At 35.3% G+C, this 72,089-nt stretch overlaps 4 protein-coding genes, 1 non-coding gene and 1 pseudogene across 12 annotated transcripts; 3 read left to right on the top strand and 3 right to left on the bottom strand.

The window, feature by feature from the left end:
* The first annotated feature begins 14,107 nt into the window (after positions 1 to 14,107).
* LOC132316441 (pentatricopeptide repeat-containing protein At2g33760) lies at positions 14,108 to 16,895 on the top strand. 4 transcript variants are annotated; one of them, XM_059814935.1, is made up of 3 exons: positions 14,108 to 16,169; positions 16,260 to 16,382; positions 16,742 to 16,895. In XM_059814935.1, exon 1 carries the CDS (start codon positions 14,355 to 14,357, stop codon positions 16,110 to 16,112), a length of 1,758 nt encoding a protein of 585 aa, XP_059670918.1. In that variant the 5' UTR covers positions 14,108 to 14,354; the 3' UTR covers positions 16,113 to 16,169; positions 16,260 to 16,382; positions 16,742 to 16,895. The 4 variants fall into 4 exon arrangements, with proteins under 4 accessions (XP_059670918.1, XP_059670911.1, XP_059670902.1 ...); XM_059814928.1 differs by having other exon boundaries at positions 16,472 to 16,895; XM_059814919.1 differs by having other exon boundaries at positions 16,260 to 16,414.
* Positions 16,896 to 19,569: 2,674 nt separating this feature from the next.
* Positions 19,570 to 28,456, top strand: LOC132316426 (callose synthase 11-like). 2 transcript variants are annotated; one of them, XM_059814907.1, is made up of 3 exons: positions 19,570 to 19,647; positions 19,733 to 25,147; positions 28,162 to 28,456. In XM_059814907.1, the coding sequence occupies exon 2, from the start codon at positions 19,817 to 19,819 to the stop codon at positions 25,139 to 25,141; it is 5,325 nt and encodes a 1,774-aa protein (XP_059670890.1). In that variant the 5' UTR covers positions 19,570 to 19,647; positions 19,733 to 19,816; the 3' UTR covers positions 25,142 to 25,147; positions 28,162 to 28,456. The 2 variants fall into 2 exon arrangements, with proteins under 2 accessions (XP_059670890.1, XP_059670886.1); XM_059814903.1 differs by having other exon boundaries at positions 19,570 to 25,147.
* LOC132284500 (small nucleolar RNA J33) lies at positions 22,782 to 22,861 on the top strand. The gene has a single exon (XR_009472297.1). It is a non-coding gene; the product is annotated as a small nucleolar RNA J33 (small nucleolar RNA).
* A 1,857-nt stretch (positions 28,457 to 30,313) lies between the features above and the next one.
* On the bottom strand, positions 30,314 to 39,700 carry LOC132316406 (probable ubiquitin-conjugating enzyme E2 24). 3 transcript variants are annotated; one of them, XM_059814895.1, is made up of 10 exons: positions 39,320 to 39,699; positions 39,060 to 39,139; positions 37,348 to 38,249; positions 35,580 to 37,051; positions 34,414 to 34,551; positions 33,369 to 33,758; positions 33,218 to 33,281; positions 31,921 to 32,060; positions 31,452 to 31,763; positions 30,314 to 30,828 (listed from the first exon to the last, which is right to left on the bottom strand). In XM_059814895.1, exons 4-10 carry the CDS (start codon positions 37,038 to 37,040, stop codon positions 30,595 to 30,597), a joined length of 2,739 nt encoding a protein of 912 aa, XP_059670878.1. In that variant the 5' UTR covers positions 37,041 to 37,051; positions 37,348 to 38,249; positions 39,060 to 39,139; positions 39,320 to 39,699; the 3' UTR covers positions 30,314 to 30,594. The 3 variants fall into 3 exon arrangements, with proteins under 3 accessions (XP_059670878.1, XP_059670882.1, XP_059670872.1); XM_059814899.1 differs by lacking the exon at positions 39,060 to 39,139 and having other exon boundaries at positions 37,362 to 38,249; positions 39,320 to 39,700; XM_059814889.1 differs by lacking the exon at positions 39,060 to 39,139.
* Positions 39,701 to 51,418: 11,718 nt separating this feature from the next.
* Positions 51,419 to 51,525, bottom strand: LOC132284560 (small nucleolar RNA snoR100; annotated as a pseudogene).
* A 4,126-nt stretch (positions 51,526 to 55,651) lies between these two features.
* LOC132316392 (probable hexosyltransferase MUCI70) lies at positions 55,652 to 62,404 on the bottom strand. 2 transcript variants are annotated; one of them, XM_059814876.1, is made up of 9 exons: positions 61,577 to 62,404; positions 60,638 to 60,904; positions 60,207 to 60,417; positions 59,907 to 60,016; positions 59,621 to 59,820; positions 57,999 to 58,102; positions 56,637 to 56,824; positions 56,348 to 56,547; positions 55,652 to 56,217 (listed from the first exon to the last, which is right to left on the bottom strand). In XM_059814876.1, the coding sequence occupies exons 1-9, from the start codon at positions 61,824 to 61,826 to the stop codon at positions 55,978 to 55,980; spliced, it is 1,770 nt and encodes a 589-aa protein (XP_059670859.1). In that variant the 5' UTR covers positions 61,827 to 62,404; the 3' UTR covers positions 55,652 to 55,977. The 2 variants fall into 2 exon arrangements, with proteins under 2 accessions (XP_059670859.1, XP_059670863.1); XM_059814880.1 differs by having other exon boundaries at positions 60,638 to 60,901.
* Positions 62,405 to 72,089: the final 9,685 nt, after the last annotated feature.

Below are 72,089 nucleotides of genomic sequence, written 5' to 3'. Positions count from 1 at the left end.
TTTATATATATATATATATATATATGGACTAGATAGTTAAGAACTTGTTCGTGGGCCTGACCCACTATAATTTTTCAGGTATCGGACGGTTCCAGTCTTAGGGCTTGTTTGGGCTTAGCAGAGACGGTCATTCACTCTACCAACGACGTAGTATTTCATTCCATGTTTTAGATTTGGATTTTTATCTTCAGTTGTTTATTTTTAGTTGGGATTTTATTTAGGGGTCCACTAGATGGATTCTCGAGTTGTACTCTTGGAAGTTTTGGAAAGCTTGGTTATATTAATCTTTAACGTTTGAGGATTTTATATTTAGAATTCTTTCAGCTTTATTATTTATTTCTTAAGTCTTTTCGTATTCCTGCTTGTTTATATATTAATTTAGGTTTGGGCCTAATCAACCCATGTTTCAAAGTCGAGGGGTATCACAGTTGGTGTCAGAGCACTCTAGGTTCAAGTGTCTTTAGGGTATTTCGTATTAAGACTTCCTCGTAGCGTTTTATCTTGTTTAGAGCTTAAGTTTAGGATTCATTGTATTCCTTTACGATCTATTTATATCGTACTGATGTCTGTCTTTCTGTGTTAACAGCATGGTTAACACTAGAAAAGGATAGAACATGCAAGGAAATAGTCGACAAAAGAGAGCGGCACGTAGGCAGTAAGAACGCCTGCGGCGTTAGCAAATGGAGGAAGAGCAGCAAATGCCTGGGTTTCAGGATGATGATGGTCAGTTTCAGGAAGAGCAAGAGGAAGTTTAGCAGGTTTCGGATCAAGGAGATCTAGTGTATCCTGCTCATATCAATGACCTCATTGCTCAGGCTATAGAAGTTGGGGTAATAGCTGTACTTCGGAATCAATCACAAGTTCAGCAGGCACCGATACCAGCATCGGTTGTTCAGACAAATCCTTGGGAAAAGGTCAGGAGTTCTTTCACAGAGGGGAGCCCACCTGAGTTCACAAGCTCCACCGATGCGAAAGCAGCTCATCAGTGGAGAAGGATATTGAGCGACATCTTTGAATAGTTCAATACATGGAGGTTTAGAAACAGATGCTTGCTACATTTAAACTGGTCGGAGATGCACTACAGTGGTAGGAGTCAGTTACCACCACAGAGGAGAGGACTTCATTGACTTATGGTCAGTTCAGTGCTCACTTCAATGAGTAGTACTTTCTTTATGCAGTTAGGACAGTTATGAAGACTGAGTTCCTTAATCTGCAGTAGGGGAACATGACAGTGGCAGAGTATGAGTAGCAGTTCACGCATTTATCTATTTTTGTTCCAGATGAGGTGGATACAGAGGAAAAGAAATGTAATAGTTTTGTTAAGGGTTCAAAATCAAGTGCGCGCGCGCACGCGCGTGTATATATATATCATTTCATGTTTTTGTGTGTGTTTTATTTACATTTATGCGCGTGTTTATCATGAAAAAGACAGACCTGGCTTGCTCCACATTCACCAGTAAGACTTTCCTGCAATTACACTACTTGATTTGTGCCATCAACTAATTATGTACTATCACATTAAATAAAGAGCGACTTCCCAATGAGAGAAAATAATAAAAAAATATCCAATGAAAGCAGCTTAAGTGTCAATATACAAGGGGTAGTGTTACACGGTGCTGAATTGTAGAGTGTATTGCAGAGAGATTGATGATTTAAAAAAAATTAGAAAACAAATTGTAGATTAAAAAATTATAGATTAAAAAATATACTTAGATAAGTAAATTTTGTAGGGATAATAAATATCTAAATTATGGATGGTAATACATCTTAACCCTTCATTCAGAAGTAGAATGCTTATGTAAAGGGGAAGAATGAGGGTAGAGTTTACTAACACCAAGGGGAGTTTAGAGGTTAGAGTGTGAAAACTTGGATTCTTGAAATGTATTTTGAGTTGATTAGAAGTGTTAAACGAAGTGTCTAGTAAGGAAGGTTGTGGATACCTATATTTCGAGTCCACATGGCAAAACGCCACATCATTAACAATGGCCTACACAGCTCGGTCAAATGGTCAACGAGCTACGCCACATTAGTAGCGATGGGCTACATAACATGGTCAACGGTCAAAGTTACCACGGCATTAACATACTTCGAACAGAAGAACGAAGACCTGAGTTGGGAGTAGGACTCAAGATTTCCTGGGATCTGAGGAGGTTTTGGTTTAGTGGCTGAAGTTTAGGGTTCGCCGAGTGGACACTCGGCCTGACTTGCAGAGAGAGAAATACCATATTGACTCCCGAGCATTTAACTCCATCTTATTTAACGTTACTTTATAATTATTTGAGAAATTAATCTCTTTTATCATAAATTAATCTCTTTTAATTATTTTGTTAATAGACCTTGCGATATCATTGATGACATCACCCACCTCTCTTGGCCTATAAAAGGAAATAACCTAAGGCCAAGAAAAGGGCAGACACAAGGAGAAAAATTCATCTTAGACCGAGAGCTCTAAACTCTCTCTTTTGGAGATGGGTTGTCTTCACAACCCCTAAAAGATGGATGAAGGAGTCAATGGTGTTTTCTATATACACTGCCATCTCTCTCTCTCTCTCTTGTTTGTCTGGGCTTCCACCTCTCTCAATCCACCTCGGATTCCATCATATTGCAAGATTTACCTCACCATTTATTATTTTGTGATGATCAGGAACCCGCCTGAAAACCAGGTATCTACATTTGGCGACTCTGCTGGGGAGGTATTCTCGTGTAAATTGTGGGAAGAGTCCTTTGTGGATATGGAAAAACTCAAAAAGCCCTTTATTTATCTACTGGTTTGGGCTTCAGTCTTGCACCTGTTGCATTGAAAAAAGAAAGATTTCGCTACGTGAACTCACACTTCATACAGTGATTTCACTCCATCTCTTTCCTTAATTCAATATATATATATTTTTCTCTTACAAATATTGCTGATCTTACCTTGTTGCATGTGTTATTTTGCAAATTTTAATATCTTCATCTCTTGCATCTAACAACACTACTATCGCTGATTACATTCACCCAAATCACAATCATTTTCTATAGGGTGCCATATGCTGCTAACTCACAGTTAGGACTTACTGTGATAAAACACATCTCACGCCCCTTTATTCCCACTTTAATTTTTTCTTGTGCCATGCTTCTGTTATCTGACATTCATTGATGATTAATTAGAAAAAAATTAATGCCTAATCATGCTTTTAATATATATATATATATCAAATCAAAAATCAATCGATCCATCGTTTATTTAATGCATCTTTATTTTGCGGAGCTATTCTAGGAAACGGTCGATTTAATGCATTTTTCTGTGAAGTTATTACAGGAAACGGTCGATTTTTCTGTGAAGCTATTCCAGGAAACGGTCGATTTAATGCATCTTTACTTTGTGGAGCTATTCCAGGAAACTGTGATTTCATGCATCTTTACTTTGTGGAGCTATTCCAGGAAACACCAACGCCATATATTATAATTTTATACGCACAACCATACATATATATGCACACGTGTACATCGATTACAGACCCACACATGTCTACAGTGACCCTATCCATTAAAGGGATATCTCATTGAACTGTTATATTCTTTCACATTTTAAACTACTCGATGACCAAGTGTTGCTAAACGACGAAACTCTTCAATTTTATGCAGATGACCGGTGCTTCTCACAACCAGCCATGATGGCATATTCCTCTATCCTTCACTGGTGCTTCACCAAATATCAATGTCATAATCCCATTGTGTTGCATACCCAAAAATCAACACTGTTCATGATGTAATCAAAGTATTACACAGATAAATTTGCAACGCAAACACATTTTTTAGATGGGTTCTTCCGGCGACAACCCATAGCTCCCATTACCGTTTGGATTGACGACCCGCCAGTCGATTTCATTCAATTAGTTTAATCGACGAGCCAGTCGATTTCCTGGAACCGTTAACAATGCCGGTCGATTTTCGACAAGGCAACCGTTGTTTCTTCCACCAGCTTGTCGATACCAACCCATCGATACGGGACATACCTGACTTGTCCATTTTTTCATTACTCCGCCTCAGCAACTCCGCCCATTAAGACCCGTCGATTTCGACTCGTTTTCAAATTTTTTTGTGACAAAACCAACTTGTCGATCTCCAGTAATCGACGACCTTCCTTTTTGGGACCTTTTTATCGACAAAGCTTTGTCGATTTCATGTAACCCGTCGATTTCATACCATCGACTTCATGCAACTCGTCCCGTCGATTTCATACAGTCGACTTCCTGCAACTGTCAACGACGAAGCCCGTCGATTGCATGTAACTTCCCTAAACGTTGGCCCTCATTTCATGCAATCGTTTTAATTGACGCAGCCCATCAATTTATCGCAAACCGTCTGTCGACGCCAGTCGATTTCGTGCGACGATGCACGTCGATTTCGTGACAGATCCTGCCGATCTCAAACCTCTTTTTTGTCTACAAACCCTTGATTTTAGGCTACCTACCTGACGATGACGAAGCCCGTCGACGACGAGGCCCGTCAAATTTGTGAAATCAGTTAACCCGTCGATTGTGTACTACAAGGCCCGGTCGATTTCTTCCCACCAGTGTTCACGATCACCCCCTTTAGATTGCCTCTGTCAAACGCGATCTTCTGCAAACCGTTCAACTGTTTTTCAGACGATGACAACCCATCGATTTAATTGAACCTACCACACTCACCGATTGAGTAGCTGATGCGCACAACTTGTTTGGATAGACAGGTTTCGTTATTCGCTGTCACCGACAGACGACTCATTGATCGCCATTCGCCGTCATCGACAGAATGTTGCTCCTCGCCGTTCACCTTCTTCGCTGCCAATATCTTGTTCGCCGATTGTCCTTGCTGAGCCCGTCCACATCTAATCCATTTTATGCCCACATCACACTCTTCGATAGTCCACGGCTCATAACCCATCAATGTTGCGCAACTAGCTCTGTCGAAGACGAAGCCCGTCGATGGCGAGGCCCGTCAAATTCACGCCAATTTCTTGACAGCCTGCCAATTTCAAGCCCTCAACGAACCAACTCGTCGAGCTCTGGTGACAACGCGGCCGGTCGATTTCGGGCACCCAGTTTGTCCCCGAGGCCCGTCGATTTCATTCCATCATTTTTTCAACAAAACTTATCAATTTCAGACCCCCGTGGGTTGATGACCCGACGATTATCTTGCCGGCGACTATTCAATTTTCAAACTCCTTTATCTGAACTTGCGTTCTAACACGTGACAGCCCATGTTTTTACTTTACCCTAACCTTAAATACAACTATTTAGCTTGAGAATTTTGATCTCTGAAATGTTAACAATCAGGTCTATAAGCAAGTTCTCGATGGTTCTCCTTTGTAAAAATATTAAAATGACACCTTTTAGAGCTTCTGCTGAACAAATGTTGTTCCAAAGTCATCGATATAATATTTCTTTTACTTCTATTCAAATAAACCACATTAATGGAACGCTGCAAGTTCAATTTCACTGTCTTCAAATATATATATATATATATATATAAAACCCCACCGCGAATTTATTTACCTTCCTTTACATTAATGCGCTGCCTACTTTGTCTCCTGCACTGCTACCTTCTACTTCATTTCATTTTTAAGGCTCAAAATTTCTGGCTTTTTGACATTATCATTTACAAATAGCATGCAACAAATGCCTGCTGCTTGCTACAACCATCAACTTTTACTTTGATAGCATAGTAATATATACATATATATATATATATATATATATATATTTATTTTTTATTGCTACATAATTTTTCTTTGCTCCCATCTCCTATTTGGTGTCATAGTCACATGTGTGCAAGAGCAATCTCATCAATTATAACAGTAAAGCTTTACCACTATGTGATAAATTTATATATTAGTCCCTTCATAGCCTCTAAAGCTTGCATTGACAGCTATGTAAGCCTATATGGAGGCGCACAAAATATATGTATATTATATATATATCTTATCACATACTATCATCAATTACAATCCCATTACACATCATTTTAATATCTATTTTATGGGCATAACTGTAACGACTCTGGAATTTTCAACCCAGTGTGTCCTGTGATGACCCGAACCGGATCTAAGATGCGGAAGCAAAAGGGCCTCAAGAGATGTACGCCATCCCTAGGTACCACGATGACTCCCTATGAAGCCACACAATTTAAATGAATAAAGTGCGGAAGAAAGACAAAGACAAGTTCTTAGAGATGTACGTCATCCCTAGGGCACAAGAATGGACTCTCAAAGAGTTTCGAGACTCAACAGAAACAAAATGATGAGAAGGGTATCAAAAACGTACAAGAGAAGAGCTAGGGGTAAAATGGTCATTTTACCTTAAGAGGAAGGAATTTAACCTTTAACAAGTCAAATTAGATCTAAAACATCCTAAAACACGCTTTAGTAACTTCACATGAAGTCCCAAGGCCAAAGGAAGAAAAATCCCAGATGAACCCTATCCCGGTTTAAACCAAATCCGACACCCTCTCACTAAAATAAGGATATCTTGAGTTATGAGATAAGTCTGAAATTGAAACTGGTACCATTGGAAAGACAACAAAAAATTAACGAAGTTAGAATCAAGAATCACCTGATTCGAAGTCCGGGCGGAAAAGATAACAAGTCCTGAAGTTGAAGGAAGGGAAACCCTATCCCGGTTCGAACCAAATTCTGACACTACCTTACTAAGACTTGAATATCTTAAGCTATAAGAGGAATTTGAAGCTCTAATTGGTACCATTGGAAAGCTCATTTCGACGCGGTCAATTTAGACTCAAGAACAGACCAATTCGGAGTTAAAACGAGTGAGATATGGCCCGTTGAAAAAAAATGTCTGAAGCAGGAACAGTGTTCACGGGCGCCCGCCCAAAACCCGCAGGGGCCGGCCAAACACGGCAGATTCTCACGGGCGCCCACCAGAACACTACAGGGGCCCGCCAAATGAGGCAGAGGGGTGGTCTGGAACCTCAAAAATTGCAGGAACAGTGTTCTTAGTAGATTTTTTAGTTTGGAGCGCGGTTTATGAGGTCAAGATGACATTTTTCGGAAAAACACAAAAAGGAAACTCCCCCTAAAATCACATTTTCTATGTGACAAAGTTGAGAACAGAATTTATTTTCCAAAGAAAATCCCCAAATTGCCCTTAAATCAGTTTAGGCTCAAAACGTTGAAAATGCAACTTTGCACCAAGCATACATTTGACCCCAAATGCACTTCTAAGCTGAAACGAATATGCATGCACACATAATAGGTGATTTTGAGTGTGCGGGAATGGTCCATGGCTCCCAAAAATGGCCGAGTCAAAATCCGACTCCCCAACGGCCAAAAAGGCAAAAATGAACCTAAAATGGAAACTTTGAAAACTAAAATCAACAAATGACCGTTTGACCCTTGACCACACTTCATACATGACTGATGAGATCCTACGAAAGAATCAAAATGGAATTTCCACACCCAATGCAAACATGGTGAAACAAAAACTCAATAATCTTCAATATTTTCATAATATTCCATGAAGTCAAAAATTACATAGTATACGAAATACATGTCATTGGCATCCGGCCTCATCTCATACATGTCAAATACATTGTAAAGAGTGTACTCATATACACATTACATATATGGAATCAAATATATACATTTTGACATAAAAGACTATAAGTGGCATTCCAAGCCAACCTTTACAAGAGTTAAAAACCTTCAAGTCTAGAATCATCTAAGCATAATGAGAATCTCGAATCTTGATTCCTGTACCTGAAAAATGTCCCCACTACATGGGTGAGTAACATAAAGCTACTCGTAGGAAATGAACATGCATCGACCTACAATTTTACAATTATATCACCTTAAGGTGAAACATGTCAAAGGGGCTCATGCCACCTAACGTTTATATCAAAATGAGACTCAGGGAACATCCTAAATTACTCATGCAATTTAAAGTGAACAACGACATACAAGTATACATGCTCAAGTATACTAAACAATGTTAAACACGTTATACAACATATAAGCATACATTTCCAAGTATACTAAACCACATTAAGACAAGTCATGCAATGTCTAAGCATATTTACACAAGTATGCATTTTATATGAAAATCTCGTAAATCAAGTATACGAACACAAGTATACTAAGCTAAAAGAGATACGCCTAAAACAAGTATACACGGCACAAGCATACTAAATGAAATCTAAACTCACAGAGCAAACATACAAGTTCAAGTACACTATATGAGATCTAAATGCACAAAACAAGTATACAGTTTCAAGTATACTAAGTAAGATTCAAATATCCAAAGCAAGCATTAATTCTCAAGTTACAAGTAATCCATGATTAACAACTTGAAATTGAATGCGAAATCAAAGTAGAAAGACTAGGACATTTGGTCACTAGACCAAGCAAGTGTTTCCGGGTAATTACGACCCACAAGGCACTACCTAGTGCGCACATGCATAAGTTATTCCGGGCAATTACGACCCACAAGGTATTACCTAGTGCGCACTTATGACTTAAAAGACTCTTATCTCCGTACTAGAGTCAAACCCTAGCCATCACGTGAAATATGTCCTTACAAGCTTTCCAAAATCAATATGTCCAAAACTTATACAAAAATCAATAAGTTAGACCAAACTTATACCAAATCTACTAATGCATAAATCATCTTTTATGCACAAATAAGGTTGAATCCACACAAATCATGTCTTAGAATTCAAGTCTAGATAGCATATGACATGTCAAGCCTCCAATATGCAATTTATACACCAAAACAAGAATATTTTACAATAATTGAACCACATTACCACACTAAGCCATAAGTACTAAATAAGTCCCAATTTAGTAACTAACTTCCAAGATAAACAATTATAATATTCTAACAAATTATACACCTACACAAGATATATCTAAACAAGCTATGCAAGTCAATGATATTCTATATCATGCTAAGTCCAATTACCATTTCAAGATGCCTCAAGTACTAATTCTACATTAAATTTGTAATATGCTTACAAGGTGATTAAACGGACTACGTTTCAAGAGATTTTCAACCTAACATGAAAAGTCTCTAGATTTGAAACCAATCCCTATTAATCTCAAATTAATATATATCAATTACCAAATCATGGTTATACCATATCTCAAGTCTAAAATGGAATACAAGTAAAATACAATTTACTAGAATTTAAATCAAATTAAATCCATTTAATCTCTAGATTTGAAAACTCATCTAAATCATACCAAATTAATATATATCAAGGATCAACTCATGGCCAGGCCATTTACCAAGTCTAAAATGATTTATATGCAAGATATGATAAATCACTAATTTCTCAAATTCGCAAGAGACATGCATACAACTTATATAAGCATCAATAGCATGCAAGAAACAAAAATATAACCCTATAACATCCCCTACCTCACTAGAGAAGTGTCTCTCTAGAATCCAAGGCAAATTAACACAAAATGGCAAACCCTTCAAGGGTTATGTAGAGGAGGATGAGGGGAACAAAAAGTGTTCCAAACTTTATGGTCTAAGGTGAGTGGAAGGCCATCAAAAATCAAGGTTAAGGCCAAAGGTTTCAAGTTCCATCCATGGAGGCTAGGGTTTTTGGCGAGGAAGGAATGAAATAATGTGAAAATGTGTGAGTGGAGGAAATAAAAATCCTACACTCACTATGTGCTCTTATACCATGGTCAACACACATATCTATGGTTAATTGCACAAAAACCCTTCTTTAAAACCATAATCCCTAAGTGGCCCAAAAACAATTGCAAGACTTAATTTGGAGCCTACACTTGTCACAAATCTAAGGCTCCATCCTAAGCTTAATCTCAAGCCTACACTTGTCAACCATCCAAGCCAGCAAGTGCACCAATCCTAGGCCAACAAGTGGGTGAATCTCCACCCTCCACATGTCCTCATCCAAGGCCTCAAGGTGTCCCCACACAAATGTCAACAAGTGGACTAATGAAAGTGTGACACTTGTCACACTTTCCGAAAATTGCAAAAAGATCCTTTTTGAAAATATCTTTCAAATAAAATTGCAAAATGGTCTTTAAGACGAAAAATAATTACTTTACAGTAATTACACAAAAATTCCAAAAGTTAAGAAAATTACAAAAAGGTTATGTGTCTATAACCTTTACAAGAAAAGTAAACACTTAACATGTTTCTACAAAAGTGAAAATACACATAGTATGGAATTTAAATATCATGGATGCATGCAAAACCGGAATAAAATCCGAACACGAAAAGTGAGGTTATGCTAACAAAGTGACAACCGAGAAAAAGACGAAAGGTGAATAGTGTCACAAAAGTAAAAATGTGAAAATGACTCGGTCCTCAAAGGAAGTCGTTAATCCACGGAAAAGAGTCTCGGAAACCATCTCCGAGCACTCAAGATGACACTAAGTGACGAGAAACCGAACTCAGAAAGGAAAAGATCAACGAAGAAAAAAAAAAAAAATATCCGTGAAAATCTGAGAAAATGAAAGGAAAGAAAATGACCGGGTTATTACAATAACCCATCATCAAGCCTAGGCCATCATGCTAGGACCGTCTCTTTACACCAGTCTGTTTCTTTTTAACTAGCTTATACACAGGACTACCACATACATGCATCTACAACATTATACACACACACACACACACATACATATTTATTTACATGACTACCATTTTGTCCATGATGAGGCCTTCGATAAGCCCTTCTCTAAACGTTGAACAACAAATCTACCATCTCAATCGAGTTCCCACTATCTCTCAATACATGTATACACATATACCTACTCGGATATTGAGCGCCCAACACTTCTGTCTCAATGGTATGATTAGTCAATCAATGGATCCAAAGCCTCGATCTGACTTAGACATCGAGCGTCCAGTGCCTCTGTCCCAACGGCATAATTAGTCAATCGACGGACCTAGAGCCTCGATCTGTCTTGGACATCGAGCGCCCAGTGCCTCTGTTCCAATGCCATGATTAGTCAATCGACGGACCCAGAACCCCGATCTGACTCAGATATTGAGCGCCAAGCACCTCTGTCCCAACATCATGATTACACTTAATGACACCAGAACCTCGATCTAACTTAGACAGTGAGTGCTTAGAGCTTATGTCCCAACATCATGTATAGTCCAGTGACAGACCCAAAACCTCGACGGGCTACGCCCTCAGGTTATTACCCTTTAGCATCCATACCCGGTTATCCAGAACCTCGACGGGCCACGCCCTCAGGTTATTACCCCCTAACATCCATACCCGGTTATCCAGAACCTCAACGGGTCACGACCTCAAGTCATCCAATCCTGGCATCCTCACTCGCGCAGGGGGACTACCCTATTATAAATACCTATATATTTGTGGTGACATATCATCAATAAATTACCAACAACCTCAACTTAGAACAATGCTTGAAATCATCGAGCGACCTAGAGCCTCGAATGAACTATCATAAAAGTTAATCAAGTAACCTAGGGCATCAACCAAACTTCACCATTCGAAGTCTATCGAGCAGCCCAGTCCCGAACTATCACTAGACGATCAATCGACAGACTCCTCCTCGATTTGACTCCCATTGAGCAACTCAGAACACTTACCCCATATGAGATACCTCCTCTGAGGACACATCGAGCACCTGTTTTACACCACTAGTCGATCAAAGCACTCCTCCGTGATCCGACCATATCCAGCAATCGTCTTACCTAACTGGTCAATCAAAGCACTCCTCCTTGATCCGATCACATCGAGCAATCGTCCTGCACTCACTGGTCGATCAAAGCACTCCTCTTCGATCCGACCTCATTGAGCAGCCTAGCCTTGAACTCTAGTCGATCAAAGGACTTCTCCTCGATCCGACTCCCATCAAGCAACCTAGTCTCGAACTCACTAGTCGATCGAAGGACTCCTCCTCGATTCGACTCCCATCAAGCGACCTAGAGCCTCACACTTTAACCAAATCAAGTCCATTAAAGGACTCAGAACACTTACCCAAGATGAGATACCTTATATAGAAACATGCTTTGCTGCTTAAACGTATTTCTTATAAATTTTATTTTTTCCTTTAGGAATCTCGAAGGATCCCTCATTTTCCTTTACGATTACAACACATCTTTTTATGCCCGACTAACCTTCTACTTTCTACAAAGCTTACTCACGCAGGGGGACTAATGTGGATACCTATATTTCGAGTCCACATGGCAAACGCCACATCATTAACAATGGCCTACACAGCTCGGTCAAATGGTCAACGAGTTACGCCACATCAGTAGCGATAGCCCACATAACATGGTCAACGGTCAATGTTACCACGGCATCAACATACTTCGAACAGAAGAACGAAGACCTGAGTTGGGAGCAGGACTCAGGATTTTCTGGGATCTGAGGAGGTTTTGGTTTGGTGGCTGAAGTTTAGGGTTCGCCGAGTCGACACTCGGCCTGACTTGCAGAGAGAGAAATACCATTTTGACTCTCGAGCATTTAACTCCATCTTATTTAATGTTACTTTATAATTATTTGAGAAATTAATCTCTTTTATGAGAAATTAATCTCTTTTAATTATTTTGTTAATGGACCTTGCGATGTCATTGATGACGTCACCCACCCTCTTGGCCTATAAAAGGAAATAACCTAAGGCCAAGAAAAGGGCAGACATAAGGAGGAAAATTCATCTTAGACCGAGAGCTCTAAACTCTCTCTCTCTCTGAGATGGGCTGTCTTCACAACCCCTAAAAGATGGATCAAGGAGTCAATGGTGTTTTCTATATACACTTCCATCTCTCTTTCTCTCTCTTGTTTGCCTGGGCTTCCACCTTTCTCAATCCACCTCGGATTCCATCATGTTGTAAGATTTACCTCACCATCTATTATTTTGTGATGATCTGGAACCCGCCTGAAAACCAGGTATCTACAAAGGTGATAGTAAGGTGACGTGCAAGCAAATGTTGAACAAAATGCATAGTGTCTGTTTGTTATCCTAATAAAAGGAGAGAGGAGGAGAAGATTTTTATTTGCGGTTGATTAAAAACGATAAGCAAAGTTACAGAGTTTGTTTTCTGCAATTAAAATATAAAAAAATTATAAATCACTTTTCATATAATTTTGTTTATAATATTAGTCATAGTTTTTATAATTTTTTAAAAATTTAAATTAAAAATGAGAAAAACGCGACCTAGACAAAAAAATTGATATGAGAGAAAAAAAAAAAACTAGAAGTTACAAGTAAAAAGAACGGTAAAGAAAAAGGCATGGTTAGAGAGTTAATTTTCCTTCCACAATTATTTTAATTTTTCAAAAATTCAATTTTTGAGAAAAAGGTTTTAACTACTATAATTCAATCCGAGAAAGATATAACATTTCTAAGTTGATGAAAGATTAATAAGAAAAATCATTTTTTTAAAACAAAATCTCTCAAATTTTAGAAAACACAGGATTATTACTTTTAATAATACAACCATAGAATTTGTCATTTAACAAATGACAATTAAAAATATTAGTGTGTGTCTATATATATATATATATATATATGATATAATTGTTAGTGTTGACATTCTAGTCAATTTGATCTCAGGCCCTTAATTTCTCCATATTCTTATAAATATCATTTTTCAAAAATGTTGATGAAAAATGTTCACGCATATTTATTAGACATGAGAAGATATTAGTGTATATATATTTTTTCCTTTTTCTATCTTAAATTAAGATAATGTACTGTATATTATATCAATTTGGACCATTTATAATATACAGTACATTATATTAATTTAAGATAGAAAAAGGAAAATATATATATACACTAATATCTTCTCATGTCTAATAAATATGCGTGAACATTTTCATCAACATTTTTGTAAAATGATATTTATAAGAATATGGAGAAATTAAGGGCCTGAGATCAATATATATCATGACCAATTTTGCCTTTTATACTTGGATTATATGTTTCCTCCGCTACACTTTAATGGCCTGAATTGTTTCCTTCGCTGCATTAACATGTATAATGTTTCACATTTTGGACTCTTTTTTGACATTGTTTGTAACTGTTTAAAATATAATAAGCTCACTCAAACATGTTTGGACTTAAAATGAGTCATTATAGCAGGCCTACAACAAAAACAAAAACAGATAAAACAAAACATACGCCAAACAGACTCTTTATGCTTACCTCCCATCCGGATTTATTACACTATTCTCTCATGGACTAGCGCTATGGCAGTATTCATTTCTCTTATTAAAGTTACTTACACAATAGTTAGATGCAGAGAATATTGTAATCATAATAGGACAGTCATTGCAAATACAAATACAAATACAATGCCTGCATAAATTTAAATTTTAGGCTATATAATCCTCCATTCGATGAATGGCAATCTTCAATGGACAATAACAACTTCCAGTACTCTCCATCGCACTCACCAGCTTACCAAGCTCTCCTCCAAGCCGGTCCGCGTCTCAAACCCCTCCAACAAGTCCACGCTCACCTCATCGTCTCCGGCTCACACCGTAGCCTTCCACTTGTCACCAAACTCCTCACCTTAGCCTGCACCGCCGGCTCATACCTATACACTCGTAAACTCTTCTTCTCCATCTCCAACCCTGACTCCTTCCTCTTCAATTTCATTATCAAAACCTCAACCAAGTTTCACTTCCCTCTCCACGCCGTTCTCTATTATCGTCGCATGCTCATTGCCCATATATCGCCTTCCAACTACACTTTCACGGCCGTGATCAAAGCGTGCGCTGATTTATCTGCCTTGGGATGCGGCAGGGTTGTACATTCTCAAGCTTTGGTTTGTGGGTATAGTTTGGATTTGTTTGTTCAGGCTGCTCTTGTTAGCTTCTATGCAAAATGTGGTAATTTGGGTGTTGCTAAGACAGTGTTTGATAAAATGCCGGAGAGAACAGTTATTGCTTGGAATTCTATGATTTCAGGGTACGAGCAGAGTGGGTTTGCTGAGGAGGCTATTGGGTTGTTCCTCAAGATGCGGGATTTCGGTGTTGACTTTGATTCAGCGACATTTGTGAGTGTGTTGTCAGCCTGTTCCCAGATGGGGGCTCTTGGTCTCGGTTGTTGGGTGCACGACTATATAACTAATAATGGTTTGGAGTTGAATGTGAATCTTGGTACTGCATTGATTAATATGTACGCAAGGTGTGGAAATGTAAGGAAAGGGCAAGAAGTTTTTGATCAGATGAATGAACGGAATGTTGTGACTTGGACGGCTATGATTTCTGGATATGGAATGCATGGTCATGGTAGCGAAGCACTTGACCTCTTTCATCTAATGAGAACTCGTGGGCCACCTCCTAACGATGTTACATTTGTTGCTGTCTTGTCTGCTTGTTCTCATGCGGGATTAGTACACGAGGGGCGCTGGGCATATGCAAGTATGTGGACAGATTACGGTGTAAAGCCAGGAATGGAGCATCATGTCTGCATGGTTGATATGCTTGGGCGGGCTGGATATCTCAAAGAAGCATTTCAATTCATAAAAGAATTATATCCTCTCAAGCCAGCACCAGCAGTGTGGACTGCAATGCTCAGTGCTTGCAAGATGCACAAGAATTTTGATCTTGGAGTACAAGTTGCTGAGCATCTCTTAGCTGCAGAACCGGATAATCCAGGACATTATGTTCTGCTTTCTAATATATATGCATTGGCTGGTCGGATGGATAGAGTGGAAACAGTTAGAAATTTAATGATTCGGAAGGGCCTTAAGAAGCAAGTTGGCTATAGCATAATAGAAGTTGGTCAGAAAACCCATCTGTTTAGCATGGCTGACAAATCACATCCCGAGACAAATGCAATCTATCAATACTTAGATGAGTTGATGCGGAGGATTAAGGAAGCAGGGTATGTACCTGCACCTGAATTGGTAATGCATGAGTTGGAAGAAGAGGAGAGGGAATATGCTGTCAGCTACCACAGTGAGAAGCTTGCAATAACATTTGGGATTTTAAGAACTAAACCGGGGATGGCTATAAGAATTGTGAAGAACCTCCGTATGTGTGAGGACTGCCATTTAGCTATTAAGTACATTTCAGTTGTTGCCAAGAGAGAAATTATTGTTCGTGATAAGCTTCGGTTTCACCGTTTTAAGGATGGGTCTTGTTCTTGCGTGGATTACTGGTGATAACAACATTTGCTAGCCGAACTTGTCTGTGTTATTAGGATTGATCACCAAATACAGGTCAATCAGTAGTATTCTATAGATACTTCAAATACATAATATAATGCCTCCTCATTAGAAGTGAAATTGACCTAAGTTTATCATCTGCAGGTTGCTAGGGAGTGCAATCTGTTGCATCCCTGTTCCTGGTTTGGGTGCTTGGAAATAATGAAAAGCTGTGAAAAAAACTGTTGAAATGATCAAACGACTTCCACACGTTCAACAACCCCAGAGGTAGCCCCAGACATGCTTTACTTTTAGTCCAAGTAAGGCACAGTCATTGTTCAGTTTACCTTTTATGTAAACAAAGCTTCATTTTGCAGCCACAGGGCTAAATGATTGTCTCTGGATCATGGTACTTTTCAGTGGTCATTGAGTTGCTCGTCGCTGATACTGAAAGAGGATTCCTTTTTGTTCTTGTTTCATTTTCTAAAACCCAAATTCTTCTTCTAAAAGCTTTATCAAGTAAAAGAAATCTCTCTCTATATATATTTTTGACAACCAAAAAAAGAAAAAAAGAAATAGAAAAGAAGGAATAATCAAGACCATCTGCTAATTCTGTTGTGGTTCTAATGTTTTGTTTTTTTGTTCAGAAGAATTTTCATGCTCGTGTGATGGTGCCCTAAAATCAGGATTCGAAAAGCAAGCCATAAAGAATTGATCCCGTGATCAAAAGTATACTTTACTCTCTCCTGTACTTTCTCTGATGTTAATTTTTATGAGTAATAGCTGTTTACTTTATAGTTACTGAACAACACCATGTATTGATGAATATAGGATTGAATTTGATGGAATAACTCAGGTGTAAATTTGTTCAAAATTTCACTCTTTTTTTCCTTGTCCTGGTTGTCCATTTGGGAAATTTTGCTTATTTGGGAAGATGATAATTCCTAGCGTTGAAAGAGCTAAACCTAGATAATTCTTAAAGTTTAAACAATGTATAGCTAGTCCAATCCAATTGTACATCGTGCACCATTATGAGAGTCATTCCAAAACTGTGTTTAATGGAACCCAAATCCTCTCTGTACACTGCGACTTCTAATGCCTTGGGATGGTGAAAATCACCCCCACACTGCCGGATGGGTGATCCCCATGCACTGAAAGAGCAGTGCACCGGAGAAGATTTTGTTCCTGTTTTCTGTTTATTGTGGAAATGAGACCCTACTACTAATATGGACCCTAGCTAGAGTAACGTAAGGCCTGGTATTAGAAGCTGTTTTTGTTCTATCAAAAACCTCATTTTTAATTACAGGAAATGATATTTTGTACTATTAAAAAGGCTGAAAGAGTTAGCTGAACTAAGTAGATGGGAGAAAAAGAGATAAAGATAGACATCGTAGACCTACATGAATGTAGACAAGTCTTATTTTTTTGATTATTCATTTGACTTGTATATGACATTTTTTAGCCCTACGTGTTCCACACGTTATGAATTGCAGGTTGTTGTAGCTTATAAGCAAATTGAATAACCAAAAGGGGAAGGCTGTTTCAAAAAAGCAGATGCGTTACAATTAATTTTGAGAACCATATTTTTCTAACTTTCTTCGTGTTATATCGAGTGAGGGTCACTCATAATTAGTAGTTGGAATATGGAAATTCCCATTTGTGAAATAGGGAATTCAGGACATTAGTGTCACACAAGTGATTGGTACTTTTTGTTCTCTTTTTCAAACCCATCAAGCTTTTCTTATCTTGTTAAATCAAATACACAACTCAATTACTGTAAAGTTGCTTATAGATTCTTACTTTAGCATTTGAAGGATACTAATCGTGTCTCTTGTTTGGCCACCTTCGAATATTCTTCTTAAAAAGAAGTAAAAGCTCCAACCTTGAGCTAGCTACAACAAAAGCTGGGTCATAAAACAGTGATTTTATCATAAAAGAGTGAGGAAGGCATTACCTACAACCTTTAGTGTAGGTAAAATAATGAGAAAGTAAAAAGTGTTTATTAGTTTTTCAACGCACTTATATTTTTACGCTTTATCTATGTTTCAATACAGTTGAAACACTATTTTTAATTGAGTTAAAACACTATTTTTAATGCATTATTTCGTGTTTCAACTGATTTAAAATATAAATGAAATATGTTACATTGAAACATGTTAAAAAGGAGCTGTTATAACTGCAAAGTAGTACTTGTTTTGTAAATTGATTAACTAAATGAAATTTTTTATTGAATTTGTTATCCAACGGGCGCATCTGAACCGTTTATATTATATATATATATATATATATATATATATATGTCCATGTGTATATTACACAGGCCCTACGTAACGAAGTTTTTCTTAGGGTGTATTTGTGGAGTGTGGAGCGTTGCGCAGCTGATTATGAATTCTCCACTAAACGTCCAGCTCCAATTAGAATAATCCGTAGTAGTAAATTATTTCTTGACTGAAGTGTGTCTGCAGCACAGTCAGCCAGAGATTCTCTCCATTTAATACGAGTACTTAATAGCTGTTAAAAAGAAACGCAATTTGATGAGTTCATCAATACCGTCGTTTTTGTTTGTGTTAATTCAGTGGGCCCACATAAAATAATACTCCACCAACAATGCTGCCGTTACAATCCAAAAATAGAAATTTACACGTTTGATGAAATCCAGTGGGCCCACATAGAAAATGAAATCCAACAGTTATGCTGATTTTCTCATCAGCGGTTTCATTTGAAATACAAGACTCTCTAAACACAACACTTATCACTGATCACCAACTATTCAACTCAAAAATTAAGTTGGGTAGATCGGTTGATGTATTCTCCTCGGCAAAATACATAGGATGTCAAAATAAGACAAATTTGTTTCAGCAAAATTTTTATTTCATATGACCATTAATGATTTATTGACGAAACGAAATGATTTTATTTTAAAATACTTTTTAGATAATTTTTATTTCATATGACCATCAGCGGTTTCATTTGAAATACAAGGCTCTCAAAACACAACACTTATCACTGATCACCAACTATTCAACTCAAAAATTAAGTTGGATAGATCGGTTGATGTATTCTCCTCGGCAAAATACATAGGATGTCAAAATAAGACAAATTTGTTTCAGCAAAATTTTTATTTCATATGACCATTAATGATTTATTGACCAAACGAAATGATTTTATTTTAAAATACTTTTTAGATAATTTAGTGGAGTTATTTGTCACGGTTAAAAAAGATGGTATTTACAAATTTCAAACGCTGAAGGAAATTTTACTGGGGTAAATTTTACTTTAAAATACTAATAATCTTAAAAAATGTGGGGCCAGTAAAAATGTTTAGCAGCCTGTCCTTGCACTTATTCCCAGGAGGAAGAGTTGAACACGTGATGACCTTTTAGGCCCACTTTTCTCTCTAGTTAAGTTAAGTGGCGTGCTATCCACTCTCTCATCGACGCGTGGTCCTTGGGAGATGAAACGTTATCATTTTCTAAATTCTAAACGAAGCTCAAGATACCACCATACCACATTGAACCGATTAGACTGGCGGTAGTAGCTGTAGAACACAAAGGTCTTTGTTTCTCGTTCTCTATCCTTATGATATGTATGTATGTGTGTTCTGTGCTTGTAATCTCACTCTGTTGATCTTCATCCAGTTCAACAATTAGCAAGCTGCAAGTGGAATTGATCTGAAAAGTTGCGAGGGAAAGCTGTTTTAAACAACCTCATCTGATGCAATCATGAGACAACGCCCATTACCCACGCGCGGCCGTGGCTCGCCGTACGCGCGGCCACCGCCTCCTCCACGGTTCGAAGAGCCTTTCAACATAATCCCCATCAACAACCTCCTAACCGACCACCCTTCCCTCCGGTTCCCAGAGGTACGCGCCGCCGCCGCCGCCCTACGTGCAGTCGGGGACCTCCGGAGACCACAATTCCGCACATGGGCCAACGGCATGGACCTCATGGACTGGCTCGGGGCCTTCTTTGGGTTCCAGAACGACAACGTTCGTAACCAAAGAGAGCACTTGGTACTCCACTTAGCTAACTCTCAAATGCGCGTCAAACCGCAGCCGACAATCCCCGACGACCTCGATCCGCCGGTCCTCCGCCGCTTCCGCCGCAAACTCCTCCAAAACTATACCTCTTGGTGCTCCTACCTCGGCCGGAAATCAAACGTGCAGCTCTCGAATCACCGCGATTCCGACCTCCTCCGCCGCGAACTGTTGTACGTATGTCTCTATCTCTTGATCTGGGGCGAAGCCGGAAATGTCCGCTTCGTCCCTGAATGTATATGCTATATATATCACCATATGGCCATGGAGCTTAACCAAGTTCTTGACGAGCATATTGATGATTTTACGGGCGCTCCTTTTCTTCCCTCAACTTTGGGAGAAAATGGTTTCTTGAACCGTGTAATTATGCCCATTTACCAGACAATTAGGGGCGAAGTCGAGAGGAGTCGAAATGGGACTGCTCCGCATTCGGCTTGGAGGAACTATGATGATGTGAATGAGTACTTTTGGAGTAGAAGGTGTTTTCGGAGGCTCAAGTGGCCCATTGATGTTGAAAGTAAATTTTTAGCAACAAATAGTGAAAAGAGAGTAGGGAAGACTGGGTTTGTTGAGCAAAGGACATTTTGGAATGTGTTTAGGAGCTTTGATCGGTTGTGGGTTCTGTTGATTTTGTTTTTACAGGCTTCAATTATTGTTGCTTGGGAGGGTACAGAGTTCCCATGGCAAGCATTTGAGCAGAATCCCGATGTGAAGGTTGAATTACTCACTGTTTTTATCACTTGGGCGGGTCTTCGAATTATCCAATCAGTGCTTGATGCTGGAACACAGTATAGTTTGGTTACCAGGGAGACTGTGTGGCTTGGCGTGAGGATGGTGCTTAAGGGCATGGTTGCTGTGACTTGGACTATTGTGTTTGGGGTATTCTATGGGTTAATTTGGAGACAAAAGAATGCTGATGGGAGGTGGTCGGATGAGGCAAATGATCAGATTATTAGGTTTCTTTGGGCTGCCTTTGTGTTTGTCATCCCAGAGTTGCTAGCATTGGTTCTTTTTATTCTTCCATGGATTAGGAATGTCATTGAAGAAACAAACTGGATGATTTTTTACATGATGACATGGTGGTTTCAAACACGAATCTTTGTGGGTCGCGGGATAAGGGAAGGGCTTGTTAGCAACATAAAATACACTCTCTTCTGGATTGCAGTATTGCTTTCGAAATTCTCATTCAGTTACTTCCTTCAAATCAAGCCCTTGGTCAGCCCGACAAAGTATCTCTTGAATGAAAAGGATATAAAATACAAATTTCATCAATTTTTTAATGGTAGCAATAGAACAGCAGTTGTATTGATGTGGATTCCAGTTGTTCTGATATACCTAATAGATATGCAAATCTGGTATTCAATTTTTTCCTCTCTTGTTGGCGGTACTATTGGGTTGTTCTCACATTTAGGCGAGATCCGAAATATCCAACAGCTGAGGCTTAGGTTCCAGTTCTTTGCTAGTGCATTGCAGTTTAATCTCATGCCAGAGGATCTGCCCATGAGTTCAACCCCGACCTTGGTGCACAAGCTCCGTGATGCAATCCATCGATTGAAGCTACGATACGGGCTTGGTCTCTACAAGAAGATTGAATCAAGCGAGGTGGAAGCAACCAGATTTGCCTTAATATGGAATGAAATTATTATAACTTTCCGGGAAGAAGATCTCATCAGTGACCGAGAACTGGAGCTTATAGAATTGCCACCTAACTGTTGGCAGATTAGTGTTATTCGTTGGCCATGCTTTCTCCTGTGCAATGAGTTGCTTCTCGCTCTGAGACAGGCAGCAGAACTGTCTGATAAACTTGATCTCTGGGTTTGGTTTAAGATATGCAAGAATGAGTATAGGCGGTGTGCGGTAATTGAAGCCTATGATAGCATCAGGTACTTGCTTCTTGAGATTGTTAAATATGGCACTGAAGAGCATTCCATTGTTACAAAATTGTTCATGGAGATTGATAATAATATTAAGGGTGAAAAGTTCACAAGGAACTACAAGTTGACTATTCTACCAAAAATTCATGCTCAATTGATATCTCTTATTGATCTTTTGCTGATACCTGAGAAAGATACAAGTAAGGTGGTCAATGTATTGCAGGCCTTGTATGAACTTTCTGTTCGAGAATTTCCCTGGGTGAAGAAGTCCACTGAACAGTTGAGGCATGAAGGCCTGGCACCTCTTAATCGAACCACTGATGCAGGGCTGCTTTTTGAGAATGCTGTTCAACTTCCCGATGATGAGGATGATTTCTTCTATAAGCAGCTGCGACGGTTGAAGACTATTCTTACCTCTAGAGATTCGATGCACAATGTTCCAAAAAATCGTGAGGCAAGACGGCGCATCGCGTTTTTTAGCAATTCACTTTTTATGAACATTCCGCGTGCTCCCAAGGTTGAGAACATGATGGCTTTTACTGTTCTGACTCCTTACTATGATGAAGAAGTTGTGTTCGGGAAAGAAAGTCTTCGAAGTCCAAATGAGGATGGTATTTCCACCTTGTTTTATCTGCAAAAGATTTATGAAGATGAATGGATGAATTTTATGGAGAGGATGCGTAGAGAAGGAATGCAGGATGACAATGAAATCTGGTCAATTAAAGCAAGGGATCTCCGCCTTTGGGCGTCATACAGAGGCCAGACTCTATCCCGGACTGTAAGGGGAATGATGTATTACTACAGGGCTCTCAAAATGCTTGCCTTTCTGGATTCTGCATCTGAGATGGACATACACCAGAGATCGCAAGAAATTGCTTCGCTTGGTTCAGTGAGGCAGAACAGCAATTTGGATGGTTTGGGTAACGGTGCGGCGCCTGCTTCTCGCAATCTCAACCGAGCAAGTACTGGTGTAAGTCTTCTGTTTAAAGGGAATGAGTTTGGGTATGCTCTGATGAAATTCACATATGTGGTCACATGCCAAATTTATGGGTATCAGAAGGCGAAGGGTGACGCCCGTGCTGAGGATATTTTATATCTGATGAAAAACAACGAAGCCCTTCGGGTTGCTTATGTTGATGAGGTTTATTTGGGAAGAGACGAAGTGCAGTATTACTCCGTTCTTGTCAAGTACGACCAGCAACTGAAGAAAGAGGTGGAAATCTATCGCATTAGGTTGCCTGGTCCACTGAAACTTGGGGAGGGTAAACCAGAGAATCAGAACCATGCCATTATCTTCACACGGGGAGATGCAGTTCAAACTATTGACATGAACCAAGACAATTGTTTTGAGGAGGCACTCAAGATGCGGAATTTATTGGAAGAATTTAAAACCTACTATGGTATCAGGAAACCAAGCATTTTGGGAGTTCGTGAAAATATTTTCACAGGTTCTGTATCATCACTTGCTTGGTTCATGTCTGCTCAGGAAATGTGTTTTGTGACACTAGGGCAGCGTGTTCTGGCAAACCCGCTCAAGGTGAGAATGCACTATGGTCATCCAGATGTGTTCGACAGGTTCTGGTTCCTGACCCGGGGTGGCATCAGCAAGGCTTCTAGAGTTATCAATATTAGTGAGGACATATTTGCTGGCTTCAATTGCACACTGCGAGGCGGCAATGTAACACACCATGAATACATACAAGTGGGTAAGGGAAGGGATGTTGGATTGAATCAGATCTCCATGTTTGAGGCAAAGGTTTCTAGTGGCAACGGTGAGCAGGTTTTGAGCAGAGATGTATACAGGTTGGGTCATAGACTGGACTTTTTCCGTATGCTTTCATTCTTCTACACTTCTGTGGGATCCTACTTCAACACTATGATGGTGGTTGTTACTGTCTATACATTTTTGTGGGGTCGCCTCTATCTTGCTCTCAGTGGTGTTGAGAACGATTCTATCAACAATAATGCCCTTGGTGCAATCCTGAATCAGCAGTTCATTATCCAGATGGGACTGTTCACTGCCCTTCCAATGATCGTGGAGAACTCTCTGGAGCATGGATTCCTTCAGGCAATCTGGGACTTTTTAACAATGCAATTGCAACTTGCTTCATTATTTTACACTTTCTCTATGGGAACTCGTACACATTTCTTTGGACGCACCATTCTTCATGGGGGTGCTAAGTACCGAGCCACAGGGCGTGGTTTTGTTGTGCAACACAAGAGCTTTGCTGAGAACTATAGACTGTACTCTCGCAGCCATTTCGTGAAGGCAATTGAACTCGGGGTGATTCTGATAGTGTATGCTGCGCATAGCTCCGTGGCTAGGGATACTTTTGTCTACATAGCTATGTCTATCTCAAGTTGGTTTCTTGTTGTGTCGTGGATAATGTCCCCTTTTGTGTTCAACCCTTCTGGCTTTGATTGGTTAAAAACTGTGTATGACTTTAATGATTTCTTGAACTGGATATGGTATAAAGGAGGAGCAGTTTTTGCAAAGGCAGATCAGTGCTGGGAAACATGGTGGTATGAGGAACAGGACCATTTGAGAACAACTGGCATTTGGGGAAAGTTGTTAGAGATAATTATAGATCTTCGTTTCTTCTTTTTCCAGTATGGGATTGTCTACCAGTTGAACATTACTGGTGATAACACCAGTATTGCTGTTTACTTGCTATCCTGGATCTACATGGTTGTGGCCGTTGCTATTTATGTGGTCATGGCATATGCTGGGGACAAGTATGCTCCAACAAAGCACATCTACTATCGGCTGATTCAGCTACTTGTCATTGCGCTTTCAGTACTTGTTATTTTTCTGTTTCTAGAGTTCACCGACCTTGTATTTCTCGATCTCATCACGAGCGTGTTGGCATTCGTCCCCACGGGATGGGGGCTTATACTTATTGCGCAGGTGCTCAGGCCTTTTCTGCAGTCCACTGTGGTGTGGGGGACTGTTGTTTCCTTGGCTCGGCTGTATGATATGATGTTCGGGTTGATTGTTATGGTTCCTTTGGCAATGCTATCATGGATGCCTGGATTCCAGTCAATGCAGACAAGGATCCTATTCAACGAAGCATTCAGCAGGGGTCTCCAGATTTCTCGTATTCTTACTGGCAAAAAATTCAACTATGACATGTAACTTGAGGTAATATTCATTCTCAAGTTTTTCAGACTTCTGTAGTCCTCTCATGTTATACCGTATCTTCTCTTAATGCTAACTAGTCATCTTTTCTCAAGAATTAATATCAGAGACGTAAATTCTATATGCGCACTCTTTTTCGTAGTTCCTACTTGAATCAAATGAGAATACTTAACCTTGGGGACCAACTTGATACTTGTCAGTTTCAGGAATTGCATCCATTCAAACTAGTGAGTTTGTCAATCAATGGACTGATCAACAGATCTTTTTGGTAAAATGTGAGACAATATTCATATCTGATTCATGTTCTAAACGTAATATTTTGATCAGATTTGCAAATGCCTACTACTGCTTGACCCTCATAATAATGAGTGTGTGATATTCAAAGTGGGAATTAGTCTTATGGTACAAATCAATAGTCTAGGAAGCACGGACACGCCTCGAGACGTGTAAGACACACCAAAAAATGTGTCCAAATATTTTGTATTTTTTTTAATATTCAGACACATGCGTCCGACACGCCATGGATACGTGTCCGACACACGTGTCCCATTCTTAGGGATTTTTAAGAAAGTTTTAGAAACAATGTTGAGTTGAAGTATAAATATTAGGAGGAGTTTAATTACTTTCAGCAATATGATGGTAATTATTTGTTGTTTTATAAAACAATTTTATATTAAAAATAATTAAATATTTATCCTTATATGTTCAAACTCTTGCATAATCATGTTTGACTATCTTGTTCTCCCACCAACCAAGCTTCGCTAGCAGTGGATGGTCTCTCTTACCTCTCTTCTGCTTTGTCGTCCTCTTTTCTTTCTTCTTGTTCTTCACAAATATTAGATACTTCTTTTTTTCCTCTCACAATAAATTTCTTTTTGAGTTTCTTTTTCCTTTTTCCTCTATTTCCTATGAACTTTTTTTCTCTTCTATGGATTCTTACCTTTATTTTTAACTAACTCTTAATTCTTATTCTAAGAAAACCCTAATCCTCTTTGTTTCTTTGTTTTTGTTTTCTCCTTCTATGATTCTTTCTTTTTACCAAAAAAATACAATTTTTTTTCAAAGATTGTAAAAACTAACATTAATATTAATTTGTACAACATTATATATATATATATATATAAAGTTATTTATTATTTGTCGTGTTCCCGCCGTATCCGTGTACTAATTTTTCTAGATTTCCCGTATCGCCGTATCCGTTTATCTGTTTCCGTGCTTCATAGCCTGTAGCCAATTAATCTAAAAATTTGTGTTAAGGGTGGTTAAGAAGCAAATTAGATTTGTACAATAGTTCCTAATTATTATTATTTTCCCTGAAACATATCTATTTTTTAACCTTTTATTCTTTTATAGAGTGACGAGGAAAACTTACTTTGAAAATGAGTGGAACAGGTTCAAAAAAGTGGTACTACAGTCGTACGGCCGTACCATTCACTCACACCCATACACATTTAGAATACTTCTATTATTGAGTACACCCTCACTATTAGAGTCCCTCCTTATATATAGACATCATATATACATATTATGATATCTAGTCTCTGGAATATTCTAAATATTTATAACTCTATTAATATCTCTATTATTTAAAAAGCTTTACTATCTACAAATGTCTATAAGCTCTCTAATATTTTAGAATCTTTCAAATATCTCCGGTGCTTAACAATCTGTACACAATTGTGGAAGACTTTAAAATTCACTCTGTACATGCCATGCACATGTTAATGTAGTGCCATGACTAGATATGACCTTATGAATAAATGATGCCTATGTATAAGGAGGGGCTCCAATAGTGAGGATGAATTCCGTATTCTAAATGTGTATGTGTGTGCAAACTGAGTGAGTGGCACGAGTGAGTGTAGGAACACTCATCCTATTGTTTCTTTCTATTTTAACCAACCTGGCTAGATGTCTGATTTTCTAAAAAATCTTACATTTTTAGTGGGTGGGTTATCTTACCCTTGATCTTGAATTATAAATAGAACTATGAATTCAAAATGGGACCATGGTAGAGTTCAACTTTTGGCACAGTTGAGGCGAAGCTTTAAAGATTCTTGAGAGCACCATATCAAACCCTGCCTCTCTAGTCTTGGACAACCCTGATGAGTCAACTCGAGACTACCACTCACTTATCCGCTTTTACAAGTCAGACTGAACTTCCATCTACCTTGATCCACTTGAGACCTTCATTGTATTACGTTTAATACCTCCAACGCACCTTTAATCGGTCACAAATTTTTTTTTGAGAATTTCTTTGATTTTTTTTAATTTTTTTTCAGTCCTCAATCTCCACCAAAAATCTAAGTATTATTATGATTAATTGGTCAACATTGTAAATATCGAGGCCAATTAAATTTACTATTATTTGTTATCCAATTCACCATTTTATCAATACATGTTTGTTTTGTGTTATTAGTATACAAACATGGATGTGTTGAATGATTGAGACATGATGCAGGTAAATATTTCTGCACTGTAATTTCAATCTTTGTTGGAACTATGTTCCTTGGTTGAAATCTGGAATATACTTCTTAAGCATTTGTAAACTCACATGACTTGTTGCCCGTGTTATCAATCTGAAATTTTTAGCCCTTTGTCATAGAATGGCTAACCTCTGGCTGGATGCTGGACGATGTGAGCTTTGGGGCCGAGTTCAATTTTGAACCAAAAAACAATAGTTTGGGCTGAGCTTTTGCTTTAGCGCAATTCAGTCCTAGCCCCATTGCCATTGGTAGTCCTACAAGATGAAATTGACTATTCGAAATCGTAGGGGAAATAAAAGATTTTATTTCTTTGTCATGTTCAAATGTTTTCCAACTAATTCACTTCTGTGGAATATCAATGATTCAGAGGTGTATAAATATTTGCTGGCACATAATTTACTGCCACTGTGATTATTTCTAGACTAAAATAACTACCATGTATCCACTTTTTCCTTGATATTTTCCTTTTCATTGTTTGACTAGCATCACTCGTGATTTACAGTAATTAACAAGAGGATTGTACGATGATTTCAGGTTTTCTGGTGGGACTAGGTGTAGAACATTAAGACAAGACTGCCGGTTATGGCAAAGGACGCTGCTTTATGTAGCAACCATATCAATTGACCATGGAGGAGGTTTGGAATTTTTCTGTCTCCTTTGAACAACTGGGTTTATTCCTATTTTCATCTGTAATCACCCCACTTCAGTGTAATTAAGCAATTGATAGGAAAACTTTCGGTTCATGTATGTTCATCGCCCCCTTTTTTTGTCCATGATATAATTTGTACATATCATCAATATCTAATGCATCTTACTTTATTCTTATTCAGATGAACATTTTATTTCCTAACACCTCTCACATTTCTATTCGTGTGTTGCTGCACATGCATATGAAGTCCGGTGCACTTTGGAACATATTTTTGTGAAGATAAAAACCGTACCACATGAACATGGAGAATCAGATTTAGTATGTTTGGAGTGCAATATATCAAAATTCTATTAATTTGGTGATTTGGAACATGTTGAACTTTATTTAGTTGATTCGCAGGAAAACCAGAAACTTGCAAAATCCATTCAACCGTGTTTCTTTTCCCTGTCCATCATTCAAGAGACTACATTTTCTTCTAATTGGCTTTTCCTCATAACAGTAAGAAGGCTCTTTTGTGAGAATGCAGAATATCAGGTGCAGGAGAGTCAATGATGGAAGTTGATGAACACAATGGGAACTCCCTCAACTCCGAATGGAGCTAAGCATCTTAATTCTGCATACGAAAACGTCAAAAAAAAAAACGGTTTAGGTAATTTTGTTTTTCTGTAGCTGTCTTCTGTCATGTTTTCTGCTTCCATGAAAAGATCGGAAGCCCACTTCATTTTCCTGCTGTATGGAAAATGTGCAGTGAACTATTGTGCAAGTCCTTAATTTCACCTAGTTGTGATTGTTGTGAAGGGCCCATGTAGCGTATGTATTTAAATGTAGTGGTGACTGATCATGTTTGCGACAGACTGGTGATGTCTGGTATCAGTTTTTGCCTTAATTAGGACAACTCGCTGACATATGAAATGTTCAATTTTAACCTAAGCTAAATAATCCAAACCCAACTCATCCTTAATTTTTTTTGCTCAGGTTTATATTTGGGATTGCAACTCGGACTGAGAGATTTGGATTAGAATTCAGGTTGCACGCTGACTTTTTCATAAAACATCTTATATCACACCGATTTTATGCGACTTGAATATCACTTTCTCATTCTTTTGTGTGCTTGGAATGCACATCATCTTCCACTACTAAGCAAAATATGAACGGAGCTTACTTTTTTCACGGTAAAAACGAATTGAAGATATTGGCCAATAAATAACAAATGAACCATCGACCAGACCAACTTGGCCATAATTTGAAATACATATTTATAATTTAGTTTGGGTATGGGTGGGTTGATGACACCTTAATCCAATTCCAACCCTAATCAAGTCCGGGTTAATATTTTTTAACTCATATTCAACCATAATTGTAAAAATGGGATAGTTGCCCACCCAACCTTAACTGTAAAAAATAGTCACCCAAGTCGATGAAAAATTGAGTTGGATTCAAATTGGCCTGCCCAAGTTATGCCCTTAGCCTTACCACCTGACCTAAATGACAAACTCAAATCAAATATATCCAAAGAGGATTAATTTGTTAAAAAATGAGTTTCAGATAAGAAATTTTTAATATTAATTACTTCTTCCGTCCCAAAATAATTGTCTATCTTTTCATTTTGGGATGTCCCAAAAAACATGTCATATTCCAAAATTAAATGTACTATTTTTTTTAACATTCCCAAACTATCCTTTTAACTAAATAAAGGCACTAATTACGGAACACTATTTTCTCTTTTAGTAAAAACATATTTGAAACTTCACTCTTATCAATACAATAAAAAAGTACTAAAATTTCACTACCATAAAAAGTTGAATTCTTCACACAGAATATCCATGACTTCTGTTCAGAAAATAATAGGCATCAACATTCTAGTTACTTATCTTAATCCATTACTATATAACACCTTTTCCATTTTTATTTTATATTTTATTTTTATTCTGTCGAAAAGTTTAAGCCCACACCCACCATATTTTGCCCCTACTTGGGCTCGAACACCCACTAGGGGCCATTGGTGCCTTTTCCAAAAGATTAGTGTCACACTGTTGGTTTATTTTAAAGCATCATTTCATTCAAACAGATTGTGACAATGTATAAAACACACCATACAACATATATTACAACATGTACTATCAAGTCTCTCTCTCTCTTCTTTTTATTTCTCCAGTATACCGATATAGAAACCATAACCAAAACCAAACAAAAAAAAAAAAAAAAGTGAAACCAAATCTTTTACCAGGAAGAGCTTAAATTATACACATTCCACTGATGTCTTGATCAGGAAAATTTATAAATCCATACCTCCATTGCAGCACCTTCAAATTCGGGGTTCAGCAAATTTGCCCGCAATCAATACCCTTGTCAGAAAATGCTTCCACAAGTCTTGGGATGAGCTTAGCAAGCATGATCTTGAACCCTGTAGAACTTCCCTGTTGATTTTCTTCCCCGGATTTTTCGCAACCAAAAGCATAGCCGACTGGAGCTCCTTCCATATATGCCTTACAAGCCAAAAGAATATATTTGGAGCGTCGACTAAAGTGCTCCTCCACAAGTGCCTCAAAATGCTGCACCAGTACAGAAATGACCCAACTTTAAATTTAGAACTCTTATGCCAAAAAGAAATTAATTCAAGGATCATGTATCACGTTATTTATGTGAAAGGACAGGAGCTAGGCCATGCCAATAATCATCTTTTATGGGTGTAATTCTAATTTGCTAAAATAATAAATTAGTTAATTACTTTAACTTTGGGGCATCTGAATTCTGAACATCCCATGGAAAATAAGTCATTCCATTTTTTAGAGTATTTGATGGCACAGTAAATCAACTAGAATAGTTGCATTACAAAACAAAATCAGAGTTATAGCAAAGAATTGAATCACCAAATTACCATTAATGAAAATATATAAAATTGGTTCTTCAATTTGTAAAACTGACCTTGAAAGTTATGGAAAACAATATAGAATCATTTCCCAGATTCATCTCAGGGGACAAACGAGTGCCCCATGAATCTATTAACATATGTTTTTAAAAAATGTGTAACAGTCGATATAATGGCTGCTAATCTGTTAACGTTCAGACAGTATTTTGTTAATGGTCCAGAGGTAATTATCATATAAGCAGTTATGGTGGCCATTGTTGAAACCATGCAATTTTAGAGCTAATTGCTATTGTACAAATAATTTACCTTGGGTGGCTTGCGTAGTAGGTATAACATTGATTTGCAGCTAACAAGAAATGCATTTTCATTGTAGCTCACTGAGTTTTTCTCTCCTTCAGCTCTTCCCATCTGCTTATCATATCCGGCTTCATTAAAATAAGGCTTTTCATTAAGCACAAGAGCCTGTAGTGAGAGGAGAACTTGGAGAATAGTGGAACTTTCTGGACTCCATACTTCAGTGCCTTTGCCAGTCCATGTATTGAGAAGACTGAGACAGACCTTTCCAGATTCGTACAAATTTGGGTTGACACGCAGCCCACCCGAATTGTAGTGCACCAGCTGCAAGAAGTTCAATGTCAATAAAATTTATGAGAGTTATCAGTAAGATATAATGTGGACGTAGATAAACAAAAATACATATGGACTACTAACTTAGTAACTTCTTTATTCAGATATTATGTCAATAAGAACCGGAGAACTAAATTAAATTACTTACAGGTGGCTCATGAGGATACTCTGGAGGAAGAAAAATGTCAAAAAAGAAAATTCCATCATGGTATGGAGTTCCAGGTGCTCCTACGATGGCTGCCCGCAACAAATCCATCCTGTCCTCGTAGACACGGACAGAAATTGTCTCTGTTCAGGTTACAAAGTAGGTTCTATTAACCATAGCTCACAAAATTTGGAACTTGAGAATTACAAAAGAATTCCAATCTTCAATTTTTTTTGAACATTTTATATATTGAACTTATATAATGGCTGCTTTATATACTGCACCCATTTCTTCACCTTCACCTTTCACTAATCAAACACACAAGAGCCTCCTTTTTCTTTCGCATTCATTTATTTTTGAAGGTATTCAACAAAGGATTTCATAAAGAGGCGAATAGAGATTGGTTGAGAGGCCATTCTCAGCGGAGGCAGGCAATATAATGGGGATAAGGCTCCTGATCCAGATGGATCAACAGGGGCTTTCTTTCAGCAATAACAGTGTTTGGATGTGATGAGGGTGGATGTTATGGCAGTGCTTTGGAGTGGTTGGATAATAAGGGACTTTCGAGTTTTGATCTGCTGGCTAGATGGGTAGTATTTATAAGCTATGGTGAAAATTCTGTTTTTCACTCTGGTGGGTGATGAGAGAAGTTCCAGTGACCCAAAATGCCTTTGTTGAGGTACGCAAACCCTGGATGTGGTGCTCATAGCTAACGAATTTGTAAATACCCGGTTGCAGCAGGGAGAGGTGGGACGGTTTAGTTAGACATCGAGAACGTCTAACGCAAATTGGGGATTTTCTTTTTCCTAAATGTTGGGAAAATGTGGGCTTTGCAGCCAAGTGGAGGAAAAGAATAAGAACTTCCATCTCCATTGCTAGAGTCTGTTTTGGTGATGGCTCGTCAAAAAAGGTTTTTTGGGAGTTTTAAGGGACCGAGACAAGGGTCCCTCAATGTTGTTTATCCTGGTGTTGTATACCTCACTTGTACATAGGTTGGCCCCTTTTTTTGTGCCCTTCATGAAATATATTTTGCTTATAAGTAAAATACACTATCTTAATCTAATCTCCATCAATATCTTGATGCTGGATAGGATTCCATGGGCCACTAAAAGAAATGTAAAAGATGAGAGATAAGCACCATATTTTACATTTCGCCTGATGTACTAGGCTAGGTTAGTGAACCCACTAATGTGATTCACTCATCAAACTCACTCGTATCCTTTATCATATCCGACCGGCTGCTGCCTAATGATAGATTTCATAGAATTAATCATATCAAAGAAGTAAATATATAAGATACCAGGAAGATCTTTCTCAAGAATGATCCATTCTTGCTGAACCTTCTTCAACCAACTCTTTTTCACCTACAGACATAAAAGAAGAACACATTGTTTTCCAATATATGTGTCAACTAGTAAATTTTAAGGGGAAATACGAAGTTATCTTCCAACCTGAGACAATGTCAAACCCTTGCCGGAACCATCAGCAAAATGGTGGTCAAAGCAACCATTAACCATATCAAACTGCCCAAAATTTTCTGGGCTCTTGGTGTCTAATGAAAATTGAAGGGCTTCATTTTCCCCAATATCTTTGATTTGCAGCTCTAAATTAGTCTTGTCAGGTGTTTGCAAGTCACCTACAATCACTGGTGATCCCTCAGTGCACAAATTGCGAAATTCCAGTTCCTCCTCATTGGTCCCATCAGGCGCAGCTTCTAAAACATGCTCAGATATACCTGGTAGTGATGTGGAACCAAGAGGCCCGAATAGGTTTGCCACAATGCTCGTGAAAAACCCAACAGCAGCTTGAGGAAGGGAATAGAAACTAGAGTCCAATAATTCCTGAGCATGTAAGTGGAAAATCAACTTTTAATACGTAGACTACAGTTGACACAAGTATTTGAAAATAAATACTGAATTTAAATAAAAGTCACAAATTAAGAAGTCGTAACTCAATTCGTTAACAATTTGGGGATTCGAGTTACAGTTGTAGAAAATAAGTTTTCTTTCCTATTTTCTGTGAAGTTTCAACAGTCAAGTCGACCTGGAGTTCACTCCCTTGACAAAATATTCCCAAATTATAGTTTATATATATATATGTGTGTGTGTATATATATATATATATTATTTATTAAGGGAATGCATCCAAGTTCAAAATCACAGATGTGAAATTTCGAAAACTCTGCAGTTGTTACAAGATTCCTCATAGAAAAAATACAAATAAGGCTCAACCTTCCAACAAACACTACCTTTTACCCCCACACAGACTTGATTTTTTTTCCTGAATTGTTCCTTAAGCTATTGCAAAATTTTCTATTCCCCGTGACTTCTAAATAAATTTAAAAGCAAGTACTTCTAGTCTCATACAAGGCCTATGATACAAGTTTTCACCAACAAATGAGTCCCAAAACCAGAAAGCCTTCACTATAGATAGTCAGAGAGTGGGATATGTGTGTCTCAGTGTGAGTACATGCCAAAAGGAAAGAGTTGGAATTACCTTTCCTTTCCAGTGCAAAGAAGGCTTGTCATGTTCGGTAATCTCTTGATTCAATTGCTCATTGTTTTCCTCATTGATTACTGGAAAGGCAGATGAACCTTCAAATTTATCCATCTGAATGATTTCACAAGGGGCAACCTGAAATGATGTTGAAGTGTTAAAGAAATAATAACTAACAAATGGGCAGAACATCATGAAACAAATTTCAGTGCTGCATGAAAACAAAATGGATGGTAAATCATTAAACATATTTGACAAGCATCTGAGAATGGTGGATTACACAACAATCCTAACTAGTTTGGGAAGCCAGATCTGTTCATCCCACCATAGTGTTCTCTTACATTGTGAAATAGTGAGCATGAATGAATTTCACAAGACTCAATCCCTTAAATCCTAGAGCAAGGGACACAGCACAAGAGCAACTGAAATACCGAAAAAATCTGCTCAGCAAAAAGTTTTTGAGTATAATTGGGAAAGAACAAGGAGCAAGCTTAATTCAGTTATGATATTTAAATTTGCAATTAGAAAGCTAAACTTTAGTTTTGCGAAGATGCAGAAATTTTAGTTTGCATTACTATGGCATTACCCAATTTTGAGCCCCATCTAAGGACCAATAAGTCCTATGAATTTTAATTAAGACAAAAAAAAAAAAAAATCCTACCCATAAAATTTGTTTAAGTCGATTGTGAGGGTTCAAGTTCCCACGGGGGCAAATGAAAAAAAAAAAAAAAAATTGTTTAAACACAACCAGATTATGTAAACTTTACTTTTAAACTATGTTCACAAGAATTAAAATGTTTATGTTATGAGTTTATAAATGCAAATTTGTCTAATAAATAAAATTGTACTTAAGAGGAATAATCTTGCAAAATTAGAACTTAATGGTCCTCTCAAAAATGACTAGAAGTTGTGTAATATCTTGATATCCTTTCTACAAGAAAAGTTTTTTACAAAAGTGCCATTGCAACTACTAAAGCAAACTATACTTGTGTACCCAGTAGAACTCAATCAGAAAGCATAATCAACTTTAAAAAAAAATAAAATAAAATAAAATAAAAAAATAAAATAAAAAAAAAAAACTTGAAAATTTAGAATAGAACATAACAAAAATATAAAATAAATATAATTTTGAATTTAAAAAACAGAAAAGAAAAAGGAACCCATACCGTGGTAATAAGACCAGTAGCCCATTTCACCTCAACAGTCCCATCTTTGAAGCTCATAACAATTCCAATACATGATAAGTAACTATTGTTGGGGAACTCATTTTGATCTCCCCCACAGTACATACCCTTCAGATCAGCCTCCTCGCCCATTTCCATTTTTAAGGAGTCGGGGTTTTTGTAAATTTTTCCATGAACATGATCAACCGGCTGACTCTTTCCTAAACTAAACACTACATCACCAAGACAATAGGAATATTCTGGGTGCTCAGTTAGTTCATAAGCGCTCACAGTTTCCTCGATCTGCTCTCCCAGCAAATCAGATGCTCGATTTACTTCAGAAGTTTGCCATTTGACCTTCACAGTTTTTTCCTTCGGATCCAAGCTCCTCACAATGCCCCATCTTCTGCTGCTAGGAACATGTGGATCATCACAAGTGTTCTTTTCAATTACATATTGTCCAGGCCAAAAATCGTGAGCATCAACAATATTTATGGGGAACAGGGATTGTGAATCTAAACCCAATGAGTGGCTGCCATCTTGCCACTGAACATCAACTTTGGTTTTTGTCTTCACAATAACAAAGAGATCCTGAAAATTCGAAGTGAAGTTTCTTCTATGAAATTCTTTGTCTGATTGTTTATGCCCTTTAATGGGCTCACAAGAGGATGTATAAAGAAAGATATGCTCAATACCACCTTTACAGTCAGCAAATGGAAGTATACACCAATCGCCAAGCTGCCAGTTTGCATGTGAGAAACATGACAACAAGGTCAGTTTTTTTGAATCCTGCAAACATGGGGGAGCAAGCACCCTCTCACAACTGACCAGAGCACAGCCAAGCCAATCAACATACACCAATCCTGCTTCCACAGCACAAACAGTTCCTTCATCTCGCTTCGCCTTCCAAGTACCACATAACCATCTAGCTGATTTGGAAACAGATGAGAGCTCGACCAGCACTCTCTGTCCTGGATAATAAGGGTATCGTGAATCTTCAAGTAAGTTGGGAGAAATAGGTAGGAGCTTCTCTGGACCCATGGTGGTGAAATCACACTTTGAACCATCATCAAACAGGATGGTGACACAGTCAACTATTTTATCCACTTTTCCAAGCCATGGTCCATACACTACATAATCCCCCACTGAAATGGAACGAAGCTTTTGAAGGTTTTTAGAATCCACATCTTTTATCATTTTTCCATGAACATTTTCCAAGTCCACAAACATATCTATATTGACCACTCTGCCCATCTGTCCGGATGGATCTGTCTTGGAGCACACGATGTCCCCATGTATAAATTCCTTCTCAAACAAGAGAAAATCATCAATCTTTCCGATGGTTTCCTCCAGACTTGACAAAATGTTACAGGCCTGCCCACCATACAAAAATTCAATATCATCTAGATCCTCACTGCTACTAGTCACACTGAAACTGTCGAAGTCACTCAGGTCCAAATCCATCTTGTGAATGCCTATCAGAATATATGTGCAATTTAGTTAGATATTTGGAAAATAAATAAATAAATAAAGAAAGAGAAAGAAAAGGGCTGAGATATTGCAGCCTTTAAAAAGTTAATATGGAAAGAGTGTGATTGTGAATGATATAAGTGAGAAGAGCAGTCTGAATGATATAACACAACTAACACTGATTAACCATATTCAGCTTCATTCAAGAAACTATATACCTACTTCTGATGCATTTTAAAATATATTAACTAACCATATTGCTATAAAGAGACAATAATATTGAGAAGGGATAGTAAGTTACCACCAGATTTGCACCTTGCCTTATGGTTCAGAACAGTCAACACCTTTGCCTGTCGAAATGTTATCTTAAGCTGAATAGATTGCAATAAGGATCAGCAAGTGGTGCTGGACATCAAAGGATGAAGTGATAATAAATATCACTATAATTCTTCAAAAATATATCTACGTTTTCAAGATCAATCTGATCTTGGACTGCAGAGATCAAGATAGTATCTCCAAAGGATTGGAGATTAATGCCAAAGGAGATTTGCCAAATAGAGATAAAGGGAGTCTACTTGAGACTCCCAATTGCCAAAGGAGATTTGCCCAAAAAATGGACTGACACTAGAAGAAACTGCGAAAGGAGATTTTCTCAACCAAGATGAGTGAAAGTCCCAAAGGAAAGATACTCAGTGCCAAAGGAGATCTGCCCGATAGCCAGATTGGAGTTCCAGGAGAATGAGAAGATGACAATTTTTGAAAACCTCCTCAAGTATAACTGCCAAAACAGCTCTGGCCAACCAGAGGAAACTTGTGAATTTTGCCAAAGGAGATTTGCCCAACAGAGCTGAATCTTTGATAATCAAATATATGTGTATATATGTTGCCAAATTCTCTTAAAAGATATTTTATTTTAAAACCAATTTATATTGCCCAAGGAGATTTGCCCCTGAATGAAAGCCAAAGTTCCAATCAGGATTTGCCCACTGCCAAAGGAGATAGATTTGCCTCGCAGAGAGAGTTCAATCAACCAACAACAAATCTGGATTAAGAAGACAGATTCAAGCCATGCAACACAAAGAGTGAAAATCAGACAAATGTATCTTGTGGTGTGCCCAACAGCAATTCAGCCATCTCAATAATGATTTTTACTTGCCAAAAGTCAACAGCAGCCGTTGTAACGAGTTCACATTTGCAAGGAACCTGTAACAATACTTCCTGTTAAAATTCTTGGATTTCATCAATAAAGAGAAAACAAACACACACACACACTCACACACTTGGAGGATAAATTGATCAGTTTTCATTACTAAATTACATCTGTGAATAGAAGTATATGAAAAGAAAGCACAGAAGGCAGATATGAAAACATAAAAAGTGAGACATTTATGTCTTCTACCATTGAATGTTCTAGTATATGAAAAGAATATACTAAGAAAAAACAGAAAAAGAAAAAGAATATACTAAGAAAAGAATATACTAACAGGTGGGTTGAAAAAATAGAAAAAGAAAAAACACCAATAAAATAAGAATAACAGTGGGAACTTCTTATATCAATCCAATGTCACTTTATTCATAGAGTTAACTCCAGATGAATCCAGAATTTTCTTGAAATGTTACTAATCTTTAACATGAGCTTTTAATTTTATTAGGCTATATTTTGATCTGTTAGCCATTTTTAAAAGCAATAAACTTGAATAACCTCCTCGGATTCATTTTCGCAAATTAAACTTGGCAGGAAAACATTAACTTCATGGGTGTGCGTCAGAGTGATGTTTGTTTGTGTCTGTGTGTGTGACAGTGTGAGAGAGAACACAATCATCTTTCCCAAAAAATTGAAACAGAGAGAGAACACAACCATCTTTCCCAAAAAATTCAAACACAGAGAGAACACAACCATCTTTCCCAAAAATTCAAACATGGTTCTTAATTTGTCCTCAAGAAGGATTCACAATTTTGGCACACAAGTTCCCAAGATTCAGAAATTCAGATATAATTGTTTATAGTACAGACCTAAGTTGAAAGGAACTCTGAAAGAATTCAAATTCCATAAGATCGTGACAGGTTGTTGAAAATGAAAGTAATACCATTAACTGCAACAAAAAAAAACTGCTCAAAATAAACAAACAAACAAAATGGGGACAAGTCATTTCAAAATAATAACTAAAAATGAAATCATAAAAAAACACAAAATTGAATTCTTTATTTTGCGAATAAAAAATCACCCAAAAATGAGATTAAAAAGGAACAAATTGCAAGGTCAAGAACAGTACCATTTACTGTCTCTGAACTTCAATGGCGCCATATGATTCTTTTCTTCTTCGTCAGCAGATCATATGAAGTATACGCAGAGCTCGAATAGATGATATTCAGCTTTTCCTCTTATTTTCTTTCACTTTCTGGCACTTTTTCCTTTTTTGTTTGTTGGCAGAGAAAATTATTGAACGCAGTGGTAGAGGCCAAGAGAAGGAAAAGGTTTGGGAATTCAGAGAGGCAGAAGTTCCTCCCTAAATCCATCCATCACATGGCAGAGTTGCAAAGGTACACTCCCTCCTTTCCCTACAAGTCGTTTATGTCTCTCTTGAACGTTTGAGATTTCTGTGCGCTTTTTCATTTCACATCCAATTAGATATAAGCAACAATTGAGTCGATACGAACAGGAATATACCAACAGTATCTTTCTCTCTCCTCATATATATATATATATATATATATATATATATAGTTATGCAATACACACTTTCTTGTTCAACTGTTTATGCAACCAATTGGTGTCAAATGACCAAAATAGCCTTACTTCTGTGTGTCCAATTTTCTAACCAAGTCTAAACTTAATTCTTTCTTTTCTCCTAATATTATCTTTAATATGATTATGTCACTTTTCCTAACCGACATTTTGCACATGTCCAAACTCTTTTAATTTATTTTTTATTTTCATTTTATTTTTAATTAGTGATACTCCAACCTCTCTAGAATGTGATAATTTTTAATTCTATTCTCTCTAATTTTACTGCACATCGATTTAAATATTTACATTTCTATCAGATAAAAAAGTAATCTGGAGTTCATAAATCAAAACACACGTGTTAGGCGCTGAATGTTATACATTTTAGCCCCTCTATTCGCATGTTTTATTCTCTTAATAATAGTTATTTGTGATTTTACATTATTTTATTATTTTTATTTATTTCAGAGCTTTAATTGTAAAATCAGTTAAGACCAGTAATTCTGAGCTTTAAAAGATGACTTTTCGTGGGACCGAGCAATGTTGAAGATTTAAGTCTAATTATACTTAGAAAATAGTCCAAAAGAAGCCATAAGTTGATGAGAATGGAAAGAAGAAAAAAAGAAAAAAATCCTTCTCCAAAAAGGAAACTTTCGCCAAAGTTGATAACTTGACCATATTTTTGGTAATCTGGCTGTATCTCTTTTCTCGAGTGTCAAAACGGTTAAATTCCCGCGTGGGTTGAAAGGAAATTCGAAGAGCTATAATTTTGTATTTCACGTGGATTCCCTAAAACTGCTGTTTACCTTGTCAAAATTGGTTTGGAAGTCTGCACGAATTTTAAAGTCCTTATTTGACAGAATTTCTATGTATATCTCCTATATGAAAAAGAAAACTTTAGGGCCGATGTTTTATTATTTAAAGGGAGTCCTCTACAGCATTGAAAGGAATACAGAGGAGCTTGAGGCTGAGAGCATTCAGAAGAAAGAAGAGATCGATCCATGGCGGTGAAGATGTCTTCCTCAACCATGAAAAATTCCACTCCAGTCATGCTTGGCTAAACGCTTTGCTAGGGTTGTGATGTAGCCCTAGCTTAGCACACTGGTTTAATTGTATTTAATAATTGGAGAAATAATTTTCAACATGCATGATTGTGTAATCTATAGGGTTTTTAATTGAATCTTTAATAAAAATCGGTTTTGGAGTTTTAATTCGATTACAAATATTTTTCTGTCTTGTCTTAGATATTTTAATCTTGTAATTGAATACAACTCATTCACTTCTTGTAGTTGTGAATGAGATGACTACACAATTGTTTTTATCTGAATATAATGTTAGAGATTTGATGGATTATGCCTAGAAAGATAGACCATGCTACACCTTAGAATAAAGTAGTTAGGTAGATGGTTTATACCAATCAAAGATAGTCCATACTTAGTTTTAAATTATATTATTTTCTAACTGAATTAATATGTGCTTGTAGTCATGATTAATTCCCTGTGCATGTTATACGATGTATCTCCAATAAATTGATACAATTGATTAGTGGTGCGACGTTAGTGGTTAAGTCATACCCCTAATCCTCTATCTCTATTTACTACATCCTATTTAATCATTGTTCTTTAATTTATTTTATTTAGTTAATTTAAAATTAGTCATCACAATTCGATTATCTTACTTTCAAATTAATTTGGAATTTAAGAAATTTGTTGACAAATTTATTTAACACAAGTCTCTTGAGTACGATACCCTTACAAGTAAATCCTATCTGACAAAAGAAAACTTAAAATTGTGTGGGTAACTTTTGTTTTGATTTTTCAAAATAAAATGATGTTGGTTTATTTCTGTTTTTATTATTATTTAAAAAATTTCAAAGAAAAAGAATAATACACTTGCACACATTTTAAATTTTATGAGGACTTGACTCGTTAACTTTTTTTATTTTTATTAAAAGACTAGAAAATATTACTAAATTACTACCTTATGATTAGTTGATGAAAAATGAGTTAATGTGACGAACCATAAAACCCAAAAATCAAGCGGGGAGTAAGTGTAAAAGTAACAACGTGAAAGTCGTAAAAATTTTAAGTCAAGTAAAAAAGAACGATAACAAAAACGCAAAAGACCACGAAAACAAAAGCGGCCCAAAACGCGAAGTGACACTCGTGTGGAAGAATTACGTGACTTATCAGAGGGTTATAACCGACACATTGACAGTTTTTATTATGATGTTGTTTATCCAACTGTTTCATACAACTCATAGTCAAAGTTGCTAAACCATCCATGTATCGGCCTATTGGATTAGAAAAAGACTCTTGTCATGACATGTGTCAAATGCAAAAGTGGAACTTCCATTAAATGGTTTCCACATCTTAAATTCTTAATTATTGTTTTAAAGATTCGAATTTATAATTTAATGAAATATAAAATGAGAAAAAGAAAAAAAATTAGCCACACCAGTAGAATAAATCATTAATAATATTTCAGTTTTTTGGGCACTAATGCGCTCTCTCTCATGCGGACAAAGCGGTTGTGCATATTTGTATATGCCAGGTCACTGGTTTTAAGAGGGGGCTCAATCAGCTTCGAATTCAAAGGAAAAATGAACAGAGGATAAGCAACTTGAGTTTTGATTTAATAGACAAATGTTCGATCCGTTAGCAAGGGTGGAGCCAATTAAGGCCCAGAGGGGGTACCTGTCCCCCTCACTTTGCTCCAACCTACTATACATAGGTATATATTTACAATATATTTTTCTATTTCTAATTTTTGTTTCCTTTTTTTTAAAAAAAAATTCTTTTTTCACTTATGTATAATTATCTATTTTTTTATTTTTTTAAACTTATTTCTTTTACCGATGACATTTGTGATTGTATTTAATTAAAATATTATTAATTAATATTTTGACTCTTATATTTGTAACTGTATTTTTTTTACGGTATCTATTTAGTATATTATTTTACAACTATTTTTTTTATTTGTCTTTTTAATTTAAAAAAATTATATTGTCATATTTATTATATAAAAAAAAATTAACAAGTGCATTGTGTCCCCTCTGAAATAAAATTCTGGCTCTGCCCCTGTCCGTTAGCATTAGTTTTAGAGTCCGATGTAATTTTTGATAAGGGTGTATTTAAAAAATGTTAAGTCTCTAAACAGGGTGATCCGGTCTTAAGGAAGACATTACAAGTAATAAAAAAAAAAAAAAAAAAAAAATATATATATATATATATATATATATATATATATATATATTAATTGAATAGAAGACGTATATAGGCTATATGCAACATTGCTCCACAACTTAACTTTTTAAATTAAATGACAAATTATTAAAAAATAATAATAAATAAAATCAAACCAATAACTCCATTAATTAGGTAATGAGCATTGCTAAGAAAGAACTGAGATTGAAGCCGAAAGGAAAGTTATATGTGTGTGTGTGTGTGTGTGGGGTCAATTGGTATGCATGTGTCTAAAAGCACCAAGGTGAAGCTATGGTTATGATTTCCTGACAACTCTAAAAAGTTATAGTACTTATGCTGTAGCAGATCTTCCAGTAGAATTTTCTTTCAGGGCATTAAACTAGGATACTGCAGTCGGTCTCATAACTATAGCATCAGATTAGTCGACGAAATTAAAAGGCTTGGTAGAGGACTCGAACACTGACCTTGTGTGTGCCAGGCCCAAGTCCCACCATCACTGCTAACCCGCCAGGGCTGCAAGTCACCATTTTGCTTTTAAGCAATTCACCAAGTTGAAACAATTAAATTGTTTGTACCATTTTCCTTTTACAATTGTTCCACCGTCTTTAATATAGACACCCATTGATATATTCACACATATACATACACATATATATTTATATATAGTTGTTGCATATATCAATGGATGATTTCCATAGTTCCCCTACTTCATTCCATATGGACCACATATTAACATACAAAAAATTAATGGAAAAGATTACTAAAGATTATGTCACATAACAATCTCTTTCAGTGATTGAACCTTGTTTTACGACATGTTTTGCGGAGACTCAACAAACCATGTAACTGGACCTTGTTTCCTTCATAACCAATACATGTGTACCTACTCTACTGCCTTTGACAATTTCAATTCCCAAAAGGAAATATGAAAGTGGGTTAATCATTCTGGTTTTATATGAATTATATATCGAACCACCAGACTTAAAAGATACCAACTTTATTCTTTGCGTAGTTGAAATCTCTAAAGAGTGTGATCAAAAGTCTAATAGCAGTAAGTCACTATCTAGTTGGAAAGACATTTTTTTGCCAATGAAAGTGACTTGTTCCTAATTATTCTTCCCACTACATTGAATAAACTAGGTTTAAAACTAACATTTCCACTCAAATAAACTAAAGTTAAAACATTCTTAATTTTGATGTTTTCTGTTCTCTTTTTTGGGTGGATTAAGTTTACCCAATTCCTGCTTCACTTTGCACTTAGTTATGTATCTGTCCTGAATTTGGTCCCAAATTCATGTGGGCCTTAGTGATCACAAGGGACCATAAAACAGTGATTGCCTCTTGGCTCTTGCTAGAGTGAACAATTGCAAGTTGATATCTAAAAGTTCCAGTTCTAGTTGTATACTACAAGTACTGTGAGGTTTTGGAATTTTGTTGCGCTCGCGTTTTGTTGCGATCCAATTTCTCGTGGCCAGGATGTGGATTCGGTTCTAGAATTATCTTGCAGTGCGTATAAGGACATTTAGGATTTGAAGTGTGTCACTGAGACATGTGTGCGTGTTAAAGCTTGACTTTGAAATATATCTCCGCATCAAGCCAGTTACATTAACATTATTGGCCAAATTTACAAAATTTGAGGTATTTTGTACTAACTAGCTAGCACATCACCTTGTGTTTTAAGCGAAAAAATAAGAAATGATACCCCACACATAGTCCATGAATTAATCTGTCTAGTTAGGATGAAGAATTCAATTATTTCAAATTACAGTTATACGTGTAGGTAGAAAACAATTTCTCCCATATCTGAATGATTCTATACACTCGACATACTTCTGAAAAGTAGGGTGCACTGAGTTTGTCCTTTATATATAAATATAAGCTTAATTTGTAAGTATTTGGGAGATAAGAATATGATGGAGTAGCTTAACCGATGAATGGAAATCCAGGACAATCCTATCTTCCGCTATGCAATAAAAGGATGACAAGTTTGGTGGAAGGATCACTCTCTAGGTATGTTCATAGAAGTGGACTCACAATAAAACACTATTAGTGAGTGGCTATTACATTATGCTCGTTGTTGATCAAGAATTTTCTTTTAGGTCACATTTTATTAACTGTGTCATAACATTTGAATGAGATTGATATCAACACCTGTAAATTGATCATCACATGAGCATGGACCAGCGTAGGGGTTAGATTAAAGTAAGTCAACTTCTCATCACATCATACAGATAGTCCCTTCAACAAATCTTTTCAATCTCTCTCTCCATTTTTTTTTTTTTTTTTTTGGGAAGTTGGACTACAAGGTCTGTATTTCTTATTAAAAAAAAAATAATAATATCATTTATAGGCGCCTACCACGTTCCACATTATTTTTGTCTAATTTTGTAAAAGGTGGTTTAAGCTATATTCGGTTGTATGAAATTGGTGTCATGAAATTCAAATTGGAAAAATTTAGTTTAAACATTGAACTTTCTCCGATTCTAATTCCAATACACTAATTTCACACAATTGAACATAACATTAATCACTGTGTGATTTGCAATTGACATTATAGAATATAGGCCACTAAGACAATTTCAATTTGGTAGTGGTATGGATAGATACAGATATTCAGCAATATATTGGACTGTTGCATCTACTACATTTTAACTTAAATACCAAAATAACAACAATAACATTGCTATGGGCTGAGAGAGAGAGAGAGAGCAACCTTGTATGCTCTGGTTTAGTGAAATAATTGTGGATTTTATATTGGAAATGAAGATTTATATTGGGTGAGTATAGGAAGTGGGAGGACTATTGTGACTATGAATTCCATTAGCAAAACCATATTTAAAACAGAAGTGGGAGCACTATGAATATATGGCTTTAGAAAAGTGTTTATTTCATGCACCATTTAGGGGAAAAAGAAGGTGTTGTATGTATGGTTGGGATGGACAGGTGGCAAAGAAAGTGAGTCCCACATAGTAGCACTTAGAGGAGTATATTCTCCAATTACTACACAATTTCAAACTACACCTTCAACCACTCACAGACCACATTATTAGACTTTGCTCATAAATATAAGAACAAAAAAGAAATGTACAAAGGTGGCCATGTTAGTCCCCATGTGACCTGTAACCAAGTTTCAAGTTTCAGGTGTGTCCTATAAATAATTATATTTCACCTCCCTTCTATTAACACTAAAACACACACGCGCGCGCGGATTTATGAGGTCAACTAGACAAAAATTATGAGTAGATTCCTCTTGGTTACAAGTATTAACATAGCTGGCATGCATAACAAAAAAACAAAAGGTTTATAGATTTGGATAAATAAAGTCCAGAAAAATAAAAAGGAAATAACAAGAGACATTGATACAAAGACATGATTAGTGAGTATGGGCTTATTTTGTCCATTTGTATAGCATTACTCTTTCTTAATTAAAGGGCAGCATTTGTCAGATTATAGATCACCATCCACTGACAGCAAGTTTAAGGCAGTACTCAACAAGATGGATGTCCCGAATTCAGATGTGTAATGTAATTGATATAAAAGGATTAGGTATTAATTTTACTTAATAATTTTAGTTTTTGAATCGAATCATACAATATTTTATTCGTTTTAATTGGTATGAGTTCGGTCCATTACAGACTTTTTTTTTTTTTTTTTTTCCAAAAATCAAAGTAATTTTCATTGATAATAAGAATATACAGTAGGCCTTAGGCCCAAAAAGAGAAGCAAGACTAAGCTTGATACAAGACTTTGAAAACAGACCCAACAACAAGGAATATGAAAACATTCCAATCCAAAAGTAACTGCCAGCAACGGCAATAACTTTGACAGAGGCTAAATTCAGTCAGGTGACATTGGAGCAGCGGCTGAGCCGAATTAGTCCAGTGGCCGAGTAGGGGGTCTGCAGCAAGACGGGGAGATGTTCCAATCCATGAGAATAGATCTAGATGATGAGCAGGCCCGAAGGCATCCCAATTTCAAAATTGCAGAAATGGTGGAATAGATCTTAGCGCGCACAACTCTTTGAGAAGCCTGCTTCCCTCTGAAAATTCTAGAGTTCCTCTCCTCTCAGGTATGATACACAAAAGATGAAAGCCCCAATTTTCTATGAAGATTAACCGAGTTATTTGCCTTCCATTGATTGCTTGCCCACTGAACAAGAGAATCCCAACTCCCGATGGCTGTGTGAATGTTGCATTTGTATTTGATAAAACGTCACAGAGGGGAGACAAAGGAGCAATTTAAGAAAATGCAGCCATGAGCAATTTAAGAAAATGTAGTCATGTTGCAAAGAAGGCAAATGTTAATGTGCTTATACATTAATTTGCTATCAAAAATTGGCAATTTGGATTAGACTGCCATTCTTAGAATGGTTGGAGAGTGCCAAACTAGGTTGTGCCATGGTATATTGGGAAGGTCCCCCACCAAATGTGAGACAGTGTGGCTGAATGAGTACATGCCATTTGGAGAAGCTGTCCGCTTCTTAGTGTCCCTTGTAGAAGTAATTGGGGAAGGTAGGTTAAGCAATTCCTTTATGGGTGGTGTGATTTTTTTTGTGACAATATTTACCTAGAGTGATAATTCTTATCATTGTTGATGTGGTCCAATAATAAATACACACATATTTAATAATTATAAAATTAGAAAAGTAATAAATAGAGAAAATAACTTTTTTTAAAAAAAAAATAAATTTAGCCATCATGTTTATTTTTCTTATTTATTACTTTTTAAATTTTATAATTACAGACCGTATAATAAATCAATGTATTTGTAGTAAAAATGATTCAATGGAAACCCCAAGGGGTTAGCCTAGTGGTAAAATCACCTGGACTTGGGTACTTACTAGCACCAAGATCTGGGATTCAATTTCAACTTACGACAACTTGGGGCCATGCCTTCGCTGTTATACTCAGAGACTTACCCAACCCGGGATAAGAGGCACTGGAGTTATACAAAAAAAAAAATGATTTAATAGAATGTTTGAGATTATGAAATAAACCATCCTCACTCTTATTTGATGTGACAAAAACAGTAGATTGTAATAGGGGTAAGTGCAAGAAACACCCCCTGAAATATACATTTTATAGCACTTTTACCCCCTATTTAAAAAGATGTACAAAAAATACCCATATTCTTTTTAATTTGTGCGAAAACAACCCTCAATTAATATAATGCCCATTTTACCCTTTTTAATCTTCCAAAAATGCCCCTAGATAAATCAAACAATTTCTCTGCACCTGCATAAATTAAACAATTTCTCTGCACCTCCGGCTACAAGGAGCTCTGCAACTCTCTCTAATTCTCTCCAAACATTTCTCCCTACTAATTTCCAATTTCTTTTCTCCTTTTTTCTGTAATTTCGATTCTTTCTATCTCTTCCAAATTCCAATAGTCATCCTCTCTTATTTCTCATCCTCTCTCTATATACAAATATCTGTGCGTATATATATACACACACACACACACACACACACACACACATGTAATCTATATATCTTTCTCTATTTCTCGGAGGTCGGTGTCGTCACCACCACCAACTTATAAAAAACAGGTTTAAAAATGCCAATTTGTCTAATATAAATATGACATAAATTTGCAAACTTAAATCCAGATCTCATTGAGAGCTTGAAGGGAAGATCCAAAATTTGACCTTGGTGGAGGAGGTTCTGATTTTGGGCTTCAATAGGGTCGGTGGGGAAGAGGTGGTTGATGATCGGGTTTGTAAATTGGTGAGGAAAGAGCACCACTGCCGGCGCAAGGACTGGGCGGCGATGAGAAGTGTCGGGCGAGCTAGGAACAGCGACGGCGATGCACGAGGGATCTGAACTTACCGATACCGGCGTCTAACGATGTGGCGATGTTTAGCTTTGAGGACGGCGGCGACACAACTGGCCGGTGATGAGATGTGTTTGTCGAGCTCACTTCTCGGATAGTTCTCCGTCGCCGCCGCCGGTTCAGAGCACCGCCATCCTCGCCGAAGACATCTCTACTGCCATCGTTTTAGTCCGCCTCATCACCGGTTCAAACCATCGTCGTCCTTCATCCCCGTTCCTCGACACAACTGGGTGGTGGTAGTGAGATGTTGAGGTTGTGATTGGAGTGTGGGGTAGAGATAGAAAGAGAGAGGAAATGGGGTTAGGTTAGAAAGAGAAAGAGATGGAAGGGGGTTGTCGGTGAGTGGGCTCGAAAACATTACATCACGATCTGGGTTTAAATGTTTTATTCCAATATTTTACTAATTATTTTTGTTAATAAAAAAATGAAAGAAGATAGAGAAGGTGTGTAAGGTTAGCATCATTAGGCGGAAGAGCTGACCGTTCTGTGCGACGCCGAAGTAGGAGCCATCATCTTCTCCAGCACCGGCGAACCCTTTTTGGTCATTTCACAAAAAAAATAAAAAAATTATATATTATAAAATGTGTTGTTAAGGGTATTTTAGTTCAATTCTTATAAATAGGACCAATTTGCACCGTTATAATTTAGGGTATTTTTTTGCACGGGAGGGATGTAATATGCACTATATGCGTACTGTAGGGTGTTTTTTGCACTTGACTCATTGTAATACTTTACAAGATAGACATTTATAGGGCCTGTTTGTAATACTTTATAAATTCATGCATTTTGTTGCGGCCCTGTTACTGTAGCGCTAAACTGGGCCGTGACATGTTAGGTAAACCCAGCCTTTTTTTTTCTATATTATCCGCAATGCTTCAAAAAATTCGGCCGAAACTTGAAGCTCCAAAATAGTGTCTTCACTTGCTTCAGCCTTTTTAAGTGCCCAACTGAAATGTTGTCCAATTTCCGAAAACATCTCTCTCCTCATTGTTGCTCTAGCTCTGGCGATTTGAACGATCCTGGAGACTCATCTGACCACCACCATAATTGGGTGAAAAAAAAAAAATTTATTAGTATTTTACCTTTATAATTTGTTCATTTTCAGTAATATATCTATCCCCCCCAAAATTATAAAAAAATGCACTATTGCCCCCTCCCCCCACCCAACACACACACACACACACACCTTACATCTCGGCTCCGTCCTTGATTGGGTGTGCTTCTGCTTCTGCTTCAACTTTCGAAAGAAATGTTAGAGTTGGAGCCCTATTAAGGACATGTTTGTAGTAATAGATCATGGATGTGTGTTTGATTTTAAAAAAAAAAAAAAAAAAACCTTAGAAATTTTTACTTTTAAAAGGTCAAACTAGTGGTATAAAAATACAATTATTAAAATAATTAATCATAATTTATTTTTCTTAAAATAAATATTTTTAGTATATTTTTTAATATAAGAAAATATTTAGGATAACAAAAGTATTTCATAATAGGGTGATGGATGATGATAAAAGTAATAAATAATACCAGTAATAGTAAAGCATCAGCGATTCTCAAAACATTGATAATTTTGTGGTTTATGGTGTGACTATTTTGGAAGGGTGTTGCAGTGGTGTGGCTCTCTGCCATGCCATTTGTGATCTACTTCAACAAAACTGAGGATGACAGGATAATCGCAGGTGGGGGCTGATCTGGGCGTATTGTTAAGCAATTTATGTTTTCTAATCTCTTTAATTTCTAATTAAGAACTACAGTTTCAAAGTGATGTAATTAGGGGTGGCAAAATGGGTCAGGAATTATCAACCCGTCCATATTTATCCGGTTTTTAATGGTTATGCGTGAACCATATTTAATTTGAGGGTCAAAATAGGTTGGGTAATTTTTAACCACTTAATTTGAGGGTCAAGATGGGTTGAATGTGGTTATTTCACCCATCACATAATAAACACACAACACACATTTATTCTATATTGCATTCAACTCATTTCTCTCTCTAAAATTCTCTCACTCACAATCCTCCATCTTTCTCTCAATTTGTCTCTTATCAATCCCTCCCTCTAGTTTCTCTCTTTAGAAATTTCTTCTAGAAAAAATAAAAAATAAAAAATTAAAATAAAAAAATTAAAATAAAAAAAATTGAAAAAAATTTAAGAATAAATAAAATAATTAAAATTTTAAAAAATAATTAAAAAAATTTTAATAAATAAAAAAGGGATACCAGTATCTCTGAATAGAGAAATTTTAAAAAAAAAAAAAAAATCAAAATTCAATGGCTATCCATTTGCGTCAGTGTTTTACTTATTTCACTTAATTTTTTCATTAAAACCCAGATCCAGAAAAAAATTGGAAACAAAATCTAAACCGACAACTAAAGTTCGATTTTAAATAAAAATTAATAAAAAAATCACAAGAAAAATATATCATATTAACTACGATAAAAAATAATATCTACTAGAAGACCTAGAACTTAAATTCATAGATCGTGAACACATAATAAAAATATGTATATAATATTTTGACAAAAAATTTATATTTAATCACAAAACATAAATAATCAGATACATGCAAACAAACATATATTTAGTACCAACATAAAAATTATTTTTTTAAAAAAATGTAGGTCTGATCTAGGCCCCCAAATCAAAAGGTGAGAAGCATCAGAAGGGGCAGACATGATGACCTTTCATTCTCTGTGCACATTACCATGCTTCTTTCATTCTTATATTCCAGAGTACAGGCTTATTGCACACAGATACAAATCTCAACGATGATATACATACATATATATATATACTCACACACTACTATTTAAGATTTTTTTTGAGATTAAAATTTTAAAATAAAAAAAATAATTAAAAATAATAATTAATAGGTCCACGGGTCATAACGGGTTGACCTTGCCCATTTTTAACCAACCCATATTTAACCCGTTCCCATGTTGACTCGCTCATTTTCAACCTAACACACACCCGACCCAACTCACCCATTTGTCACTCCTAGATGTAAACTAATATTGGGTAACAACTTAATAGTTTAAGTGTGTGGGTGGATAGGCTCGATCCCGAACCATCCTGTTTACATTCCAATTTCTAATTGATGCCCTCAATCAGAAAGTGACACGTGGCGAGTTTCAATGCAACTTGCTATAGTGAATTCCGAAATCAATAGCCATCTTTGTGAGAATTTTTCTATTTTTCATTGAGAGCGAGTAACTTAGGGTGGTGTTCTTATTCTAATCGGAACACGAGTTTTCGAAAAAATCATTAACATCGATTAGAGAAAGCAGATTTTCTTCCTTTTACATCAAAAAATGATTTGAAGGTACATTCTGAAGAGGTTAAATATTTACGTAATGTTATTGCTTTATCAGCAATCTTTCTATAAGGTTCAAGGAGTAAATATGAAGTCGTGAACTGTTGGACTAAATGGTATTTCCAATTAGTTTTTCTCCCTAAAATTTGGTGCCACTCTAAACTCTACTTTCCTTTAATATTATTTTGGTGTGTGATTATTTTTAATCCAAAATTGAATTCCACATCCTTTTTGGCTGCACATCTCGTATAGCTAACAAGTTAAAGTGGCAAATTAATTATTCCTTCATTGCTTTCAATTTGACGAGAAAGTATTGGTTACCCGCCCATCAAGAATATAGTATTTCAGTAAATAAAAAATTATTATTTCATATTATAAAAGAAATTGAGAGTTTTCATTTGAATAGGTTATTTTGATATTATTTGGAGTAATTTTGGAGGTGATAGTATATCAACTTCTGCTTTACAACTAGGCCTAATATGGGTTTCTCATTCATTTGCCGTAGCTTATTTGGTGGTTTTCGTTCTTCTAGAAAGCAAGAAATTGAGAAACATTAATGTTTTTAAGTCTCAAATGGTTGCATAGAAAGTTGTCCTCACATTTCATTTTTAATTTATGGACTTAGGTAACATTTGGATATACGAGAGGCAAAAGAAATGAAAAGCTAATATTAGTAACATTTGGATATACGAGAGGCTAAAGAAATGAAAAGATAATATTAGTGATGATAGAAAATAAATAAAATAAAAATAAAAATAAAAATAATTAAATTATTATCATATCTTTTTCTTAAAAAATAATAAAAATAATAATAATAAAAAAAAAAGCCACGGATGGGGTTGAAGGATCCAAAATGTCCTCGAGCCTTTGGCAAAATGGTGTAGAAAGTTGGGTCCAACATCCAATGGTTTAGAAAGGTACCCCACACACATTCAATCACAGTCCATAAAAAAAATCAAGCACTGTGTCCAATGGTGTAGAAAGCTGCCAACCACACTTCATTTCTAAAATTCCTATTTGTCTAAAAATCTTCAATATTACACCATTGTCTACACATTGGCACTTCATTTCTAAGATATACACTTGGTTACAAATGAGGCTGATATGTATTTATATGCATCCTCTTCTTGATAGACAACTAGATTGCATTAGATTGAATGGTTAAGATCAACGCTATTTAGAAATATCTCTTACATCAATCTCTAATTCTCTAAAATGTTCTCGACCCTATATATTACTAGAGCTTTCTAAGCTCTTTCAACATCCACTATTGTCTGCGACATTGAATAAGAAATATAATTCTTTTTGTTTGCCAGAAAGAACAGAAAAAATTAAACTAAAATGATTTTTGATGTGTTGAATTAGATATCTTCATCTGACATTTTGGTCTTAATTACCATAATTATGACTTCATGTTATTCAATACATGAAATGTGTATCACACACATGGTTCATAGTTGCGGCTGCAGATGAACAAAAAAAAAATTTGTAATTTTTTTTTTACAATTTTGCATATAGGATTCAAAATGCATTAATATGCAACTTTTTATAATTTTTTTTTGATAAGTGTGCAACTTGTTATAATATAATTTTATAAAAATATATTTTTAGTGATTTTTTAAAGATCATTTAACACTAATACTGCTGACATATTTATAAATTCTAAGTTATTATTCTTATTTAAAAGGCATTATAATAATTTTTTATTTAATTAAATATTAAAGCATTAAATAAATTAAATCCATATATATAATATATATTTTTTATTTATACATTAATAATAAATATTAAAGTTTGGATTGCCAAATGTAAGAATGTAAATTAGATTCCGAAAGTGGACCTTTATGCAAATATTGCTAGCTAGTTTATATATATATATATATATATATATAAACACGATGGGATCTATTAATACACGGGAATGGAGCTTTGAATCTCTCGTACCAATTGTAACCAATCATGTGCTTCATGATACCTAAAAAATTCAAGTTATTAAGCGGGTGTTTGGATTACTTCTTTACAATTCAAAAGTAAAAAAAATTGCAGTACAATGTGTTTGGTGAAGGAAAAAAAAAAAAAAAAAAAAAAAAAAAAGAGGCCACATAGGTATTAGATGTTGGGTAGATAGGTACTAGATGTTGGGCAGAAAAGGGTTTGAGTGAAGTTATGAATTGTAATTTTTAAAACTGCTTAAGAGATATAGCATACAGGTTTATCTTTTTAGGTAACCAATTTTTTTTTAGATAAAGTAATCTATTTATATTTTTTATAAATACAATCTAGAAATAAATACCAAACAATATCTTATTTATTCTAGGACTCTCCAACCACCGTCCATTTATATTTTAGTCCTAAATATAAATTCTATATCATAAACAAAATATGTGATATTTAACATAAAAAAAAAAAAATACAAGTTCATATTTATAAATTATTGAACTCAATAAAATTTTATAATATTTAATATCAAAGAATTAACAAAATTTAAGTATAAGGGTAATATAGTAAAATTAGTAATAAAACAAACTTAAAAGTGTTTGAAGTATAAAATACATTTTATACAATGTGTTACCAAACACAAAATTGCGTTTTACCGACAACAAATTTATAATAGCTCTATTAATAAAAACACTTTCAAAGTTCTAACAGCAATCCCAAACGATCTCTAAATGATGCTAACACCCAAACTTATATATAGTCAATATGTTCTCTATTTGAATTTAATAGGACAAGTCCGACTTGTAAGTTATAACAAGTCCACTGGAATGAAAGTGGCATGTTCATCAATTGGTTTAATTAGAGCATAACTAGTTCACAGGAGCTTCTTCACCCACTGCAATGATCCATAATACAAAAATCGGATAATCTAGGCTGCCTTTTGGAAATGCGAATTCATCTTGTGCCGCGGACAAATGCGTATTTGCATTCATTTTCCGCTACCCAGAGTTCCAGACTTGTATTTAACATTATCAAATATTTTGGATGTAAAATATTATTTATTTATTTTTTTGGTGTTTACTTGTCATAAAATATTTATAAATAAAAAATATATTAAAACCTAATATAAAAAATTTACTCATCAATCTTCAATAAGTTATTTTATATGTTCTACCAGATAGACTTTGCCTAAACTTCCAACTAAACCTTTGACAAACAAATAAAAATATAAATATTTTACCTAAAAATATATATATATATTTTCTGAGTAAAATATTTTACGTGCTAAATATGATTTATTTTCAGAATTACATTGCTGATTAACCACTACATGAACCCTCACGACGTCATTTGGATTAAGTGGCGTTAAAAGGGAATTAAGGTTACTTTTCTGCTGACAATAGTTGTTGTATTGATTTTACATAAAAAATGAACTTGAAGTGAAATCATATATGCTTTTTAAATGGAGATGAGTAGGAAAGCAAATTCCCCTGTAACCATGCCAAAATTATTTTCTGGTTTGATCTAAAGGTAGAACAAGCAGAGCACAAACACGTAAATTTTATTCATCGAAAATGAAGACCGAAGAAAATAACTTTCACAAAATGAACTTTTTATTGATGACTAATTCAATATAATTTGAACATAAAAATTGAATAACGTATTACAATACAATAATGTTGTATATTGGTAGGACAACAAAATGGGTTACCACAAGAGGAAATGGCGCAACCCGTATAACACTTATTGGAAATTTCACTATACAAGATTGATTAAATATACATACATATATATATATATATATATATGCAATTGGTTGTATGTGGAAAAACTGCGCATTCAAATGCGTATATTCCAAGCTCCACAATGAATGAATTTGAATTGAGGAAGCGAAAAAACAGTAGTAGTCAAAATCTTAACTTCAACTTGTATCCCTATTGCCGGCCGCAACTTTGCGGTGACTTTTCGAACTGGATTTCTGCTCTTCATCATGCTTAACTCGGATATCTATATTGGGAGTACTTACAACATTTTCTGTTAAAATCTCAGTTGATGTTTCATTCGGTCTTTTATCAATAATAAGTGGTGGACGATGACCAGGACCAATAGCTAGAAGAGGGGGAGGAGGAGCCCAATGCTCTAGCACATCTCTGTGATACCCCTGCATGCAGTCACAAATGACAAATATTAATTATGGAAGCAGATAGAATGGAAAGACAAAGAACATGTGTGTTGAGGCAGCAATTTAGAGCATATAACAGTTGAAAAAAAGACGAAATTTAATTAGAAACCTGCACTACGAAGTTGCGCCTTTCACAATCCAAGAACATATTGATAGTCCAATTTGTCTTTAACCTAATCTTGTCTCTTACAATGGCAAAACTGATCTGGTCTCTCGAAGTAAATCGGTCAACTTCATGGAACCACAGACAAGTTAAGAGGTTAGAGATGGGAATATGCTCCCTTACTAATACACATCCTTCAGGAACATCTGCAAACCCAGTCATATAACAAGAAGTGTGTCAATCATGAAAATATGCAACCAACACAATAAAACTGGAACAAGGATCATGCTCTTACCACTTGTAATGGGAAGCTTAGCTTCAGAATATGGGGTCAAACCCTCCCTGCTATAAAAATCAGCCTGGAAGTCGATGGAAGCATTATCGTATTTCCCAGCATTCTTATTAGCCTCCGCTTCTACAAATACATCAAAGCGTTTATAATGCCTAGATATTGCAAAACTGGCATTTTTCCTCCACAAGAACCTGGAAGATGAGAAGAAAACTGAGTAGAAAATAAAAACAGTTGATCTGATTCTGCATGAAAATCCCTATCTACCATTCGATGTTGAACTGTAAAAAAACACTTAATGTAAGTAGGTAGCTTCATCAAATGTATAAATACAGTAAAAAGTATAAGAAATGTCTTTTCTGCGGGCAAAACGATAAGGCTAATAAGGTTATCAGAAATGCCTCAATCGAGGGTGAATGGGATGATAAGTGATGGAAGTAGGAAGCAGCAACAATTCGTAACACAATCTGTACTCAAGGAGTAATTCTAGACTGAAAACGAAGGGATTTTCTTCCACTTAAGATAAGAAAGAAAACAATCAGAAGAAAAGCTCGTGGGAACAAACAAGAAAAATGGAAAAATCATGGTGGATAGAGCATACTACTAATATATACTCCACTACTAAAGGTAGCACATTGTTTAGTTAAGAGATATCGTCAGAACAGATTGTCCATTGAACCCATGAGTACAAACTAATGAACCTTTAATTAACTAGAACATAAATTTCTTCATATAATGCCACATTTTACAAGAAAAATGGAAAAATGGAAAAATCATGGTGGATAGAGCATACTACTAATATATACTACTAAAGTTAGCACATTGATTGGAATTTCAATGTGTCACTAGCTCAAATTCAATGTATAACTAGCACCAAAAAAAAAAAAAAAATGGCTCTACAAAAAATTGCTACAACCACAACTATCACTCCCATATTATATACTAGTTATTCTTACAAACTTTATGTTTACTGCATTGAAGGGTCCATTGAATGCTTAACCAGTGTCAGCTATCAGTGCAATATCAAGATCTCTGATGAAATTAAAATGCTGGGGATGGTATTGGAGGAGCGCCATGTCTGAAAAAGATGTCTCCTCTTAAGTTGTTACCATACATCACACCCAGTGAATTATCTGCTGCTGTGGGTTCAGCTAGGGAACTAAACCACTTGATAACTTATGATATGACCCACTCATAACATACTTCAAAGGAAGGGCAACTACATCCAAATAATAAATTCATGCTACAAGAAAACAATAGGGGAATTTTCATGGGTCCAACTCAAAAGACCAACTATCATAACTTTCCTCAAACTGCTATACTGTTTTATGCATAAAATAAATAACAAAAACAAAATATTAAATGTACCTTTCCAGGATTTGATAAGGATCCACAACAAGTTGAAGTTTTCCATCAATCCATAGAGAGTAGCGTGCATTGGGGAAAAGCCTATGCAGTAGAAGTTTTGGAACCTGCCAAAGGTAAAACCTGTGTCAAAGGATTTTTCAAATGCTGTTATAAAATCAACGCAGTTTGGGGGTCCAAGGCCCAACGGACTTCAGATTGCAAACCAGCACCAACATATGAGTTGCTTTACACCCGTATAACAAAGGTTAAATTGCTATGACCATAATAAAAAGATGTGGTTTGTAAAAAAAGGAACTTATTTCTTAAAAGGAAAGAGGTATACAGAATTACAGATATATAGTACAAAGAGCAGGAGCAAACATAGGGGTCATTGCTTGGTGCAATACTAAAAGCTTAAATTGCCAAATGTGAGAATGTGGGTAGAGTCTGGAATTGGAACTTTGTGCAAATATTGCAAATGGTTAGGTTAGTACCTACTACCTAGTTTACCCCTCTTAGCACTCTCAATTAATAGGGACCATACAGAGTAGTGGCCTAAAATGTCTTGATAACGTGGAGAGATATGCTACTGAGTACAACTGAATCGTTATGTTCCTTGTCAATAACATGATGAAAAAGGTTATCAACCCCCTTACCATCATGACTTATTCGTAACAAAAACATTCAGATGGGATCCACTGGATCACCAAAAGCAGATATGAAGAAAGTTATAGAATCAAAAGCAAATGTCGATGATATTTGACCATGTATGCGAAGTACAAATTTCAGGTTTAAAATTTATTCTTGCAGGTTACCGAGCAATTAATTACTTTATGAGATTATGATTTTGAATTTTTCCTCATATCAGTGCAAACAGGACATTTCAGTGGCCTCACATGACAAGGCACTACCATGATTTTGAACTTCTCCCTTCATAAAATTCCCCCATCACTTCAGAAGCATCAATTTGCACAAAATAAAGGACATAAAAACCAAAGCATCAATTTTATCAATTTAAGGTTTTAGATAAAAATTCTGGTTCAGCTTCAGCCACTCCTATAGTTTAATTAATTGGTGAAAGTTTAAAAAGATCCAAATAATGAGTTTACTCCTAGCAACTATATAATTATCAGACTACCAAGGGCTTAAACGAAGTGGTATTTCCTCTTCTTCCAAATGGAAGGTTGAGGGTTTGAGTCCCCAGTGGGACAAATAGGTGTGGGTGGATGTGTATGTGATTCAACTAACCAAAAATAAAAATTAAATTACATTATTCTCAGACTATGACTACGCAAAACATGAAAAGATCTCTGTCTGTACATGACATGCATCCATGAATATAGTATGTTCAATTAATTTTTAGACATCCTTATTTCATTAGAAGCTCCTAGAAATCAGCTGACAAAAAAAGCTGTTAGCTAACACAACAACTTTCTAGTAATTCAAAGCGTCAAATGAACCAATATTATTGAAAAGTATGCATCATCCCAGCCATTTGTCATATTAAATAATACTGACCAATTAAAAAAAGTTTCTACATACTGATCTAAAGTGATCATACTAGCAAACTGCCATCCATAGGCCAAAAGTTTGATCTAGATTTTTTTTTTTTTAAATGAACTGGCCAAATTTAGTAAAGTTACCTTCCCATTCCGTCTTGGATCAGTGTAAGGAAGGTTATAAACAACAGCAATTCTCCATAACCCAATCCTCTTGCTACTATCCAGTTCACTAGAATTTCTCAGGAATTCTTCTGTTTCTTCATCCACAAACATAAAGAAGCAGACATTTTTCTTGGCAGTTTCACTAATATTCTTTGGCTGTTGTATTAAATCATAGGCTCCTGGTAGAGAATGCACTCATTAGAATAAAGTCCACAAGCTTAAGCACGGGAATGAACTTCTAAAATGGGATTATCAAGAGAAGTACCAAATATTGCCGATGCAACAACCACCCCGTGGCACTGCTCCATGTCAAGAAGGTCAGGATCATCAATATCAAATCCTGTCTGACGTCCAGGCTTAATTCCTCTAACAAATCTGTCGATGTAGATGTGCATTGACCAGAAAGCACAAGAGACACAAATGAGAGCATGATAAGATACAACACAATATTATGTGTTATTACCAGCAAATATTTGAGAGAATATATAATCAATGAAACTTTTTCATTGAAAGCAACCAGCAATAGTATTTCAAATAACACTGCCCAGGGAAAAACTTATCATACCCACAGTGCACACTCATTGTTTCCCTTATATCATAAGAATCATTCCTCTGCTTCAGAGAAGGATACCCACCAAAGTCTGAACCTCCAAATTCACTTCTAGTTAGATTTTCTTCATGAATGTAAGTTAAACTTTTAATCACAGGAGAAAATGATGGCGCATTTGGCATTAAGGCAATGGCTTCTTCCACAGGAAGGTAACATACTGGACATGCTGAAATGAAGAAAAGCAAGAGAATCAGCAAAATAAGCACTTGTGAAATTGAATCTGTTATTTTCAAAATGGGTAAATTTTAATTCCTAGAGTGTATGTATTGGTGCTATTATGCATTTCGCATATGCATGGGGATGTATGGCATCAACAGCTCTACAATATAATTTTTTGCAACAAAAATTGATAGTAAAACCTAAATAATATAAGAAATCAAACTTACGACGAGGTCCAGTCCTTTTTTTATCTGCTGGCGGGGGTGGCAGTGTGAAACTTTCGCATGGATTCCCTGGAGGAAGGGTATATCCTGTAAAAAATACAGGAGGGGTAGGAGGCCAATCTATACTTTCACTTCCCACACTATGTACCGTAGAAAAATTCACGTTGTCTTGTTCTCCATATAGTGGCAAAAATTCAGGATAGCTAAGACCTAAGCTGTCGATAAGACTGATGTCCAGTATATTGTCGCCTTCCCGTGTTTCTTCACCTGCTAAAAAGTTCAATTGCACAACTTATTTCCTCACTCAATGTAAGAAACTACTCAATTCAAAAATGATATATGCCATGTAAAACTTATATAGAGGCAGCAGTCAGATAAAGGAATTGAAGTTGATCATATTGTAACTATTCACCAAACCATAATGTGGAAATCTTCTTAAAAATGAACATAATGTGGATATGAATGAATGCTAGAACAGAAATGGATAGTAGTTTACAAAATTGATAAAACCAAAATCAATCAATTAGGTTGATCACCATGAATTCAAGCTAATAAGTCACCAATTGGTGGGCCACTAACGGTTAAGCATGTTCTGCCACGCATGAAGCATAAACTCTTAAGTGGACCATTAAATATGTATTCTTCACTTAGCAGGTTAACATAAATGAATGCCAGGACTATACAAAATTTAATCATGATCATCACCCAAGCACCATATGGGTGTTAAGTCAAAATATACACCTAATCTTTTCCCACGCTTCTTCACTAAATTTGATCAAATTATATACATACACATATATACACACACAGCTTATGGAAAAGGATTGCATATATAGAGAGTACATAATCTTATATAATTTCAACATATAATTATGTGTGGCTATATTTAGCTATGTGTATTAATTACTTCCGAATAAGAGATGCAGAGATAGGAAATCAAACCTTTGTCTACATACAACACCCATGCAAAAACAGAGGCAGAAACAACACACAAGAGCAGCATTCCAACCTTGTTGCGAGGGGCCAATTTGCAGATCAAATGAAACAGGCTCTCTTTTTCTTTGAACATTTTTGGGGGCTTACGGACGGTAACAGGCGGCGCCGATTGGATTGGCAACACATCAGCCTGAAACTGTTGTTGCAATGCTCCATTACTTCCTGAACGTTGACCCAATGACACTGTACTAGTCATACTCTTCCCTCCAAAACCCAACTTCCCCTCTCATCAACCCCCCAGCTACAATTGTTCAATTCTTGCTAAAATTCACCTCCATAGTTCAAAACCCAGTTCACCAAATTAACCTCAAGTTAGTGGCACTACTCAAATTTCCACTAAACTAATCAAATTCTACTAACCACCACCAAATAACACTACTTTTAAGTCTTAAACTAAAACCCAATAAGATTTATGTTTTGTCCAGCAATAACAACAAATATGAGTATATAAAAACAAATCAATATATACTTATCCGAAAAAAACAAGCACGGCAGGACAAACACCTTTATTCAATCCAACAATCACAACCCACCAAATGATTTTAACTTTTGCATCCAAATCAACTCAAATCAGTCTTAAAGCAGGACACAGAGACACTCACAGATCAAAGCAAAGCGATATTTGGAGCTCTAAGAATTGGGAGGGTTATTGTGATTGATTTGTAGAGTTTCTGTGGGTAAATCTAGGGTTTTTGGAAATCAAAGTGTTAGGACAAATGTGATCTTCCGAGTTCCTTGTATGTTTGTAGGAATTTTCTTGAGGTTATCCCTCACAAATGCATTGGGTATTTATAGCGTTCCGTAAACAGAAATACGCCGTACGAATCACTGAGAAAAACCGAGTTGGCTAACGTGCGCCATGTGCGTTTTATTCTAGACATTATGAAGTATGCAGCCTTGGTGGTACCCTCTAGATGGTGCAATGTAAAACCTTGCGAACCAAATTTCAAATTAATTACAATGACGTCATTAATGAAAACGTTTTATTCTAGACATTATGAAGTATGCACCCTTGGTGGTACCCTGTAGATGGTGCAATGTAAAACCTTGCTGTAACAAGGGTCATTTTGTCTCACATCGGAATCGGATGGGAAAGAAATTGGGTATAAATGAGTGGGTATGCAGCCTTACCTAATAATTCGAGCTTTTGGGTAAATGTGCAAGCGCCCACCCGTTACAGTTGGTATCAGAGCCAAACCCAGTCCTTGATCCGGTGCCACGCTAAGCGCTCGGCCCGGAAGGCGTCCGGGTGAGTCCACCCGAGTAGGCAGGGTGGCCCAACCGCAACGAGGGCGTTGCGAGTTTGGGTGGGGGAGAATGTAACAAGGGTCATTTTGTCTCACATCGGAATCGGATGGGAAAGAGATTGGGTATAAATGGATGGGTATACAGCCTTACCTAACAGTTCGAGCTTTTGGGTAAATGTGCAAACGCCCACCCGTTACACTTGCGAACCAAATTTCAAATTAATTACAATGACGTCATTAATAAAAATTGCCAACCAATCACGTGTTATGTCAGAACTCATAAAACTTTTATAAACCTACTTAATATATGATTAATTCTTAATGAGAAAGAGGGAGGAGAAAGGAAATATACAACAATTTTACACATTTGTGTATTTTAAGAGACTGTTGGAGATAAAAAAAAAATTACACATTATATGTGGAAGTGTATATTTTACACAAAATGATATTTTAACATACTGCTAGAAATGCTCTTACACACCTATTTTGTTCTTTTAAAGGAATTTTTAAAAGGACTACAATCATTGACTTCTCAATCGAAATTTTATCTACTTTATCTCTAAAGGAATTTAAATCATTTATCAGATGAAATTTTTTTCTCATTTATTCTTTTTGAATTTTTATACTTTAATTATAACGGTAGATAATATTAAATTTTTGATCCAAGATGTGTATTTATTATTATTATTATTGATCATGTTTAGAATTGTGGGCGGCATATGTTCATGTCCAAATATTAATATTTTAGAAAGAAAAACAATTTCATTTTTCTTTTTTCATTTTTCAATTTTCAATTTTCAGTTTTATCTTTCTTTCTAACCTACCACTCTTGGTATTACCTACTTTATACAAATAGCAAGGCAATTTAATCAATTAGTTCATAAATATTAGTATTGTTTTCAATCAAGCCATCAAAAAAATAGATATCGGGTTTGACCCAGAATTTGAATATTGAGACCATACCCACCGTTTCATGTGGGGGGTGGCATAAGGGTAGAGTGGGGACCATATTTAACCACATTATCCATCAGTACAGAAAATTTTGATGCCATGTTACTCCAATGCAATGTTGCTGTTAAAAAGAACAATTTTTATTCCTATGGGTACATTTGTAAAAGAAAGATTTAAGGTGCATTTGTCCTTTTCAGTGCATCTATTGCAATGACTTTATTGCAAGCCATGACTAATTTTTTTTTTATTAAAAAAATTAATTAATTAATTATCATTATTTTTTATGTTTTGGGAGTGGGTAAGGAAGCCATATAACAAGTTGATGTTTATGAAGGATAAAAAGTCGGTGGAATGGCACCTAAATAATTTTGGATTGATCAACTTTATGTGTAAGAAGTATTTGATATGCTTTCTTCTATAGAAAAAGACCTATCTATACTCAATGCCAATGGGACATTGAAAGATAAATTAGTGAAAAGCAAATATATATATATATATATATATATATATATATATATATATGTCAATTCAAGCTTTATACCATTGATACAAATAAAGTAAATCAAGCTTGGATTGTCCGAACATGAACAATTTAATGTGTGGCTTCATCCGTGCAATAAGAAATAATTAATGGCCCTTCAAATTTGGTAAATGTCCAATCAAGTTAGAGAACCCACACATTAAATTGTTAACCTATTAATCAGGTCATCATCTAACAAAGACACAACACCACAAACTAATTTTATAACCATTCCTTTTTAATCAAATTCAATTTATTTAGACATTCATTTATAATGACAAGAACATGATGTTGAATATCCAGCCCTCTCAACATACAAATTTAATTTAAATTTAAATTTAATTTAAATTAAGAATTATATTATTGGAGATGAAGGTTTCGACTAGTTTAGATTTTGCATCCATATGATGCTTGTGGTGAGACCATATTGGATCCCACCCCTCCCATTGTGATTTTGCATTCATATAATTGAGACTTTTGATCTGCCACTTTGCATCTTATGAATGCAAAGTGTCCAACATAAGGCTTCGTTGGAGTGTTTTGCTTTAGTATCATTTTATTATAAAATTAAACCCCCCTTTTTTTCTTTTCCTTTTTTTTCTTTCTAACACTAAGTTTATCAAATCTCTTTAATTCCTTGTAAATTTCTATGTAACCGTAAATTATTTATTATGTTTGTTTGAGTTAATCAAACTAACATTTAATCATGGAGTTTTAATATTAAGTGATTTAATAGTTTAATGACAATCACTCTCGTCTTATATCTTAGATATTAATAATTTATAAAAATCTCTTATATACGGGATGAAAATATTGCATGTGTCACGCGGTGGTGAATGAAGTTTAAGAGATCCAAACCATTATTGTTAGCAAAGTTAAAAAGATACTGAAAATATATATATATATATATATATATATAATTCCAGCAATTGTGACAAGAAAAAGATAAAGAAAATATAAGAGTCAACATTGGTTACTGTGGACAGGAGAGTGCATATGTAACATGCGGTTGTAATTTGAACTTTATTTTATTGGAAAGGTCGTGAGTCTAATGTGTCAGTCCGAGGCACGCACGATGGACTTATTTTTTTATTTTTGAGGGCAGCTGTCTTTCCTTTTACGTTTCAAAGATGGAAAGTCTAATTTGAGTCAAAGGTATGACATTTCTTTTCTTCTTGCCATGCAAAGCTTCGTGGAACCACCATCGGATGAAGCTTCTCGTCTTCTGACTCTTCTTCCTTCCTTAGTCGTCTTGTCTGTTATAGAGTATTAAGGATATAAATTGTCTTAGAAAAGTAATTTCAGTATGGCTAACCGTAAAAATTCATTGAGATTATTATAGGGATTAGTATTTATACATGGAGTTATATATGAACCATTATTTTTATTTATTTAAACCATCTTTATTATTTTCACTACCATCACACCTGTATCATTTTTGTACACTTCTGTTTAAATTCATTTTTCAAAACATCAATAACTCCACACACGCATACACGCACGCAATAATCTCATTTTTATATCAAGTGTTTTGTCAAGAACCGAAACAAATTCTTTTAGATAAAATAAAAAATTGTGATTCTACACTTTTCAAATTCATCGTCAAGTTAGTAACTTAGTTACTTCAAAATATTAATAACTTGTGAAAAAAAGTGTGATTCAAATGTCAAAAATTACACTTTTTTGTTGACATTTTTTAGTGCGTTATTTTTTTTCCATCGAACGTTTGATTAACGTTCCTTAAAAAAATTGAAAGAAAAAAAAAAAAGTGACTCAAATGTCAAAAATGAGTTGTTCTTCTTTTAATGGATCGGGTGACAGGAAACATATCTAAAACTAAAAAATGTATATTTTTATTTATACCAAACACATCTAAAATAATAATAAAATAAAAAGCGCACTTAGTTATGAGAACACCATCCACCCCCCAAGTTTCCAAATTTAATTTCCTGCTATGATATTATGGGAGACCAAAATTGTCATTTCACATTCTCCTAACCAAGATCACCCTTTCACATTACATAAAAATGTTATAATGTCTGTAGGCGTCTTGATGCTTGCGGGTCACATTACATTACATTACATTTTATAATAATAATAATAATAATAATAAGAATAATGGTTAAATTTAAATCAAAATCAAAATCAAAACAGATGGAAATCATGGAAGGTAACCGACCAATTCACCACTCAAGATCCATTTCCCAATCAAAACGAATCGGACGAAGATTTAAATTTTAAATCAATCTTGTCCCTCATTTTCAAGTTACTAATTACTGTCATGTCATACAACATTTGAAAATGATGTATGTCACTACCAACTAATATTTGATTAATTAGTGATAAATATTAGTAATTGATAACACTTTTCCAACCCTTCACATCTTCTCAGATGTTATTATAAGGTTTCGCCAACAATATTTATTACCTGCATTAAAGTTTCATGTGAAGCAAAATAAAGACGAAAAGACCCACCATTTTTATGGACATGTGGGTAGGGACCCAATTTATGGACTTCAATTTCTCCCTTTCACACATCTTGCCTCAAGTTGCACCAATGCCTTTAATCACACTTGCATTTACTATTTTCCTATGGTCCAACTAAAAGATTCTTTTGTTTGTTGATTAATTGACGTCAAACAACGTTATTAGACAAAATAAGACTAAATTAGGGAAAATTAATCAAATTTATTGGTCAGCTTTCTTTGTCAAATTCCTAACATTTAAGCCATTGATTTATTGAATTGCTTGGTTTTTAAAAGAACCAAATCTTAGACTGTAGAAAGAGATAAAAAGGGCAGTTCAAGAAATAGGTGGATTGAAGTGGTTTTATTACACCCTACTGAGTAGATTGGAACTTCAAGTCTTTCAACATAATGATATATGGCTTCTCATAAACACTGCTCTTTAATTGTGCATTCAAGAAGCCTAATTATATTTTTTTTATCATATTAAATGGTATTCATATTTTATTATATTACAACTTTTCATAGGAGATATCAAAAGGTTTTTAGTCCAATGATATAATCTCTCCATTCTTAAAGAAGAGGGAAGGGTTCGAATCTCGAACACAAAGCGTGTGAAGAAAAACAAAAATCTTGTCATGGAGGGAATTCTCTTCTTCATTCCTAGTTGTTCGTGGTAACATTTTTTTATTCATACTGGCAATTTTAGGCTATATATTTAATTATTAGACCCACTTCAAAATATATATTTTAGTCTCCTTGTAGGCCCATGGGCTTGTAGATCATGGAAGTGAACTGTTTCCATTCATCAATATTGAGGCCCATATCATATTTTAAGAGCTTCTTTTTTTTTCTTTTTTTTTTTTTTTCCTTGGAAAATATATCTTGTTGAAGAGCTTGTGTTCGGGAAAAAAGTGGGCAATTTTAAAGCCTCATCAACAACATCAAGAACTATATTCTCTAATTTACCGACCAAAGAATTATAGTTCTCTAAACAATAAAAATTATGTTCAGATGTATAGAATTGGTACTTGTAATTGAAATTCAAAAAAACGTAATTCAAATTTTAAATTAGTTTTTCTTCAATTTTAATTCCAAAGTATCAAGTTCATGCCATGGTGCATAATAATTACTAACAAACATAAATGTCGCTGTCAAAAAATCTTGTTATAACACTATGAGTAATTAATAAGCTACTGTAGTTGTGAAACCTCATGTAAGGTTGGCTATGCATGCTAGTCCAGCTTCACATGTAACATTATTTTACTCACAACTTGCAGTGTAATAATCCGTGAGTGTGGATCAAATTGATGCCTGCATCAAATTTCAATGGTATGAGTTTTCAAAGGTCCAAAGCGATGTTTGGATTTGGAATTCTAAATATTTTTTAATTTCAAATTCAAGAAATTGGATATTTCCAAATATAAAACTCACTTTCGTAAAATTAATAATACTTAAATATGATTACCTAGTCATCAGTAATTTACGATAATATCCCTATACCGATAATAATAATAATAATAATAATAATAAAAAAGTAATATCAATTATGCATTGTATGCCAGAAATAATATAAGTCAAAGTTGGCACATACTTCTTTTGCTCCTGAAAAAAAAAAAGAAAAAAGAAAAAAGGGTTGGCACATACTTGACTAGAAGACTCTTGAGTTATTTACGTACTTTTACTATATCAAGTAAATATGGTCACATAGTGATCGGACAATAATCATATCAACTAAAATTTACTACGTTTCTGATACCAAATGAACACAAATACCAAATGAACACAAGTCAATATTTCAACTTATAAAGTTGAATATCATTTAAGAATCATCTGATAGGTCATAGGTTTGCTTTCACGTAAGAGAAGACAATTAATTCACTATATTTAATTTGGTAAATGATTATATGTCTTATCATTTTTTATTTGAAAATAAAAATGACATGTTTATGTATTGTTGGTACAGTTAAATGGTGTACATTTTCATTGGTAAAATCTAAATATTGTCCATTGAAAAAAGGCTTGCTTATTGTTGTGTGTGTGTGTGTGTATATATATCGATCCCCTCCTTTAGCTAGAACATATAACAATTTTAATTGGTTGATCCTTAAAATTTTGTTAATCAATCATTCTAAACCTTGTTTTATTACCATTTTTGTTTTTTTGTAATTTTAATATGAGATGAGCATAGTAAATCGATTGTAGCACCCAAAAGTCTATAGGACATATGGATTTTTATCCTCCATTTATATATGAATGAGAGAATTAAGTACTTGTTTTTGAAAAAAACAAAAACAAAAAAAAAACAAAACCGTTCAAACACCTGTTGTGGTCACTAACATAAAATGTTTTCTATTTTTTGTTTTTAATTTTTAAAAAGGCAAAACAAAAACAAAAAATATATTTAATAATGTATTTCTACATTCTCATAATGAAAATGTTTCTCAAACATTTTTTAAATTTGTGAAGAAAAGAAAAAGCAGTTTCTTTTGATTTCTCACGATAACAGCCAAAATATTTCTATTTGCTTGAGGATATTTTGTAACTGCACCTCCAATACAAAATATTATATTTTTATATTAAATTTATATTTTGAGAGGAGTAACAAGGTCAAAATATTATATTTTGCAATTATGCTCCAATGGTGTATTTCATTCAAAATGTTATTTTTTGACACAACAACCATTCCATATTTTGAGAGCCCATTGGAGTGCCTTATTTTCATTTTAGCAATTTTTGACAATCTCAAAATATGAGAAAATCTTTTCGGAGCCTATTGGAATACCTTATTTTTATCCACTTGCTACATTTTGAATTTGAGAAGCCATTTGAGAGCTGTTATATTTGGCAATACTTTTTACAATCTCAAAATATGAGAGGCCATTGGAGTGTCTTATTTTCTTACAATTGCTATATTTTGAGTTTGAAATGTTATTTGAGAGGACATTGGAGATAGCAGTAAAATAATTGGTCTTCTAAATTTTCCTGATATTGAGTTTTGAAAAGTTAGAGATGATCTTTCATAATTTACATGGATAATGTTGCTTAATTATCCTATACCAAAACCATTTTAAAGTTTTGAGCATAATTAACTTTTTTTTAAAAAAATGTTTTGAACATAAAATTATAAGCCTACTATAACCCCACCTTTTTAGCAATAAAACATTAATTTCTTTACATTGATAATAAACCATAAGCCTACTATATTCCCACCCTTTTTTAGCACTGAAACGATGCTTTTTCCTTCTTGTTCAGAAATTTTCAGTCTTTTTTCTTAATATAAATCTAAAATCTAAAGTGCTAGCCTACCAATACTCAATATAAACCTGTGAGAATGTCAGACTTGAAGAAGAAGAAGGACTAGTTAGTACTTCCACACCTCATATCCTAAGAGTTATTCAAGATCAAATAAAAATCATAAATGGAGGTGTGATTCAATCACAAATGAGTTGTGAAAAAAAAAAAAAAAAAAAAAAAACACTATGAATCATATGAAAGTTAATCCAGATTCATATAGTGTTAATAAAATAAAATAAAAAGAAGAAAGAAAAAGAAAAAGGAACGGTTACGATATCACTATTTTAAATTGGATGCAAGTATTCTATATCTATGTATTTGCTACTTTTAGAATTTGTTACTTTAAATATGATGTATTTCATTACAATATACTATTATGATTTGAAAGTAAGTCAGTAAGTTTTTTATAGATTAATTAAAAAAAAATAGAAAAAAAATATAACATATATGTTACTAAACCGTAGTTTCTATTTTCAAAATTGCGACAACATAACAATAAAAATAGTAGACACATCCTATATCTAGGAATATAATCTTTATTTTCTGTTGTTAAAAAGATCTTGTATATTGTGATTGTGTATTGGGATTTTTCTAATCCGGAGTGTTAAATACAATCATCATCTTCCCCAAATTCTTTCTCTAATCCGTAGTGTTAAATTCAATCATCATCTTCCCCAATTTCTTTCCACGACTAATTGAGTTTGAGTAAATGTAAGCATAGAGAATGTTTTACTTCATAGGAGACGAATCAGTTTCCACCATATTTATAGGGTATGTGGTCAAAATTTATAATACGGCAACAATCTCAAGGTGGAGTGTATTCTAGAATTGGGTTCCCAGAATATCTCAAATATATTTATATAATCCTATATTACCTTAGAAAATTATATACAAGTATATATAACTCTATACAACTTTTAAGAATTTCAATAAATTTCACATCAACAATGCAATGGCTTAATTGGTAGAATATATAGGGTATTCTCCTGTTTGAGTCTCCATAATGACGATTGGTACATGAGGAATGCAAAGAACAATTCCCACTTGATAGCATTGACATATATAGTGTGTGTGTATATATATATAAAGCATTACTTTTCTTTTTCCGCTCCTTGTTTGTTCCATATGCAGTGCAAGTATATAGCGTTATTTTCCTTTTCATTTTTTTTTTTCTTCTTTCAATTGTTAGAATAAAAATAAAAGAAAAAAGAAAAAAACAATTCACTCACAAATTGTTATATATATATATATATATATATATATATATATATATATATATATAGATACACCCATATGAATGAGAGTGGATATTGTTGATAAAATAATGTATCATATACTATAGTATAATTTATTTAAATATTATTTGTAAATATAATATTTATTATAATAATCTATATATATATTTATATAATTTAATATCAAGAAAATAAAACTATAAAAGAACCTGATAAAGTCGAGGCTAGAATTTAATTCTATAGCCTTAAGACAGATATGCCCCGCTACGGTGCTAACGGACTCTTCGGCGTCTATCTCCCAAGATACAACGACTTTTCTTCCTTTGGTAGTAGCACTTCAAACCAATGGAATAGGCGAACCGACTCGGTGTAGCACTCTCTGTTGAACTCAGACTCGGAGACCAGGATTGAACCCTAACTCGGAGACCAAGATTGAACCCAAACTTGGAAACCAAGGTTCGAACCCAATCCAAACCAGTTTAGGTTGAACCCAAACTAATGGCTGAACCGAACAAAGAAGAATTAGAAGAAGAAATTCAGAAGAAGAGAAGAAGATTTCTGAATTGGTGTGAATTGAAATGAACCCAATGATGGGTATTTATAGGCTTGTTGGTGCCTATTCTGAATGGGTGCACCCATAGTCCGAATGGGTGCAACCATTGTTGACCAATGGTTTTTAATTTGTAAAGGGTGCAACCCTTGGTTCAAAAAAACAGTTTTTGATTTGAATTTAAACCCAAAACA

The sequence above is a fragment of the Cornus florida genome, unplaced genomic scaffold, assembly GCF_030987335.1.
Source record: "Cornus florida cultivar Cherokee Brave unplaced genomic scaffold, ASM3098733v1 CherokeeBrave_3.0.0_Hap2_Chr01, whole genome shotgun sequence".
In the NCBI taxonomy this organism is placed as follows: domain Eukaryota; kingdom Viridiplantae; phylum Streptophyta; class Magnoliopsida; order Cornales; family Cornaceae; genus Cornus; species Cornus florida.
This window is presented reverse-complemented; position numbering and strand designations above follow the sequence as displayed.

Excerpts from the sequence above, each read along its gene's own strand:
- LOC132316441 (XM_059814935.1), top strand. The coding sequence starts at position 14,355 with ATGGACAATAACAACTTCCAGTACTCTCCATCGCACTCACCAGCTTAC.
- LOC132316406 (XM_059814899.1), bottom strand. The coding sequence starts at position 37,040 with ATGGATTTGGACCTGAGTGACTTCGACAGTTTCAGTGTGACTAGTAGC. Across the intron at positions 34,552-35,579 it reads CTACTGGTCTTATTACCACG|GTTGCCCCTTGTGAAATCAT; the intron begins GTATGGGTTCCT and ends ACATCATTTCAG. Across the intron at positions 33,282-33,368 it reads AGGGTTTGACATTGTCTCAG|GTGAAAAAGAGTTGGTTGAA; the intron begins GTTGGAAGATAA and ends TTATGTCTGTAG.
- LOC132316426 (XM_059814907.1), top strand. The coding sequence starts at position 19,817 with ATGAGACAACGCCCATTACCCACGCGCGGCCGTGGCTCGCCGTACGCG.
- LOC132316392 (XM_059814876.1), bottom strand. The coding sequence starts at position 61,826 with ATGACTAGTACAGTGTCATTGGGTCAACGTTCAGGAAGTAATGGAGCA. Across the intron at positions 60,905-61,576 it reads GGTGTTGTATGTAGACAAAG|CAGGTGAAGAAACACGGGAA; the intron begins GTTTGATTTCCT and ends TGAACTTTTTAG. Across the intron at positions 56,825-57,998 it reads CCTTATCAAATCCTGGAAAG|GTTCTTGTGGAGGAAAAATG; the intron begins GTACATTTAATA and ends CTCATCTTCCAG.